We start from the raw sequence: 62019 nt of genomic DNA, 5'->3' as shown, positions 1-62019 counted from the left end.
ATCTTGTGAAATTTGCTTTAAGATAAGTGAGTTTGGGGTGGGGTAGGGGGAGCCTCTGTTTTACAAGAATATGCACTCTAGTGATTTGTCAAAGAATCAGTCCAAGTACAACAAAATTCAGACATAATTTTGCATTTACCTACTGCATAAAGGAAAGCCTGCCTATATCAGTCTCCCTAAATTATACAGTTTCTCTCTCCGGGAGGATTATTGGTCATCCTTCAGAACAAGGGTCAGTAAAACATAATTCCTTAAGGCTATTCCCAACCCTGGGAGGGGGAAGGGGACCAGGACTGACCTTATTAACCACAGTGCTCTATTATTAGGGGTAGTAGAGTGGTGAATACCACTATACTCATCCATTTCCTCCTAGGAGAAGGGAGAGGAAGGAAGAAGAGACAAGAGAAAAGGAAAGAGGAGAGAGGAGCTAGAGAAAGTAATAGAGGGAAAGGGAGGGGAGGGGGGAGGAAAACCAAGAGGAGAGAAGAAAGTGAGAACAACAGTCATTTATTCAGGTTCTACTGTATGCCAAGAACTGGGGATACAATGCAAAACCCAAACAGTCCCTTGCCCTCAAGGAGGGCTTGGCTAGTGAGGGAAATAATACAACACGCATACATATATACATACATACATACATACATACATACATACATACATACATACATACATACATAGTAAATGCAAAACATATGTATAATACAATATTATAATTATATTTGTAATACAGAGGTGGAATAGTTTATAAAGATAAAATATACACAAAGTGTATCTTAGGGAATTTGGTAGGAAAGAGGTACTAGGGGCTGGGGGATTAGGAAAGGCCTTCTGTTGGAGGTAATACTTGAGTAGAGATTCTAATTAGGCCAGGGATCCTTATAGGTGGGGTGGACTCCAGGCACGGGGAGAGCATAGACAAAGGCATGAAGAAGGGAAATGTGTAAGGAATGACCAGAAGACGATTTTGGCTGGAAGGTAAAGTTCACGAATGGGAGCAATGTGTAATAAGATAGTAAAGGTAGCCCGGAGTCACATTGCAAAGGGCTTTCATTGCCAAGCATGGGAGTTGTATTTTATTCTGGGGGCAATAGGAAACTCCCCTCTGCTCCCTGGGAGCAGGTTTATGACATGGTCACATATACATTTTAGGAATAGCACTTTGGCAGCTGAGTGGAGTTAGGATTGGGGGGGGGGGGTTGTGAAGACAAAGAGACCAATAGTCCAGGTGAGGGGTGATGAGGTGATCAGTGCCTTGACAAGGATGGTGGCTGTATGAATGGAGAGAGTTAATGGATGGAGGTAGGATGAACAAGATGCAAAGAATAAAATATTTGACAACTGATGAGCCCCTCCTCCTGGATACTTTCTCCTGAGTTTTTAATCACACAAGTGTCTCTTGGTTCTCTTGCTTCTTTGCTAGGCCGTCACCTATAGCCTGTGCTCGAACAAGACTGTGCTGGGTCCTCATCTATCTTTGGGTCAGGGTTTCTTAAGCTCTTTTGTGACCCCTTTGGCAGTCTTGCAAAGCCCAGGGATCCCTGCTTAGAATGTTTTAAAAGGCATAAAAATACATAGGATTGGGGCAGCTAGGTGGTGCAGTGGATAGAGCACCGGCCCTGGATTCAGGAGGACCTGAGTTCAAATTCAGCCTCAGACACTTAACACTTACTAGTTGTGTGACCCTGGGCAAGTCACTTAACCCCAACTACCCCCCCCACACACACACACTCACGCACACGCATGCACAAAATACATAGGATTATAAAGGAACCCAATTATATTGAATCTGTTATCCCAAATTTTTTTTTAAAAGTTCACAGACCCCAGGCCAAGAATTTCTGCTCTAGGTTATTTCATCAGCTTCCATGGGCTTAAATAAGCTCTCTACAGAGATGACTCCCAGATCTATATATCCAGCCTTAGTCTGTCTCCTGAGCACTAGTCTCTTTATTACCCACTGCCTATTAAACATTTACAACTGGATGTTCCATAATAATTTCAAGTCAATATGTCCAAGAGAACTCATCATCAGTCCTTTCTAACTTTCCAATTTCTTTCCCAGCATTAGTCCTGATTCCTCATTCTTGTTCACCCCACACATCCAGTCAGTTGTCAGGTCTTGTCAATTCTACCTGTAAAATATCTTTTACTCCCATTTTCCTCCCTCCGTTCATCTAGCCCTCATCACCTATCCTCTGAATGATTTCAGTAGCCTCCTAATTAGTTTCCTTGCCTAATTGGTCTCCTCTCTGGGAGCCATTCCAAACCATCCTTCATAGTTTCCAAAGTAAGATATACGCAGAGTACATGTCTAACCATGTCACTTCCCTGCTCCATTAAACTCCAGTGGTTCCCTATTATTTTTAGATTAAATATACAAACTCTTTTGCTTGGCATTTAAAGACCTTCAGCCTGGCTCTAATCTACCTTTTTAGGTTTATTTTGTTACTCCCCTTTGTACACTGTCCAGTGTAGGCACACTGGCACTGCTGTTCCTGATATAGAACAGTCCACTTCCCACCTCCAGGCTTGGAATGTACTCCTTCCTTAAGTTTATCTCTTAGAATTCCTAATTTCCTTTACTATTCATCTTTCATTCATTAATTCATTCATTTATCTATTCATTCATTCATTCATTTAAATTTATTTTATTTTTTTGCAGGGCAATGAGGGTTAAGTGATTTGCCCAGGGTCACACAGCTAGTAAGTTTCTGAGGCCGGATTTGAACTCAGGTCCTCCTGAATCCAGGGCCAGTGCTTTATTCACTGCACCACCTAGCTGGCCCCTCCCTAATTTCCTTCAAAGGTCATCTGAGTGCCATCTCCTGCATAAGGCCTTTCTTCATCCACCAGCCACTTGTGCTTCTTCCACTGAATTACCTTGTACTTATTTTGTATATACTGATATATATATGATATACTGTATATATATTTTCTATATACTGATATGTGTGTTTTCTCCTCCCAAAGAAGTCTTTGGAGGGAAGGGACTGTTTTTGGTATTATCTCTGTATCCCCACCACCCTAGCACAGTGCTTAGTGCATGGAAGACACTTAAAAAATGCCTGTTGATTGATGGTTGATTGATGAGGGAGAGTGAAGTCAAGGATGACTCCATTGTCACAAATCTAAGTGCCTGAGATGACGATGCTACTCTTAAGGAAACTAGGGAAAGAAGGAAAAGAGATGGGTTTTTTTTTTTTTTGGGGGGGGCGAAGAAAATGAGTCCTGTTTTGGACAGGTTGAGTTTGAGAAACACTAAGCTTGGATATATAGATCTGAGCATCATCTACAAAGAGATAATGAACAAGTCCGTGGGATCTGATGATGTCACCCAAAGAGAGGGTATATAAGGGGCCCAGGGCAGAGGCACTGGGCACGCCCACGATTAGAGGGTAGGACATGAAGAAAAATCCATCAAAAGAGACTGGGGAGGGGCAGCTAGGTGGATAGAGCACCAGCCCTGGATTCAGGAGTACCTGAGTTCAAATCTGGCCTCAGACACTTAACACTTACTAGCTATGTGACCCTGGGCAAGTCACTTAACCCCAATTGCCTCACTAAAAAAAAAAAAAGACTGGGGAGCAGCCAGATGGGTAGGGGGAGAACCAAGAGAGAGCAGTTTCAGGAAGGCCAGTGAGGTCGGTTGGCAATTTGGGGACAAGAGAAGGGAAGGGAAGAGAGGTGGGGAGGGGGAGTGAGATGGAAAGAAAAGGAGGGAGAAAAGGAAGGAGAGAATGAAATATAGCTGGATGGGGAGGCCAAACGACTCTGTGTGGAGCCATGTGGAACGCCCTCCAACCCACAGGCCTTCTCTGTCTGCCAAAGCAGGCCCTCTGTCTTGTGAGTTTCCCAAACCCTGAAACCTTTATCCCCATTTGGAGGTTTTTGAGTCCCAAATGGAATCTGGCTCCTGAAAGAAGTTGCTGAGGCAGCTGTTACCACGGAAACTTCCCACTCACCCTTGGGGCCCTAGGTCCTCCAGGGAAAGCACTGGACTTGGTTCTGAGGAAAAGGGGCATTGAGGTTCCCAGGGCAAGGGATTTCCACACAAGCCAGATGGTGGAGGTTGGGGGCAAATTCCACTTTGACCCCAGTCTATAAGAGAAAGGACTTTATAGCAGATTTCTAAGGGAGGGAAGAAAAATAAGGCTTTGAGAGCTGCTGCTTGTCAAGTTCTGAATGTCAACAAAATTTTTCTTTTATAAAGGTAATGAGACAACTCCTGGGCTATGTCACATTTGCCCAGTTCTCCACCTTCTCTTCTCCCTCTGCCATCCTGTATATCCCAGAGGACCAAGCCCCAGGGATCACAGCTCATTGGCCCAGACCATACAGGCCAATGATAGCTATTAATCTGGACAAGACCCCCGTGTTAGAAGAGGCAGAGGCCCAGGGAGGAGCAGGAAAGGGCTCCTTAATGATTAAGCTCCCAGTAGGGCTCCGCAATGGTAAGAGGCTGAGGAATACTAAAGACAGATGGGCATCCATTTTCTGCTGGTTTTTCTTTGCCCATCCTCTGAGGGCCCATCTCTTTTATTAAGTTCTATTCCCCTCGTGGACAAGGAGAAAAAGCAATCTTAGAAACTCATTCACACTGAGCTGTTAGGGACGAAATATTTCATTTCACCCAAGGATAGCTGTGTTTTTAAGAGGAAGATGACAATACTTAACCCAAAAGAATGAATCTTTAAAGGTAAAATTTCAGTCATCTCTTTACTCACCCATGGGGACCTGGTCCCACTTAAGGCAAGGGGAGGTTTGTACTGGTGGTGGTGAGACAAGGCTGTCCTCTCTGTGCCTTCTCCACCCTTGGGCAAGACGAGCCATATGCCTGAGCCAATGTAGACAGGAGGGAAAGAGCAGGGGTAAGATTCCCAAAACTAAATGGCCAGAAACAGTCATTCCAGACCCTCTGAGACTGTTCCCTCCAAGCCAAGAGAATATATCAAAATATGGTTTTAAAATAAAATAGCATTCAGCTGAAAGGGATGCTGAAAAATTTTCCTTCTTTCAACTCATCAATTAGACAGTTTAAACCAAATAAGACAGATTAACTGAATCCAGCCAGGAGAAAGCAGACCTTGCTGAGCTTAGGACAAGGATGGAGAGCTTTCCTTCAAAGGAGACAAGCCAAAAAAAACAGATTTCTGGTTCAACAGACAAGTATGTCTCTCCATCTGCGTCAATGCCTTATAAGCATCTCTCTCCCAATAATGCCTTTCTTGGTACACGTGGCCCCCGCTCTTGGCCCTTTCCTCCTCACTCCCCCTTCATCCCTATTCCCACCACTTCCCCTACCCAGACTGGTGCCATGAAGAGAAGGAAAGGATGAGACATGGAGGAGGTATGAGATGCATTGTGATTACTGTGAACTTTGAACATTTGGATTGATACAACTATAGGAAGTACCACAGTCATGTCAACATTGATGCAGCTTCTCTCTCAGCTCCTCCAGGATGCCATAGGGCTGCCCCTACCCTTTTCTAGACTACAGAAATGTGGCTTTTCCAGTGTTGTACTGCCCTTTGGGCTAGAGAGGTCATCATCAGGTCTAGATGTACACCCAAGGGACAGGACTGATCAAGACACTTCCAGTCTCTTTGGGTTGCAGGTTTTCTAATCAAGTGGCTCCTGAAATCTATGGGCATCTGGCTTCAGGTATCTCCAGGGTTCTTGCAGCCCACATTGGTGTCTTAGGCCTCTCCCAGTATGAAGCCTGAGCATGAGGAAGTGTTTCTGATAAGTTCCTACACACTAAGAAGCCACACTTGCAGCAGTGATGTTCCTGGGAGAGGGCAGAGACTGACACTGGAGGAACTGGGGGCCTGCATAGCCAATGCTGAGAAGTAAAGTGGGTTGTCCTTGGGACAGCTGGTTCTCTTAGATGTAGATGATCACGGACTGGAGCTCCAAAGAAGAAAATACCTGCTTCCCTTTAGTCTCCTGGGGCCTCAGGTTCTGAAAGTCTTTTGCATAATGCTCCCCTAGCTCTGCCTCTGATGAGAAGCTGAGGCTGTAGCCTGAGCCTCTGGGGGTAGGGGGGAATATCCTAATACATCCTAGTTTCCCTATCCAGCTAAATAGAAAGAACTTGACTAAATGGAGCTGGTTTCTTAGAGGATGGGCACTGGGAGTGCCAAAGGCAGCAAGGAAAATGTCCATTTTTTCCATTGCTCACTCCTTGCCTATAAAGCAGCACAATGGGGCTCTGTGGACAGAATTCAGAATCGATTCTAACCTGTCCTGTAGTGTCCAGTTTCCAAGTCCTCACCAAGGGAGTCTGAATAGGGTCAACCAGACCACCTACTTTTGTGGAAGAAGGAACCTGCTCAGGGCAACCCTGCCCCTTCAAACCAGACCCCCGGATGGTTTTTGGCCAAAGGTTAGCTGTGGAAGGACGACCATTTAACCCCAGAAGCATAGAACTCCAGCCCCATGGGCCAGGAACTAGCCGAGCCTCCATCCTTTTCTTCGTCTGACTTGTCGCTTTCATCTTCCCCACTGGATGCCCCATAGGCTGTCCCCAGTGAGTGAGCTAGGTCCTGCTGGGGTTGCCTCTGCCCTTCCTCCTCCGCTTCCCCCTCCTCTTCTTTCCGCTTCTCTGCCGCCAGCTCCCGATAGCAAAGGCCACAGACCCGAAGGGGCTTGGGTGAGAGGCGGGGCATGAGGAAGCGTTCCCGGGAGCAGTCCCCACAGACTACAAAGCCGCACTTGCGGCAGTGATGCCGCCGGGTGAGGGCAGAGAATTTGGTCTGGGTGCAGCGCATACAGATGTCCGTGGCTTTGTCTGGTATCCAGGGGGCAGCGTGCTCGGTGGTGGGTGGGCGGCCTGTGGCACGCAGTTGGCGCCTCACGCACTCCTCGATGTGCCTGATCCACTCTTCACGCTCGGTCACAGAGGCGGCTGACACCACAAATGATTTCTTGGATGTCTTGATCATCCAGCGGTTCTTGGCATGCCAGGTGTCAGGGAGGGTCTCCAGCGTCACCTCCTCCAATGGGATGATGTGCTGGCTGCTATACTTGCGTTTGTTGATCACGATGCTGCCATAGACCAGAATGTCATTAAAGAGGAAGAAGATTCGGGGCTTGGCCTTCTTGCGGCACTCCTTGGTCAGGATGCCCTCGCCAAGGAGCACCCGACCTGGCAATGCCAGAGGCTGCCCTGATGCTCCAAAGCAATTCTCCACAGCTGCGATTCTCTGGCTGTTGATCTCTGTGTTCACCAGGTGGTCCACCATCTTCTCAATCTTCCCTAGGCATAGGTGAAGAAAATAAGAAAAAAACCTAGTCAGTATTGTAGGAACAGCTTAGGTACCGCATCAAGGTCAATGCAAACAATCGATCAATCCACAAGCATTCATGGAATACCTATATATCAGGCACTGTCCTAGCTATCAGTGTGAATACTGAATGAGTGCTGGCTAGGAAACCACTTTTAGGATGCCTTCAATAGTTAGCTCATTTGGGCACGGTGGTGCCATATGACTCTCTAGGGGCCACTTCATTCATTCAACAGTCATTTATTTAGACCTACTATGCACAAAGCCCTGTGCAATCTACAAGGCACAATGATGGGGAAAAGCTAAGTAAGACTGCTGGTGACCAAGTCTATCCATTCATTCATTCCCTCACACATTCAACATATATTTAACTATTTTATGTGAGTTAGGTTTGTCTTTCCAACAAAATTGTCAGTCCTCTGAGAGTGGTATCTATGCCCTCTTCTTCTTCTGTACATCTTTTATATATGTAGTTGAATGTACATAGTTATTTGCATGTTGTCTTTCCCATTAGAATGTGAGTTCCTTGAAGGAAGAGTTCAGATTTTTTGCCTTTTTTTTTTTTTTTGTATCCCCTGCACTTAGCACAGTGCCTGGCACATAGTAAACATTCAATAAATGCTTATTGACTGAATGTATCCCCTTCAACACTGGAGATAGAGAGTTACAAAAAAACCCCAAAGTCATCCAGAACAACTTTAGCAAAGTTGCAGGATATAAGTTCACATAAATCATCAGCATTTCTATATATTACCAATAAAGTCCAGCAGGAAGAGATAGAAAGAAAAATTACATTTAAAATAAATGCATCTAATATAAAATACTTGGGAGTCTACAGGCCAAGACAAACCCAGGAACTATTTGGACACAAATAACAAAATATTTTTTACACAGATAAAGACACTTGGAGAAATATTAAGTGCTTATGGGTAGGTTGATCTAATATAATAAAAATGACAATTCTATCTAAATTAATTAATTTATTTAGTGCCATACCAATCAAACTACCAAAGAATTATTTTAGAGGCTTAGAAAAAATAATAGCAAAACTCATCTGGAAGAACAAAAGGTTAAGAATATTAAGGGAATTAATGAAAAACAAATGTGAAGGAAAGTGGTACTACCAGCACCAGATTTCAAACTATATTAAAAAGTGGTAATCATCAAAACAATCTGGTACTGGCTAAGAAAAAAAGTGGTGGATCAGTGCAATAGATTAGGTACACAATACACGGTAGTAAATCACCATAGTAAATCTAGTATTTGATAAACCCAAAGATCCAAGCTTTTGGGGGTAAGAATTTAACATGTTGACAAAAAAATTGCTGAGAAAACTGGAAAGCAGGGAGGCAGAAACTTGGCATAGAACAACATCTCACACCGTATACCAAGATAAGGTCAAAATGGATAAATGTTTAGACAGAAGGGGTATTATCATAAGTAAATGAGGAGAATGTGGACAAATGTACCTGTCAGAGCTAAGTCAAGATTAGAAGGAAAGTAGGAAGCTGGGGAAAAAATGTTTTCAGCAAGTTTCTCTGATAAAGCCTTCATTTCTCAAATATAGAAGGAACCAAGCCAAATTTATAAAAATAAGGACCATTCCCCAATTGATAAATGGCCAAAGGGTATGAAAAGGTAGTTTTTGGAAGTCAAAGCTATCTATAATAATATGAAAAATAATTCTCTAAATCACTATTAATTAGAGAAATACAGATTAAAACAACTCTGAGGTACTACCTCACACCTATTAAGTTAACTAACATGATAGAAAAAGAAGATGACAAATGTTGGAGGGAATGTGGAGAAATTGAACCACTAATGCACTGTTGGTAGAGTTATGAACTGGTTTAATCATTATGGAGAACAATTTGGAACTACACCCAAAGGGCTAGAAGACTGTGACCTAGCAGTACCACTACCAGGTCTATATCCCAAAGAGATAAAGGAAAAAGGAAAAGGACCTATATAACAACAACAACAAAAAAAAACATTTATAAGGGGCAGCTAGGTGGCACAGTGGATAAAGCACTGGCTCTGGATTCAGGAGGACCTGAGTTCAAGTCCGGCCTCAGACACTTGATACTTACTAGCTGTGTGACCCTGGGCAAGTCACTTAACCCTCATTGCCCCACAAGAAATATATATATCTCTCTATATATATATATCAGCTTTTTTATGATGCAAAGAACTGGAAATTGAGGGGATGTCCATCAGTTGGGGAATGGCCAAACAAGTTATGGTATATGATTGTGGAGGAATACCATTACCTTCCTTCACATTTTTTCATTCATTCCCTTGATATTCTTGACCTTTTATTTTTCCAGAAAAATTTTGTTATTATTTTTTGGGATGGTTTCAGAAAAACCTGAGAAGAGTTATATGAACTGATGCAAAGTAAAGGGAGCAGAACCAGGAAATCATTGTACACAGTAACAGCAACATGGTGATGATCAGCTGTGAAAGACTTAGCTACTCTGATCAATAAATACAATGATCTAATACAACTTTATAGGATTCTTGATGAACAATGCTATTTGCCTCTAGAGGGAAAACTGATGAAGTCTAATTGCATATTGAAGTATAATTTTTTCACTTTTTTTTTGCTTTTCTTTTTGCAACACGGCTAATATGTAAATATGTTTTCTATGATTTCACATGTATAATTGTTATCACATTGCTTGCTTTTTCAATGGGTGAGGGAGGGAAGGAAGTGAGAGAAAGAATACAGAACTCAGAATTTTTTTAAAAAAGAATATAAAAATAAATAAATAATGATTTTTAAAAGGCCATCTAGTCTAATACATATCTGAAAAAGAATCTTATCTATAAAAAGTTGTTATTCAGCCTTTGCATGAGAAGGGATTCACTACCTTCTGAGACAGTTCATTAAGCATTTAGATAGTCCTAATTGTTAGGCAGCTTTTCCTTCCACCAAGCCTAAATCTACCTTTCTGACAGATCTATTCTGTTTTTTTATCATGTGTCTGTTCTTAGGATGATCTGGCCTAATTGGGTCTCATGACAAGCTTTCTGCAAACTAATTTTCCCCTTCACCTTTATTTCCTGTTTTATGAGGTAATACAATTAGTAGTAAGTAGAAGACACCCATAGTCCTTGCCCTTGAAGTGTCATGGGGAGATATCTGAGATGAAATTAAATAGAGTTAAACGTAGAGCTTTATCTTTGTGAAGCTGATGTCTCTGAGCCAAAGCATAAGATAGAAGAGGAATGATTATAAAGGAATTCACCAGAAAAAGATAGAAGGCTTTGAGTGGATGGAACAAAGGCATCAACTGACATACCTTGCTCCTGGTTCTGCCCTTTGGGGCCAAGCAGAACAAAGCTAGTCCTCTTTAATAAGATAGCCCCACTGATACTTGAAGACAGGCATCACACTACTCAATCCTCTTTTCCTCTCCCCCCATTCCTCTTTTCTCCAAGCTAAAACTCCCTCCTCCCATCCTCTTATGCCATAACCTTGAAGCCCTTCACCATCCTGGCTGCTCTCCTCTGGAGGCTCTGGTTCATCCAATTTAACAAGCATTTATTAAGTACCTACTGTGTGCAAGGCACTTTACCAAGTGCTGGCATTCTCCTTGTTGTGCATGTTTGTAGAGGGAGAGGGGACAGCATGAGAAGATCTAAGTATATACTTAATAATTTGAAAAGGGAGCAAGTAGTAATGTCTGAGATCAGTATTGCCTTCCAATAGGAGGTAGCATTGAGCACTGAAGAGATTCCAAGAGGCAGTGGTGAGGAGGCAGTACCTTCAGGCATGGGGAGGGAGGGGAGGATTCTGAAAAGTCATGGAGGTGGAAGATGGCACATCAGGTTTGGGAAAGAGGCCAGTACGTCTGGAGTGTAGAACGTCTAAGAATGGAGTCTTGTACAATCAGTCTGGAAAGCTAGGCTGAAGCCAAATTGAGAGGGATTTTAGATGTCAAGCTGAGGAACTAGTGTTTTATCCTGGAGGCAATAGGAAGCCACCGAGGATGACTTGAGCAGGTCTGTGGCACGTGATTTAGATTTTAAGAAAATTATTTTGGCAGCTCTGTGAAGGATAGATTTGAAATGGGAGAGACTGGAAACTGGACATCAGTGGACATCAGTGGGCAATCAAGTGGCTGTTGAAACTGTTCAGGTGAGAGGTGATTAGGGACTGAATAGGGGGGTGGTTGTGAGAATGGAGAGAAGGAGATGTATGGGAGTAAAGATGTTATGGAAGCATGGGAGACACCTTGTTAGAGGAGCACCTTCAAGGCTATATTGTGATCTACTAAATAAAATGCTTTTTAAAAATCAACAAATAATAGTGACATAAACACAATAAATAATAAACTTGCCAACTTATTGGATATGAGTTAGCCAGGCAGGGCAGTAAATAGAGATTTGAACTTGGAGTCAGGAACACCTGAGTTCAAATCCCACCTCTGACACTTATGAGCTATATATCTCTGGGCAAGTCACTTAACCTCTCTCAGCCTCAGTTTCCTCACCTGTAAAATAAGGATAAATAATAGTACCTACCTGGGAGCAGTTAGGTGGCACAGTGGATAAAACACTGGCCCTGGATTCAGGGGGACCTAAGTTCAAATCTGGCTTCAGGCACTTGACACTTACTAGCTATGTGACTCTGGGCAAGTCACTTAACCCTCATTGCCCCCCACAAAAAAAATAATAATAGCACCTACCTCACAAAATATTGTGAAGATAAAACAAATTTTGAAGTGTTGTTGTTATTGTTATTTTTAGTATGGGATAGAGAGAGCTGAGGAACAGGCTAAGTTTTTCAAACCCAGGTGACCAGAAGCATAGCGATGCTTTTAATAGAAATAGGGACATTTAGAGGAGGAGAGTAGATTTGAAGGAAAATATACTAATTTCTCTTTTGGATATAGTGAGTTTGAAATGCATCCAGTTGGAGATGTGTAGAAGGGGTAGAACACAGGATAATGTAGGACTAGGAGGAGAGAAAGACTAGGACTGGATATTGTGGTAAAATAATGGAATTTGGCATACACCCAGAGGTCTGACTTGATTGACTTAGTAGTGTTTGAATTGGGTGTGAATGAGAAACTACTAAGTACCCACTTAAAGATGATTAGATTTTGAGCCACACTTGTCCCACCCTGTTAGACCTAGTTTAACTTGAGCAACCCTGAGAAGGAGTGTCCTCAGAGGCTGTGGACTGTGCCATCAACAGGGAACCAGTCTCAGCCACATAACTCGAAGGACCTCCCCTTTGGGGAGGGAGAAAAAAGGTAGAAAAAGGGACCCCAAGGCCTTGGAGAAGCCTTCAGAGCAGACTGGAGACAGGCTGAACACCTGACTCCCATAGAAATTACAGACCCCTGGTGGTGAGTTAATAAAATCCAGCTCTTTGAATTAGCTGAGCTGAAAGCGAGTTTGGGTTTTGAGACAGCCTTTGCTAGAGCCAGGGAGATTATCCATTTTCCTCTTTCTCTATTCCCTTGTCCTTGACTTTTTTTTTTTAAGTGAGGCAATTGGGGTTAAGTGACTTGCCCAGGGTCACACAGCTAGTAAGTGTTAAGTGTCTGAGGCCGGATTTGAACTCAGGTACTCCTGACTCCAGGGCCAGTGCTCTATCCACTGCGCCACCTAGCTGCCCCTTGTCCTTGACTTTTAATAAAAACCTTATTTGTTTGTGGAAAAGAGGCTGTTAAGTTCCTTTCTTATTGGCCTGGGAGAAATAACTAAAAAAGGCAGTTCGGAGGAGAGGAAGCTTTGAACCTAGAGGTCCCTCATTATTTTCTGAACCCCAATATTATGCCAAGCTACCCAATTAGCTCTCCCCATATTAAATTTGGTCCCTGCAATATACAGATCTGGGGATTCTCTTCATGGAGATGGTCACTGAATGCATGGGAGCAGATGTGAATACCAAGACAGGGGATGTGGACAAAGAAGAGGAGAATGTACATTCTACATTCCTAGAATGGTGTACCCAGAACTGAACATGATGCTCCATCCGTGATCTGACCAAGGCAGGGTATGGTGTGACTTAATCTCCCTTGTCTTGGACACAATGTTTCCCTTTGTGCAGCCTAAGATTGCACATGCATTTTTTCAGTGGCCAGAAAGACCACTGACTTATAGGTTGAGCTTTCAACCCACTCAAAGCCCTGTATCATTTTTCAGATGAATTTCTTTCTGACCTTGCCTCCTCTATCTTGTACTTGGGTTTAAAAATATCAACTTCACAAGTAGAAGGCTGCCCTACTCTAGTTTAGCTGGGAAACCTTCTTAGTATGCTTCAAGGCAAGAACAGCATGTCCCCTGCATATTATTCACTGTATTACCTCATAAAACATCAAGTAATGGTAGAGAGAAAAATGAATTTGCAGAAAACTTGTCATGAGACCCAATTAAGCCAGATCATCCTAAGAGCATTTAAAGATATAACTAGAAGAAGGAGAACAGACACATGAAAAATGGAACATATGTCATTTCTATAATAAACTAGGAAACTATTTTCTTCACTGATGGAAGTGGAAGCACCACTTTTCTGGATGGTAATATTTCAGGCCCCAGTGTTCCATATTAGGAAGTGGAAGTGGCACCAAAGAAAGGAATAGTAGCTGGACCAATCATACCCAGAGAAAATCTGTGCTGGAGGAACCTTGTTGGAGGGGGGTTAAGGACATTTCATGATAGCTAAGAGAAGATGATAAATGAGTGGAAGAAAAATCATAGGTAACTTTATTCTCTCTGTCTTTTAAAAAGGTATGAAGAGAATAAAAGTAGTTATTAAAGTGTGTCTACTCCTTATCTCTATAAAATCTTTATGAGAATAACACACACATATTGAAGGTATCAATGATGAAACTTTGAGAAGGAAACAAGGCTTTCACACCATTTTCTCTAGCAAACCACATCTTTACAGTTTTGCAATTCACAGAAAGGTTGGCTGAAATGTACAGAGAAAACAACATTCTACTGTGTTTTTTGTTCATTAGTCTCGAAAAAGCATTTAACTTGGCAGAAAAAAAATCTAGTCTTATATATGTTCCTCCACCATGATGTCTCCTCTGCTTAAGTTAAGCTATTAGGAGATTTCTTGCCAGACATAGCCACAGTCCTCTAAATATCAATATCAATACAATGTTTCAGTGGGATCTGTGGTCGCAACAATATGGATATTCCCTCCATCCCTGCAAATCCAGATGGAAGGACTCTTGCCATCTGGCCACCCAGACCAGCCAGTGCCACTAGACCACTGCGACTGACCCAGGTGTAAGTCTCTTTTCTCCATACCCCACCTAGCAGAGCATACCCTTTCTTGCTGCTGGAGAGGGGGTATTGAAGACTGTCCAGAAAAACACCCCTTTACTTGATCACATATTCTGATTCCTCACCCTCATCTACTTCCCTCTCCCCCTCCCTTGTCCCTATGCCTTCCCATCATACCCTCTGAAACCCTTTTTATTATTAACAAACCTTCCTTCAGGTCAGACTTCTTCTTTCTAGCTCCTTCCATCTTTTTGCCATCACAGAAACTTGGCTCCTCCCAGGAACACTGCATCTCTGGCCACTGTCTCCCAATACTAGGTTCAACTTCTCTGATTCTCCTCCTCCACACTGAGTCACATGGAAAAATAGACAAACTCCTTGCTCCTTCAGCAACTTCCAGACCCATCCCCTTCAGTCTTTACTCAACAACCTCTCCTGCTTGGAGGTTCATTCTTTCTAGATAAATCACTCTGGCAAGATCCAGGTGGTGGTTATCTATTGGCCCCTAAGTCATTCCCTCTCAGTTACAAGGAGTTTAGTTCCTAGCTCACAGACTTTATTTACTCCTGACCTTATGCTTAGGGCTTTCAATATCCATGTTGATGTCCTTTCAAACACCCTGATTTCCCAGTTCCTCAACCTCCATAATTCTCATAAGCTTCACTTTATTACACCTTATTCTCACAAAGGGATGGGAATAGCTTTGATCTCAGCATGCACAAATGCTACACCTCCACCATCCAGAACCCCTTCCTAAAACTATTCTTTGTCTCGACTTCAACCTCCAGGAGGGGGTAAACCAACCCAAGCTGGAAACAGAGCATTCTAGTTAGAACTATGCTAATCAGTACTGAGGTCAGGTCTGTGAGTGACCACTGCATTTCCAGCATGGAAAAGATAAAGAAACCTTGTCTGAAAAAAAAAAAAAGACAGAATTGTGCTGAGTCCACTACCAATTGATGTGACTTAATGTCCAGATACATCCTATTTTTTAACTCTTGCGTGATTCAAACCTCTTTTTTCTATCTCATTTCATCCCCTTCCTTTCAGAGGATTTCATCTCTTACTTTTAATATAAAAATTGAAGGTGTCATGAATTTTCTCTTCTTCCTAATTCTATACCTCACTCCCTCTCAACATTATCCTTATTCTCTATCCTTTGTACCAATCTCAGAGGAAGATGTGGTCTTTCCCCTTCCCAAAGTCAACCCTTTTACTTATGCCCTTGGTCCTATACCCTCCCATCTTGTCCACAAACATGTCACTTTAAGCTTTTGAATTTCCCATTATTATTATTTATTTATAATTAATTTTATATTATTATTGTTGTTCCTTTTATTAATTATTATTTAGGTTCCAGCTCTGTTGCTCTGTTGGGTACTGACATACCCAAATCTCTTCTATCTTTACAAAAAAGCTATTCACTTGATGCTACATGCCCTGTCCCCTTCCAGCTATCATATCTTTCCCCTCCCTTTCACAGCCAAACTCTTCTATCTACACTCATTGCCTCCGTATCCTCACCTCCCAGCTCCTAGCAATTTACTTTCTGACCTGATCACTCAACTAAGACTGCTCATTCTCTCTTAATGGCTCAATCTAGTGCCCCCCTTTTTTTTCAGTTAACCTTCTTAACCTCTCCAATGCTGGGCTATCACTTTTCTTGTGGATACTCTCTCTCCTCTTTGTTTTTATAACACTGTTCTCTCCTGTTTCTCCTGTGTGTCTGCAACTGCAGTCGTCTTTGTTGGATACGTATATAAATGCAGCATAAATATAAAGGGAATAAACATGGACAGTATTTTGTAGTAGTTAAAAATAGGTAGTTGGGGATGGGGCACTAACAGTTGAGGGGATCAGAGAAAGCTTCCACATAGAAGATGGTGTTTGACCTGCATCTGAAAGGGAAAAAAGGGACTCTGAAGCAGAAGTGAGGAGATAGTGCATCCCAGGCATGTGATATGGGCAGAGCAAAGGACCAGATATGAGAGATGGAATGTTATGTGTGAGGAATAGAGAGAAAAGGTCAGTTTGGTTGGATCCCCAAGTACAGGAAGGAGGATACTATCCAATGAGGCTGGAAAGATAGGTTGGGTCCAGATTGGGTATGGCTTAGAAAGCAAAACAGAGAAGTTTCTAGAGGCAATAGGGCACCATTAGAGTAGATCAGGTCATATAGTCAGATCTGTGCTTAAGAAAAGTTACGTTCACAGCAGTGTGTAGAATGGACTGGAGTGGTGAGAAACTTGAGGCATAGAGACCAACTAGGAGGCAGCTGCAGTGATCTAGGAGAGTGGTAAGGAGGGCCTGAACTAAAGTAGAAGCTGAGTGGTGTTAGGGGGATCCCCTGAACTTGTCTTTTTGAGCTGCCATATTTTTCAGAAACACTGGACTCAGAGCACACAGGAGGCCCTGAAAGTGCCAAAGACGAAGCTCCCCCTGAGCTGACATATTTTGTTGTTGTACCCCAAGCTGGACTCCCTGTGTGTCCTTGAGAGGCAAGATAGGTGCTAGCCATCTGTGCCAGACTGGGATACTACTTGTGCAGTTGGGGTCTTCTGCAGATAAGGGAACCCTCCTATCTTCATAGTTTAGCAGTTCCTAAGGGAAGAGAATATGGCTTTTGCTGTTGCCCTGCTCCTCCCTGTGGGGAATTTTTTTAGTGTCCTATGCCCTTGATAAACTGTTCCCCCTACCATATAATACCCCTTACCCTTGTCCTTTTGTCCTGCTATTATAAAAGCGTAAACTTCTGTAAAAACTTTGAGCCCATTGGGTTCCTATGCATGTTCATTTCTCTTGTAATAAAGTTGGCTTTCATGTAAGTCTTATGATGTTGTGATTGCCTGTTGACATTTGGTGGCAGTGGTGGGCTATGATGAAAAAGGTGACTCAGACTGGCCAAAGGGTTCAGATGCAGGGCTCCATACCAGCATGGGGAACTGTATTGGATCTCTGGTTTGGGGAGTTTCACTTCTCCGCTCATATCTTAGACTCCCCTCTCTTTGGGTTGAGTTCCTCATTACAAGAGAAAGCAGGTTGTCCATCTGTAAAGGGGACAAAGGCAAGGCCTTTTTGGTTTATGTTTAAGGTGATCCCAGCCAATATGGATTTGAGAATCCCATTTGGATAAGTGGACTGGATGTTTGGATAAAGGCTATCCTGGCTAGGACCAACTAAGGTAGCAGCTGAGTAGACAGAAGGGGTCAGACACAAGAGACAGTGTGGAGGTAGAAAAGGTAACATTTGAAAGGATTTAGATATATATTATGAGGGAGATTGAGGAGTAGGTGATCATGCCAAGGATCATGCTGTGAGATACTGGAAGAATGTATCTCAATAGGAATAGGGAGGCTTAGAAGGGAGGAGGGTTTAAGGGGAAAATTAATGATTGTTTATTACAGGTGAGGTAGAAGAAACACTAGAAAATCACTCCAAGTTTGTGAACTCAGGTGACTAGAAGGGGTAGGTTTAGGTCTGGGGAAGATAATAATAATATAGCCTCTATGGTCTTGGATTCAGAGTTGTAGGTGCTTACAAGACTTCTAGTTGGAGATATATAACAAGCAGTTGGTGAAATGGACCTAGAGTTCAGGAGAGACCAGGGGTGGATATGTGGGTCTGGGAATCATCTGCATAGAGGAGATAATTGGAGCTGGTATTATGTTGGTTGCACCAGGCCCCTATACATCGTAGAGACTTTTTAAAGGATTCAGCTTGGTAATTCACACAGGAAAAACCAAGTGGGTGAAGAATGCCTATTGTCTACATTATGATATGCAGTTGAATGGACCGTCCACAGAGTTAGTCCATTAGGATACCTATCTTGGACAGACACTGCAGAAGGATAATTAGCTGGGACTAGAACAGAACAGAAGAGAGCAGGCTAGATTGCATTTGGGAAGTTATGCAGTGCTTTCAACGATCCCAAGTTGCTCCTTGAAATAAAACCAAGTCTTTAAATACCAATAATTTTTCCAGTGATGGATGTGAATCATGGAATGCCACAATCTCTGAGGGATAAAAAAATGCTGGAGATGCAGATGGTAATAAAGAGATATATGGTGGGTGCAAATAAACTGAAGCCTATTACCAGTGATGACATGTATGCAAGAAGTTAGGTAAAAGCTAGTATACAGAATATATATGATTGGACAAGGGTGTAAGCTGGTCACTTAGCAAACGCAAGGGCTGACAGAGGGATAGTCCAGTACAAATGGTACCCACATGATGCTATAAGACCCAGAGAAGGGTCTCCCATGCATTGGAAGGCTCCTTTCCCTCTCCCCTGCCCCCAACCATGAAAGATTTATGGGAAAACATGGCCAAGAGTTATGAAGGATGAAGGGCTGGGGATAGAGGCACATTAGCAGAGTTGGAGGAAGTACCCACATTGATGAGATCTTATTACCATTAAATAACTGAAATAAGAAGTAACATTATTGTCAAAGAAGATAAAAAAGGAAAATGCCGATTGTAGGAGGAAAGAGGGAGGACACGCACAATAATCTTGCAGGAGGACAGACTCCACCATTGATAGAGCTGTGAATTGGTCCAATTGATCTGGAAATCAATTTGGGATGAGTCCCCTGTCCCACCAACACTAAATAGTTCATACCCTTTAATCCAATAAGAGCACTACTAGGCAAATGAACCAAGGGGATCAAATACAAAAGGAAAGAGCCCATGTGTGCCAAAAGTTCTATAGCAGTACTTCTTGGTATAGCAAAGAACTGGAAGCAAAATGGATGCCCATCCATTTGGGAATGGCTGAGCACATTATGGTATGTGAAAGAAATACAAAATTATTGTACTGTAAGAAATGACAAATGGGACTGATTTGGTCTGGCAAAATTTGCATGACTTGATGAGGAATGAAATATGCAGAACCAGGAGAACAATTTATGCAATGATTTCAAGAATGGAAAAGAAAATAACTTTGCAAGACTTAAGGACTGTGATCAATGCAATGACCAATAATGGCTCAATAATAAGGCATGCTTCCTACTTCTTGGCAGAGAGATGATGGACTACAAATGAAGCATGATATACATTTTCAGGCACTGTCAATGTGCAAATTTGTTTTTCTAGACTACTTAAACACAGGAGAGCTTTTCTGGAGTGTAGGGATGGGGAAGGGACTGTACAAAAGAAAAAGGAAGAAAAAAAAGAAAAATACATAAGTGAAATATTAAAAAATACAGAGAGCAGAATGAAGCTCAGAAGGGGATACAGAGAAGCAGAGAAGTTTCAGTACCATTATGTGAAATGGCAGGACGTTACTTAAAACTAGGATCACCCTATACATAATTAATAAAAAACTGTATATAATAGAAATTCAGTTTCATGTGGAATCCTTTCTTTCTGTTCTTTGTATAATGAAAGGTTGATGATGTTTGTTAAATTCATAATAAAAAGCAATATAATAACACATTTATATAGCACTTTAAAGTTTACAAAGTGTTTTACTCATAAAAACACAGTGAGATTGGTCGTTTCATACCAGGAGACTGACATTCAGAGAGGGAAAGTGATTTGTCCATGGCCATATAGCTAGTATGTAAATATGTAGTATGAGGGAGCCAAGATTTTAACCTACTATATCCTGATTCCAACTCTAGGCTTTTTCCACTATATTATATCTATCAATCAGTCAATCAACAAGCATTCATTAAACAACTGCTCTGTTATGACTCTGACATGATAGAGGCTGGGGTGACACAAAGAGAAAAAAACTGAAAGGATCCCTACTCTCAAGGAATTTACATTCTATCAATGAGCTCTTTTTTCTTTTGGATCTCACTCTCCACCCCACCCCCAAATACCTAAGGCTCTGCAAACTCTTCCCATTTGGGTTTTCATTGCCAAGACTACCAGCCACAGCCAGTTCGCCAACATTTCAATCTGAGAGAGGATCTTTGGGAACCAGTTATGTTCTAGAAAGAACTAATTTACACCTCAGGTATCTTGTGACATACAGAACAGATGAATTTGAAACAAGTTGGCTGTAAAGCAAAATTCTGTATAGCAAACCTCACTTTCTTAGAGACTTCCTTTGAAAGTGGGAGGTGAGCTCCCTGGGGGCAGCAGCAAATGCTTTCTTACCCATACTGACAGCTTATTCTACTAGGCTGTGGGTTTCCAACTTGTCAATATGTAGAGTGGGCTTAACGCCTGGAAAAGTTTCTTCAAAAAGTTAAATTAATTTACTTTTAGTGGGCTACATATACATATTAAAAGGTCAAAATGCAGCTAGGAATATAATGATCTGGCCCTCTGGTCCTATCTTTTAATTGCTTACTCAGCTTCATTTATATAACTAAAGTAATTTTGGGGTTTCCCCCAAAACTACATGGGGTGAGATCCATAAAGTTCTGTGGCATTCTCATGGCACAGTTCCCTGAAATAAGTTTGTGAGGAAGGAAAAAAACACATTTTTTAAGTATCTCCTGCATGCCAAGTACAATAACCCTGGTGGCTAGGTGCTAGTATTGTTTCCATTTTTACAGTTGAGGAAACTAAGACAAAGGTTAAGTGACTTGCCCAGGTTAATACAGCTAGTGTCTTGAGGCTGGATTTGAACTTGGGTCTTCCTGAAACCAGGCACAGGGCTAGGTTTCAACCTAGCTAGGTTTGGAGGCACAGTTTCCCAAATCAGAAATTTGGACTCACAGGGTATTTCTAACTCTAAGTCAGAGTGAGGACTTCGATAGGGGTTAACCTAACTTTGGAGAAAAAAAAAAAGGCGGGGGAGAATGTGAAAGCAATGGACTAGTTAGCTGGGACTTATTTGTGTTTTAGATGACTTAGTGACTGGATCAAGAAATCTCCCTGGGAGAAAGGAAATACCTATTTTAGCCAAGGCTCTCTAGAAAGACACACCCTTTGCTATTGGTGAAAAGCCATGGAGAGCTCTTATTTAGTCCAATAAATGGGTTTGTTAAGGTTTTGCTTCCCCAGCAAAAACTAATTTTTTAAAAGGCTTCTGTGCTTGAAGCTAAAAGAGTAGAAAGCAGAAGAGGAAGAAAGTAGCTCCAGAACCTTGCCTTCTCTGGCCCTGAGCAAGGCAGGAATCACAGGATCAGCACGAAACAGTGCCAAGCAGAGACTCTATGTCATACCTACATGCACCACATAGATTCTGCAAAGCTGGCAGAGACCTGAAACCATGAAAGACATAGTGGGATCTGCAAGGTGTTATCACCAAAAGACACCAATGGTCCTTCTTCCAGACTTTTTCCTCTTCAGGCCATTATGTCAGAAGCATGAGTTGCTTTCCTACTTGTGTGTCCTGGTCACACACATTCCCTACAAGTGTGTGGCTACTCTTCACACGGAGGGGGTTTGTATTTGTAGAAGTAAGTGTCCCAGGTCAAGGGGAGTACAGTTTTATTGTTACATTTGTTATTCCATCTCTTAATTCTGGGCATTTTCACCGATTATCCCTCATGCCTGGAAAGCCCTCCTTCCTCAATTCTGCTTCGTGATTTTCCTCACTTCTTTCACATTCCAGCTAAAATCCACCTTCTATAGGAAGCCCTTCCCAATCCCCCCAAATTCTAGTGCCTTCCCTCTGCTGATTATTTCCAGATTATCCTTTTTGTAGTCTATCTGGACATCGTTATTTGCATGTTGTCTCCCTCATTAGACTGTGAACTTGAAAACAAGGACTGTCTTTTACCTTTCTTTGTATCCTTAGCACTTAGCATTTATCCAGTTATTTTTCAGTCATGTCCAACTCTTCATCACCCCATTTGGAGTTTTCTTAGAAAAGATACTGGAGTGGTTTGCCATTTCCTTCTCCAGCTCATTTTATAGATGAGGAACTAAGGTAGACAATTAATTGACTTGCCCAGAGTCACATAGCTAGTAAGTGTCTGAAGCTGGATTTGAACTCATGAAGATGAGTCTTCCTGACTCCAGGTGCTCTATTCACTGCACCACCTGATTGCTAGCTCTTAGAAAAGTAGGCATTTAATAAAATGCTTGACTGACTGATATTTTCTTAAAGGCCTTTGATTTGAATCATGTATTCCAACTAACTAGTAAAGGTAAGCACATCCATGGAGGGCTCATGAAATATGGTTTTATGGGGGTACAGACTTACAGACTACCTTGAATCTGGGGTAGGCAGCCTTGTTAGTTGTGAGATGGGGCCCAGGTGTGCCCTCAGGTACTATAAGTCGAAATTCTCATTGAATTCTGTAAATCTTTGGGGTGTTAGGTAAGTCAATGTAGTAGATCGGAGGAGGGAGGATATAGGATTTTTGAGGTTTCAGGTCAGAGGAGGGAGGGATGGAGAAAAGGGGAGAGACAGAGGGGGAAGGAAGGGGAGAGAGGGAGGGAAAGGGACAGGGAGAGGAAAAGAGAGAAAGAGAAAGGGAGAGGGGGAGAGAAGGGGGAGAGAGGACAGAGAGAGAGAGAGAGAGGAGGGAGGGAGGGAGAAAGGGGAGAGACAGAGGGGGAAGGAAGGAGAGAGAGAGAGAGAGAGAGAGAGAGAGAGAGAGAGAGAGAGAGAGAGAGAGAGAGAGAGAGGAGGGAAGGGAGGAAAGGAGAGAGGGAGGGAGGGAGGGGGAGGAAGGAAGAGGAGAAAGAAACTTTACTGTCACTGGCCTACTTGCCTAATTTGGGTGAGAACAAACATGGCTTCTGGCTTCTGCATTCTCAGAAACCAGTGGTAGAGGAAGGCAGGGGAGGAAATGAAGCGAAATGTGTTTTACTCAAACTTTACCCACTCTGCATGACTCAGTTCCGATCTTTGAAGAGGAAGCAGGTGAACTTCCCACTCCCCTTCTCAAGCACACATACATGCAATCTCTAGCCCGACAAAAGGCACAAGCTGTATTTTGGCCATTGAGCAGTCGCTGAGTCAAGGTTCTATGGAAAGAGAATAGATCTACTTCCTGATGGAGGAGTTCATGACCACAGGGTTATGGCCTTAATTTCCATTTCCTACCTGCAGATGGAGTTCATGGTGATACTATTTCTGCTACTGTTTCTAGAAGTCACTGGTTTGGGAATGTCCACAAATGCCCGCAATATGGATATCCCCCTATTGGCCATCTGGATCCCAGGCTGCTACCCTGTCAGAAGAGGCTCACATATGAAAAGGCAGCGTAGATTAGTGTCAAGAGAAATGGGCCTGGGGACGGCTAGGTGGCGCAGTGGATAGAGCACCAGCCCTGCAGTCAGGAGGACCTGGGTTCAAATCCGACCTCAGACACTTGACAATTTATTGGCTGTGTGACCCTGGGCAAGTCACTTAGCCCCAAATGCCTTACCAAAAAGAGAGAGATAGAGATAGATAGAGAGAGAGAGAGAGAGAGAGAGAGAGAGAGAGAAATGGGCCTGGAGGCTCCCAGCTCAAACCATAACTTCTTTCTCTCTGTGTAACCCTTTACTTCTCTGGGCCTCAGTTCCCTCAACTGTAAAATGAGGGGACTGTATTAAATTGGCTCTAAGGTCCCTTCCAGCTGTACATCTATAAGCTTATGTGTATATCTCTCTCATTATGCTAAAGAGGAGTGCTTAGTAGTGCCTGGAACATGGTGGATGCTTAATAAATGTTGACTGGTTAGTTGGTTGATTGATTGAAAGCAGTGGAAAGTTGTTTTTTTTTTTAATTATAATCTAGGGGGCGGCTAGGTGGCGCAGTAGATAAAGCACTGGCCCTGGATTCAGGAGGACCTGAGTTCATTGGCCTCAGACACTTGACACTAGCTGTGTGACCTTGGGCAAGTCGCTTAACCCTCATTGCCCTACCAAAAAAAATTATAATCTATAACCTTCCTTTTCTCCCATTGACAAAGATAAAAATAATGGTATTCTTTAAAATAGTATTTCGCCATACACTTTTCAAAGTGCTTACATGTGTCTTAGTTCAAATCTGCTTAAACCTTCAGAATTTGAGAGATGGTGAATCAGACTCATGCAGATGTCCAGTTTTTATCCAGCCTTGTAGAATGAGGTCCAACAAGTCTGACAGCTGTGATGGAATGTTTGACTTTCCAAGGATGGCTGTAGAGTTCTCTGTGAAGGGCAAGATCCCACAATCTCCTCTGTGACTCCCTACTGAGTTCATGTCCAGATTATAGTGGTAACAAGGAGATGCTGGTAATAGTCACACTGGGTGGGTACTGTTCTCAGCACTGATCTCTCTCTGGATGTTATCAAGAGGGAGGAGTGGGAGAGAGAGGGGAAGAAGCATGAAATTATGGTGCAAAGGGCAGAAAAACAAGACTGGAGAGGAGATAATGACTCAGAACAAACAATGAGACAGAAGAAAATCAGCAAGGGGGAGCTGACTTGGTCTAGGGTGGAGGGGAAAGGGTGAGAAGATCAGAACATTCAAGCCTAATTCTTTGGCAGGCCCCTCTGAAAAGGTTCTGAAGTCTCCTTGAGCTCCACAGAGCAGCCCCCAGGAAGGACCATGTAGATACCTTTTTTTTTAAGCCACTGACTTGAGGGCCACAACTCCAGGGCCAGAACAATGGAGATGAGGGGTGGGGGGGAAGGGAGGTAGAGAGACATAGGGAGTAGTGTCTGGCTAATTATATGGGTCAAATACATTACCAAAAAAAAGTCTCAGTATACAGATTATTTCAAAAGCCTTAGATAATGCCTACTTATCTGAACAGTACTGGATAAAACCAAACTCCAGTACAAACAAAAGATTCCTAGAGTTAAGCAACTGGACCCTGTGATTTCACTGGAATAGGGAACTTCTTGAAAGGAAATTCTCTTTTTTCAATTCAATCAGGAACTGCTCAACAATTTATAGTCTTAGACAGTTACCTGGGGCACTGAGAGGTTTAAATGACTTGCCCAGAATCACAGGGCCATCATGATTCAGAGTCAAGACTTGAACTCAAGTCTTCTTGGCATCAAGGTTGGCTACCTATCCCCTATGCCATACTACATTCTTGACCAATGTATTGCTCCATTTTATTCTAGTACAGGTTAGATACAGATATCGAAGGCATCAGTAAGTTGATAGCTAGATAAAGCATTTAATAAGCACTATGTGCTAGGCACTGTGCTAAACATTGAAGAATATAGAAGCAATCAAACAAAATGCCACCCTCAAGGAGCTTAACTTCTAATGGGGGAAGGCCGCACAAAAGGGGTTCTGAAAGCAAGGGTGGATGTGTTAGTGCTGTGATGCCACTGCTGCTGGTAGGGAAGAAGAAAGCCCTTAGGGGGAAGGGTGCATGAGGAGAGAAGGGAATGGGCAAGGAAGACAGGAGGGACTAAGTGCCTATCTCACTCAGTGGAATGAGGTATTCCCAGCACTGTTCATTCTCCAGTGCCTGTTTTAAACCTTGGCCATGTGTCTTCTCAGAAGCTGTGACATAACTGAGTTCAAAGAGACAGTGTTGGGAAAGACATGATAATACATTGTGGAAAGTCAGGGAGATTGCTAACTTTGAACAAATAATTCAACAAGAAACACTAGTGCAGCGCACCCTCTGTGTAAGGCACCATGCTAATTAGCAAGGAGCCAATCGACTCCACTGCCTTCTAATTCAGTCATTTGCACACACTGTATACCTTATGTATACCTGTTTGAGTACATCAGGAAAGAGATTCAGGGTTGGCCCCACAGGTTTTTCTTTCTTGTTTTCAATGGCTTGAGTTTACACTGTCAAAAATGCCATTTTCCCTCTATTGCCCTAAACTCAGAGTGAGCCCAGTTTGCTAAAAGGGCTTTATGCTGCAGGTTCTCCTACTCTGTGTAAAGTGAGTGAGTTGTCTCAAGTGGTAGTGGGTACCCTGTCACTAGAAGTGAAGACAACAGGGAAGCTGTAGAGGTGGCTCCTGTTAATGTATGTGTTGCCCTCCGAGGTCCCCTCCTAACCCTGTTATTCTATGATTCTGGGGCAAGCTGTGTGTGAACTGCAGTTTCCCTTTCCTTCAGTTCTGAGTGGCTCTCTTATATGCATGATACCTATATAATACCTATATATAATAGCTATGTTCTTCCCTTAAAGGAAGAAAAGAAACTCCAGGAAGAGAAAGCAACACCATCAGCCAGAGGGCTGCCAGAAACAGAAGGGAACTCCTCCCCTAGTCGTGAGTGACCCTTGTGCCAGAGACTCACCAATTCTGTTCCCCTTGTCAGAATCCAATTTCACACTTAACATTGTCACGATTACTGTCACTTAAAGCCCTGCTCCGCTTTACTCAGTGGGTCTCAGAGTGTTTTGAAGATGTTTCTTCCTGGTAAAATGGAAAGTCTTGGAAAAATGGAAAACTCTCATTTTTCCTTACCAGTGAAGTAAAATGCCATCATTTAGGGATGGAAAAGCAAATTAAAAAGTCACCACTTAATTTGGGGTCTGATTGCCACAGGACAGAAAATAATAATAATCACTCTTTCTAGACTCTCTTCATATCACTGTTTCTTAGACTGCTGCAGGGAAAGAGGCCATCTGCTGAGATGGCAACATCTGGGCATTATCTAACCTTCCTTTCATACCAATGAAAATCTTCAGAGTGGAGAAGAAAACTCCCACATAGATATTAAATAAATGCCATTAAAAACAACTACTATAACCCTTCAGCAATTAATTTTCAATAGCACTTTCATATAGAGCCAAGGTTGATGCAGCAAGGTATAGCCATGACTTATCTAGTTCCAAAGGTGAGTGAGCAAGAAAAAGGCAAAGTGAGCATTAAGAGGGATGGAAATTTCTCAGGGAGATTTAGGTTACTTCCATCCATAAAAGGACTTCCCACAGGAAGGGTGGCTTGACAATCCCAATAGTCATCCTCAAGGACCCAGGAAGTAGCCGAAAGGACTTTTACAGAGATATTTGTAAAGTGCTTAGCACAGTGCCTGGCACATAATAAGTGCTTAATAAATGCTCATTTCCTTCCTTCCTTCCTTTCTATAGTATTTGCCACCAGAGTGGCTTAAAGCTCCTTCTTACTATTGGAAAGGATTTAGAGATGGGAGGGAAGCGAGTGAGCATTGAATAAAACCCTCTCATTTTTAGATGAGGAAACAGGCTGAGAGAGATTAGTTGACATGTTTGGCAGAATAGAGCAGCAGAATCCTTATTGGGATTTGAACTCATGGTACTCGTAATAACAATTCTATGGTTTTTCTACTACACCTAACCCTTTTTATCACATCAGTCTGGGTCATCAAATAGGTGGTGAAGAATATCACAGGCCCTCCCCAGATGTGATAAAGACCTTTAGAGCCAGGGTGGTTTTTACACCTTACTCTTTGTAAGCTACTCATCTCTCTCTCTCTCTCTCAACTTGTGCTTTGCTTCTTTTTAAAAAGAAAATTATATTTCCATCTCTAATTCCCCATTTTAAAAAGAATTATTATTGTTCAGTTGTTTTCTTGGCAAAGATACTGGAGTGGTTTGCCATTTCCTTCTCCAGCTCATTTTACAGATGAAGAAACTGAGGCAAACAAGGTTAAGTGACTTTCCCAGGCTCATTCAGCTAGTAAGTATTTGAGGCTGGATTTGAACTCATGAAGAGTTCAAAGAATGAATAAATATTAACTTTATCCACTGTGCCACTTAGCTGCCCTTTTATAATAATGGCTGGCATTTATGTAGTTATTCATGTTTTGTAAAGTACTTTATATTACTATCTCATAAGTGCTTTATATTATTAATCAATTTAATTCTCACAGTAATGATGTAAGATAGGTGTTATTATTATCCTCATTTTACTGAAGAAGAAACTGAGGTTCAGAGGGTAACTCACCTAGAGCCACATAGCTAAGAAGTATCTGAGACAGGATTCAAATGCAAGACTCTAAGTCTGAGTCCAGTTCTGAACCCATTATGTCACATGGTCTCTCCAAATGGCTTAAATTATCTTTCCCTGGCTCCAGAAATGATGACAACTATTGAAGGAATGAGATTTAGCTGAAACTCTTCAGCCTTGAGTTTCAAGGCCATCTCTAACCTGGGATGCCCTATGTGTCTATTTGCCTACCTGGCCTCTCTGATCTTGAATCCTGCCTTCTTTAGGAGAACGTTCCAGTGTCCCTTCTTTCTGAGATTCCTTTCCATTTACATGGTATATATCTTCAATGCGCATAATTAATTTGTATGTTGTCTTTCCCATTAGAAAGTGAACTCTTGGAGAGCCAGGACCTTATTTTTGCCTTTCTTTGTATCCTTGGCACTTAGCACTGTGTGCCTGACACATAGCAAGCACTTTATAGATATTAACTGATCTACTGACTGACTGATCTACTTCCGCCAGTCTCCCCACTGACTCACAAACGTGCCTTGTTTGTTTCTACCTTCTGTCCTTTGTTCATATTGCTCTTCCTGCTCTGTCCTCTTCACTCACCCAAATTCCACTCATCCTTCAAAGCTCAACTCAATCGAATCCATGAAACTTTTCCTCATCATTTCAGTCTTTATTAATAGATTATGCCAAATTGTGTGTATGTCACACAATTCAGAATTTCATTCGAATCCATCTTAGGTTGTTCCTTATCATTTCACATATACAAATTTGATCGCTGCCACTAGAGTATAAACTCCAAGGGCAGAGGAACCATGTCTTACACTTCTCTTGTATTAACTGTAGCACTTAGCACAGGGCTGGGCACTTCACTGATACTTAAAGTGTTTTTACAAAATCAGAGAATCATAGGATTCTCTAGATCATCTTATCTGGATGTGGGGAGAAACTTGTCCACAGTCAGACAAGGCAACAGATAGATCTCAGGTCCTTTGACTTGAAATCCAGCATTCTTTCCACAACATCAACTGCATGTATCACCTTCTGCCTAGGATGAGTCATTTGTGTACATGTCTTATTCTCCTTATTAGACTACAAGCTCCTTGAGGGCAGGAAATAGATAATTCATTTTTTGTTTTCTCAAAAGAGACAATGTATGGTTCACCAAACAGTACACTCAGGTAGGCTTAAGAAGAACCATAGAGATCACAAAATACTGAATTTTTTATATATGAAGGAAATTATGCCTCAGAGAGGGTTGGGCCTTGCTTGAGGTCTAAAGCACATTACCACTACATCATGCCTACTATTCAAGTATTGTCTCTAACATCATAAGCCTCTCTCAGTCTCATTTTCTTCATCTGTAGAACAGGGGTAATAATACTTGTGCAGAGGCCTTGTGGCCTTGTGGGGAGAGACTTGGTCATTGAGTTAGGAAGGCCTGGGTTCAGTTCTTGCCTCTGATACATACTGGCTGTGGGATCCTGGGAAAGACACTGTCCTGGTACCTCAAGCAGCATTGTAAGACTTGAGTTGCACAGTAGGGGCTGATCTGTATTGGGAGAAGGAGTTCTCTTTGTCAATAAGATCACAAGTCTTCCCTTCCCGTAGATAGGCGTTATTAAGCCTGAAGTCCTTAGAGAGATTTCAGGGGTCCTCTGAACTTGGTTGGAAAAAAAAAACCAACCCATCCTTATTTTCACTATGATTGGCTTCCTTTGTAATCCCGCCTATTTCATTTCATGCATTTAAAAATATTATTCTCAGAAGGGGGCCTGTAGGCTTCACCAGACAGCCAGAGGCCCACAACATAACGAAAAGTTTGGAACCCCTGCCCTTGGTTCAGAGTTCAATCCTTAAGTTCTATCCTAGAGCCAAGGAACATTTAAAACTACTCTCCACTTGGACCTGGTGGTTCTGAAAGAACAAATCATTGAGTACTAGGATACAGTTCCTCTTTCCCCTTGGCCTATCAACAAGGCTGTGCTTGCTGTGCCCCAAGGATGGCACTGTCCCAGCTTCCTTCCCTCAGTAGTCTCTCTATCCAATGCCAGGACCAGCTCATGGAGGGCAATTGGCAGGGCAGGTCATATTTACTCAGCAGACAGGACCCAAATCACAAGGTCTTGGCAGTCCCTCAGGGCTGACGTGTACAATACAATGCAATTCCAAGGGCCAGCAGGATACAACTAACTTCCCTGGCTGTTTGAGCCCAGATGGAAATCACAGGCCCTTAGATAGCCAGCCAGTGGGAAAAGCTAGAGCCAACCCTGCTCACAAATACCAACACTCAGCTTGGGGCTAGGTTTTGGGTGTGGCTAATGAGCAGTAGTCACTGGGAAAGAAGCAGCTGGGACTTGGTTCTTTTGAGGAAGACACCTGGGGTGGGGGGAATGCACTGTTTGTTTATATCTAAACAAGAAAAGTGGCAACTGAGTTAATTCAGGATACCGCAACTTGAATTACCAATGATCTGGACCTAGGGGAAGCAACATGGTGCAGTGGAAAGAGTTCTGGGTTTGGAGTCAGAGGAGCTGAGTTCAAGTTCTGAATTGACCCAAATGTAAACTATCACCATCAATGCCCTATAGACCCAGCCTGAGAAATGAGTAGGTGGCCTGGAGGATGTACACATCTTGATGAACAGAGAAGTCCTCACCTCTCTGTCTCACATCCTCCATTTGTCCAAGGGACTGTTAAGATCAGGTAGCTCAACGATCTCATTTTACAGGTAAGGAAATTGAGGTGAATTTGAAAAGTGAATCAACTTGCCCAGTGTCAGTGAATTGTAGTGAATTGGGCAGAAACTAGACTTCAAGTCCTCGGATATTCAACCTCAGGGGCTTTCTACTCTCTCTTGTTGAGGTGATCCCATCTTTCCCCTCCATCTCTCCCTGGAGGCCAGGGAAGAGAGGTAGGGCCTTATCTATTAAGAACTCTTTTCTGGGGCAGCTGGGTGGCGCAGTGGATAAAGTACTGGCCCTGGAGTCAGGAGGACCTGAGTTCAAAGCTGGCTTCAGATACTTGACACTTACTAGCTGTGTGACCCTGGGCAAGTCACTTAACCCTCATTACCCCACAAAACAAACAAACAAAACAAAACAACAACAAAAAAAGAACTCCACATGGAGGTGGTCACAGGACCACAAAGTATTAGAACTTCAGAATTCAAAAGGACCTCTTCGATAGTCCAGTTCAACTCACCCCTAAACAAGAATCCATTCTACAAGCAAAAGGACAATTGGCCATTCATCTTCTGCTTGATGACCTCTAGTGAGGGGTAAGCCATTACTTCTGAAGGCAGCTTACTGTATTCCTGCATGGTTTAAATTGTTGGGAGTTTTTCCCTCCTCCTTGCCCTATCAAGCCTCAGTTTGCCCCTTTGTAACTTCCATCTATTGCTCTTAGTTCTGTCCTCAAATGACAGCCCTTCAATAGGTAGGAACATAGCTATCGTGTCTCCCATGACCTTGTGCTCAATGCTAACAGGTGCAGATTATCCCATAAAGGCCCTGGGTTTGATTTCTCTGGGAAAACCCCTAACCTCTGCTGTATTGTCCAAACTCTGGTTATTGATCACGTTTATCCATCAGTCAACACGCATTTATTAGGCCTCTATTATACACCAGGCACCGCGCTAGGAACTGGAAATAAAAGGATAACAATGAAATGGTCCCTACTTCAAGGAGGTTATATTCTGCAAAGTGGGCCTGCCCTAAAAATGCTGTGTGACAATATAATCCTCCTTAGGCTCTACAATCTACAGGTTTGGTTTTTGACGGAAGACTAAGCATGGGGGGCAGACAGGAGTCTTATGCTGTCTGCAAATCATTTGATTCACCAGACAGGTTGTGGCATCACTGACTCATGGGGGAAGGAAGGACAATTCATTCTACAATGTGCTTTGAGACTGTAGTGGCCAAGGACTATGTTATAAATCATGGATGTTGAGTGGGAGTCACTTTTTAGCTACTACCTGGAAGGTGAGGAGGATAAATAAAAGGCCCCAGTGGTTTTCCTTTGACCCTAGACTTCCATGGCTTTGAAGTCTAGATAGAATTTGCATTTAACCATCCTATGACCAGAACATATGGAATGCAAAAGCACCCTGTACACTCCTCACTGACCAAAACTACATCCCCATGGAATGGATTACTCATCCAGGGCCAAGATAAGGTTGCCGTTTTCAGATATTTTTGCCTCAAAGCCTACAATTTTCCCCGCAAAGGGCCATGTACTAGTGCCATAGGGGTGAGTTTCTTTATCTGAAACCGGATTCCTCTTTTCTGTCTCCAAACTGTGAAGGTAGCCTTGTTCCCACATGACCTAGCCTCCCTAAACCCTTGCCTTAGGGTTGCAGGACTGGGGACTCTATCAGCTTTTCCCACTTCTCATGTAACTTAAGTCTATTAAATTACGTTAATAAGTTATAGACCCAGGCTCTCTTATTCCAAATACTGTGTTTTCCCCACTATATCATATTTCCCAGTGCTAGATACTAGAGTACAATAATTACAACCCAGACTGCTCTCAAGGAGCTTACAATCTAATGTTTGTGTGTGAGACACAAAGAATTATGATACAAGAAGAGAAAGAATCGTAAAGGAGAGGTTTAGGTTAATTGTGTTGAACATCCAACAAAGATCAAGAAAATCTGTTACAGAAATTAGGATGGTATGAGCAGAGGCCCCTGACATGAATCAGGGCAAGAACAGGAACATAGAGAAGTCCAGATTGGCTGGAACATGGAATATGTGAAGGGTTACTAGTAGGAGAAAAGACTGGGCAGGTAGGTTGGAGTCTGCTTGTGTGGGGCCTTAAATGTCAAGTGTTTATATTTATATATTATCTCTATTCCATAGACAATAGGGAGCCACAGAGGGTTTCAGAGAAGGGAAGTGACTTCATCATGATAGTAGTGCATTAAGATTAACCTACAGTGTGTGAAGGATGAATTGGAGCAGAACAGACTGGAGAGGGGAAGATGAAGGTGGAGACTGTTAGGGAAGTCAAGAAAAGAAGAGATTAGGTAGGGTCAGAAATAGGATAGCTACAGTGACACTGGAGAGGAAGAGCTAATGGGAGAGCTATTATGGGAGTAGAATCAATAGACTTGGCAAGTGATTGTATATAGGGGGTAAAGGAAAGGGAAGCATCGAAGATGACTCTAACCTCATGAAGATGGAAGGATGGTGGGGCCATCAATTGAAATGGAGAAGTTAGGGGACAAGAAAATTAAAAGAATGGGTAGCTCGGCCTGGGGAGAGGCTAGCGAGCAAAGCTGTTATGGGGGAGACACAAGGTGGGGAGCAAGGGACAGAAGAGAGGTCAAGAGGACTGGGAAGAGGGAGCAGAGGGTGGGGACTGGGGTTCGGGGAATCAGAGGACAAAGTTCAGAGGGCACACGAGGAGTGTTTCCCCAGCATTGATACAGAACCAGATCTGGGTTCAGCAGCACCCAACACAATGGCAGAGCATCTCTGGGATAGGAATGGGGACAAGAAGATTAACTTGAGGTAACTCCCTAGGGGAGAATTGTGGCAGAGACAGGGGCTTTTTACCTTATCCCTTCAGGATCCTGGATGGATTGCAATTGACCAGTGTTGGCCCCAGGCTAGGCTGGGCCGGGCTGGGCCGGGCCGGAGACAAGGAAGCACGGCGTCAGGAGCAGACCCAACTCTGGGCCGGACAGTCCCAGGGTGGAACGTTCAGACTCCCCAACATTCCACCCACCCAGGCTTCGCCTCCGCTTCCTAGCCAATCAGAGTCTCTACCCGTGGTTAATTTGAGCCCCACCCTCACTCGCCACGCCTCTTTCAGGGAGTATCGGCCAATCGGTGCTCGCGGGCCTGCTAGGGGCCTGAGTGGGGCAGGGCTAAGAGGACCTTGGGTCCGTGATAGTGCGGGGCAAAATTGGGCTGTTTGGAGGTTCGGGGCTGCATTTTTGGGAAACTGACTGGGCTCTCTCCCGTTGTCTCAGAGTTCTTCAAAGAAGACACCCCTAATTTCCTTTCTCTCGCCTTCAAAACCCCAAGGGCAGGCGCCCATGCAGAGCACACCCTGGAGTTTTTGCAGGCCGTGTAGTTTTTACCGGTATACGTATCTCCTATAAACGTCCCCTCTTAGCCTCCCTTCATCCTCCCCCGCCCCCCCAGAGGGCGGGACTGGGAGCCCAGAGAAAGGAGGCGGAGCCAATGTGATCTACGTGCATTTCGATAGTTGGGTGATGCAGGTAGATTCTTTGGCAAAACTAGGGATAGTCACTTTTAGGCTTCGAAAAAGAACTTCTCAGCCCTTGCCTCCCCTCCACACAGTATTCCTTCTCTCTGTGTGTGTCTCTGTTTCTCTCGCTGTCTGTTTCTCACTATGTGTCTTTCTCTCTGTCTCTCTTTCTCTTCCCCCCCCCCGCCCCGCCCCCGTGCCTCCAGTAATTCTGCTCAGAAGAGAAACTTACAGGCATAGTAACGTGTCCCCAAGATTTTCTGAGCTCATTCCCTCATTTCCCCCTCCAGGAGTGATTCCTGAGGTACCCATGTGGAAACCTGCTCTTTCACCCTAAATAAGGGGAATTCCCTCCCTTGAGGATAAAATGCCAGGCACTGAGTAGTGGGAAATTTAGGCAATCCTTTTAGGCTCCAGAGGGGACAGGACATAGGATCAATAGGATTTAGGGAAACACTTCGTCACAGGATCAGACGTTGAAAGTCAGAAGGGTCCTTGGAGGTCATCTAGTTCTATCCCTCCCATTGCAGACCAGGAAACTGAGGTCTAGAGAAGCTCAGTTACTTGTAAGTACATACTGTAAATGAGGCGGGGTTTGAATTCTGGTCTTCTGTTGTGCCCCATTACCTCTTGCCAATCCCCCTACACCTTTTTATAGATGTGGAACCTAAGGCCCAGGAGATTAAGTGACTCGTCCAAGATCCTAGGATAGGCCTAATTAGAGGTTAGGCCCTCTAGATTTCCACTTTCCTGTGATGCCTTAGTTCCCCGTTGGCTTTTGTCATAGACAGGGCAAAGGGGGAAAAGGAGTCAAGAGTAAAAGGGGAAAAAAGAAAAAGGAATTTCATGTCTTCTTCCCTTCAAAATTTCTCATTTATAGGATCTAGAATATTTAGAACTTCCTTTCACTTTCCTAGGGCAGCTAGGTGGCAGGATGGATAGGGTGCTGGGCCTGGTGTCAGGAAGATTCATCTTCCTGAATTCAAATCTGGCCTCAGACACTTACCAGCTGTGTGACCCTTGGCAAGTCACTTAACCCTGTTTGCCTCATTTTCCTCATCAGTAAAATGAACTGGAGAAAGAAATATCAAGCTGCTCCAGTTTCTTTGCCATGAAAATTCCAAATGGGGTTACAAAAAGTTGGATACATCTGAAAAACAACTTAACAAATGCTCTTCCTACCACATTAGATGATAAAAATCCTTGAGAGAAAGGTCTGTGTATCTTTGTATCATAGGATCAGATTTAGAACTAGGAGGGACCTTGGATACCACTGAAGGCAACTCCCTAATTTTACAGATAAAGAAATTGAGCCACAAAGGGGTCAAGTTACTCAGGGACACATAGCTAGTATCTGCGGAACCCAGCTAACCTTGACTCTAAAACCAGCACTATTGCCACAGTGCCTATCCATGGGACATAATTATATAGAGTAGACATAATAAATATGTCAAATATAAAAAAATTGTAATAAATTTGTTGAATGAATGAAAAATAGAGGGAAGTGTACTTGGCACAGAGACGTACAGAGAAGGATGGCCACCATCATCATGAACAACAATTCTTTGTTTCTGACATAATGTGTGCAGAACCTTCCCTGTGAGATGACTGAAGTGTCATGCCTTAGGAGGGAGCCCATGTTCTGTTTGGGGGATCAAGACATATATTTTAGTTATCTAAATTACTAGGCAGCTCCCATGCAAAATGTCAGTAATGCCAGTAAATGCTATAGGAGTTTGGAGGAGGCAGAGAATTCATTCTGCTAGGGGTAATCAGAGATGGCTCCACAGGAGAGTTAGCATTTGAGCTGAGACTTGAATGAATGAATAAATGAATGAAGCATTTGTTAAGTGCTTACAATGTACAAAGCACTGTGGGAAGCCCTAAGACAGTCCCTGCTCTCAAGGAGCTCACATTCTAACAGGCGAAACAACACACATGGAAGGTTTCAGCTGTAAGACAGATGTAAAAGTCCCATGGTCCTTAGGGTGCATAGGCAAAGCAGATGGTAATGCTTCTTCTTTAATGTCATTTCCACGGATAAAATTATTTCATTTTCTGATGTAGAATCATTTGACAGTGCCAAGTATCGTGGTGCCAAGAACTTTCCCTCTCCCCTTGGTCTTCACTAACTGTGACTGCAGCACCTGCAGGAGGAGTTGCCAGGTTGCATCCCTACTCTGTTGTCTCTATTGAGGTCTGAGAGGAGATAGTGGTCAAGATAGTGGTGGTTTGAACTACCTGGCACATGCTGTCTCCCATCACCCCCTCAGGGTGCCTTGTTGCTTCAGTTAGGCTAGTAGTGGATTAGCAGTTGGTGGGGATAACTGGTTACTTCTTCACAGGAGCCACATTGCTGCAAGGGCTGGCTTAGAAGCAGGACTGGTGGCCTTGGATTATGCTTAACATGAGATAATAGAGTGCCATGTGAATTGCCTGCCTGCTTTCACAGTGGGTACTGTGTGCTGGTGATTTTATGTTGCTCTTTCTCTATTTTAGGAGATGGGACCAGAGAGTCAAAGCGATCTAGAAAACTATATCTAGACATTTCATATCTGGAGATTCACCAAGAAGTATAATATCTGCCCAAGCAACGTCTGCAGTTTGGGATTTTCACAAAATGATGGAACCTCCTAAGGTATATGGACAGGATTTTTTAAAAGGGTGCTAGGTAGGGCTTAACAAAGTTTTACTTGGAGGCTTGCAATAAACACTCAGGAAGCTTCTTGCTAGAAAAGGATTGTCTATAGGTTGGGAGCAGACCTTAGTATAGAGGCTGGTGTTAGTTCCAAATTAAGGAGCAAAACCCCATGACTCCAGAAGAGACAGGGGATGAGTCAGCCTCAGCCACAAGCTATGGAAAAAGTGAAGTCTCCCAGTTTTCTTTTACCCCTTAATGTGAGAAAACCTTTATGTAGGAAAAGTTCTTAGGGACTGAGGGGCCAAAGAAAATCCTCCCAGATAGGTCCAAAAAAGGTGTCAAATTAATTCTGAGAATGCCAATTGAGAACCAGCTCAGAAGTCCCCAACAGTTACTAATTTGGGGGTAATAAATGGCAAGACTAGTGATTAGGAATAAGAAAAGGTAGCCTATGGCTATTTTTCCTCTGCTCTTCCCCTCACAAAAGTATAAAAATTAGTTTTACAAGGCTCCTGGAAACTCTGTCCCGGTGACCTTGGGTGGTTTGCTTTGTTGGGATTCAGTTTCTTCATCTGTAAAATGAGGGTCCTGAACTAGATCATTTCAAAGGCCCCTTCGAGCTGCGATATTCTGTGATTTTGTGAATCCCAGGCTACTAGGATGGACTTAAGACCATTTCTGGGTAAATTATCAGGCAGGGCTACATGAAGTGAAACTACTATTTCCAGGTAGCAACGGTTTTACCCAATTTGGAAATCTTTTTTTTTTTCCCTAACTCTACTCTAACACTGAAACTGCAACAATTTTTTCCTTCCTTCTTTTCCCTCCCCCACTGCAAAATTCCCTTTTATTGTCTTTCTACTATACCATACTGTGGAAATAATGCCAGAAAGCTGGGTTCAGTATCCTGGCTCTGGTTCTTCATAGCTATGTGACCTTAAAATGAGTCATTTCATCTTTCAAGCCTCAATCTCTTCATATATAAAATAGGTGTAATACTTGTATTAATTCACTCATTGGTCCAAGGACTATATTCATGTAAGCTATGACTATTATTACAGAGTCAATATTGATTCTTTTCTGTCAATGGAGGTACTATGTTTATCATTCTGGAGAAGAACATGGCAAACCATTCCAGTATCTTTGCTAATAAACCCCTAACTTGGGTCACAATGGCCGAACAACATGTTATGTTATCAATTATGGTTTTGTGTTTATTGACACCAAAATGTCTCCTTCCTACATGTTTTCCTTACCAGATTTCAAGGAAACCAAAATAATAAAAATATTATTGGGGAAAAAAGCTCCCCAAACTGGAAAAATAATGGGAGATATTAAATGATAGTTAAGATGAGACAAACATAGTCTTTTCATGAACAGAAATGAGGCAGTCACTGGTGGTTCCTATAGTTATGACAATAAGAGAAATCAACTTCATTCATTACTATGCTTAGCTTTTGGTATGGACTTTATTTTTCCTAGTTACTCAAATGGGAAAGGAGGAAGAATGGGGCAAATATTCCAACATTCATGACAATTCTAGCTCCCTTCCAGTCAAAAAATTTGCAGTCCCTGCAAGTTACACTAGTAGACTTTTATTTACAGAACAAATACACAAAAGTTTCAAAATATTAGACAACAATTTGACCTACAGTTCCACACCCCTAGGAAGCAAAATGGCACAACAAAAAACATTTTCTCTTGACTTTTCATGTTTATATATATATATATAAAGGAAAAACCAAATAGCTTTACAAATGTTTCTTTACACTTAGGAATACAAAGAAACTGGGGGCAGAGCCAAGATGGCAGAGAGAAGCGAGGAAGTTGCCTGAGCTCTCCCAAGTTTCCCTCAAAAATAACATTAAATCAAGCCTCTAAATGGATTCTGAAACTACGGAACCTACAAAAGACACAGACACAATCTTCCAACTTGAAATAACTTAGAAGACTTCAGGAAAGGTCAATCTCACTCAGGCAAAAGGGGAGCACAGCACAGCACAGCACATCTCAGAAAGCGCAGCACAGCACGAAGCGGGTCTGGGCAAGTCAGCAGGAAGCTCTTGGTCACAGCAGAGCAAGTGAGGCCCCTTGATCCCAGCTTAGCAAGCTGGTGGTGCAGTAGGCTAGTTGTGAGATCCACCAGCACCAGCTGAGAGGGCAGACTGCCAGCTGGAGGGTCACAGGACAGGCAAGACTGGCCCAGGCCATCCCAGTGCCTGAAGGAAGTGCAGGGAGCAAGCCCAGGGCAGTGAGAAATCCACAATCCATAGAGGCCTCAGAGTAGAAAGCCAGTGACACAGCCCCTATTCCCCAGCACAAGAAGCTCGAAACAGTGACCTTTGTGCCCCAGGAGCAGAGCTCAACTTTAAAAAAATAAACTGCAATATGAATAAGAAACAAATAAGAGCTCTTACCATTGAGAGCTTCTGTGTTGACAGGGAAGAGCTAGCTAAACACAAACTCAGATGAGGACAATACTCTCAAATTACCTATATGTGAAGCCTCAAGAGGGAAGATGAAAGCCTTCTTGGAAGAGCTCAAAAAGGATTTAAAAAATCAGTTGAGAGAGGTGGAAGAAAAAATGGGAAGAGAAATGAAAGCAACACAAGAAAATTATGAAAAAAGAATCAACAACTTGGAAAAGGAAGCACAAAGATTGACTGAAGAAAACAATTCTTTTTTTTTTTTTTAGTGAGGCATTTGGGGTTAAGTGACTTACCCAGGGTCACATAGCTAGTAAGTGTTAAGTACCTGAGGCCAGATTTGAACTCAGGTACCCCTGACTCCAGGGCCAGTGCTCTATCCACTGTGCCACCTAGCTGCCCCCTAAGAAAACAATTCTTCAAAAAATTCATTTGGCCAAATGGAAAAGGAGGTGCAAAAGCTTACTGAAGAAAAAAATGCCTTAAAAATTCGAATTATACAGATGGAAGCTAATGACTACATGAGACACCAGGAATCAGTCAAACAGAATCAAAAGAATGAAAAAATAGAAGAAAATGTGAAATACCTCATTGGAAAGAACTGACCTGGAAAATAAATCCAGTAGAGATAATTTGAGAATTATTGGACTGCCTGAAAGCCATGATCAGAAAAAGAGTTTAGAAACCATATTCCAAGAAAATATCAGTGGATAGAGCACTGGCCCTGGAGTCAGGAGTACCTGAGTTCAAATCCGGCCTCAGACACTAAACACTTACTAGCTGTGTGACCTTGGGCAAGTGACTTAACACCAATTGCCTCACTAAAAAAAAAAAAAAAGAAAGAAATTATCAAGGATAACTGCCCTGATATTATAGAATCAGAGGATAAAATCATCATTGAAAGAATCCACTGATCACCTCCAGAAAGAGACTCCCCAAAAGGAAAACTCCAAGGAATATTGTAGCCAAATTCCGGAATTATCAGATGAAGGAGAAAATGCTCCAAGCAGCCAGAAAGAAGCAATTTAAATATCATGGAGCCACAGTCAGGATTGCACAGGACCTGGCAGCTTCAACATTAAAGGATCACAAGGCTTGGAATATGATATTCCAGAAGGCAAAGGAGCTTGGATTACAACCAGTAATCAAGTACCCAGAAAAACTGATAATTCTCTTTCAGGGGAAAAGATGGATATTCAATGAAATAGGGGACTTTCAAGGTTTTCTGTTGAAAAGACCAGAACTGAACAGAAAATTCGATTTTAACATACAAGACTTAAAACAAGTTAAAAAAGGTAAACAAGGGAAAAAAGTTATTCAATAAGGTTAAACTGTTTACATCCTTATGTAATAAGAAGATAATACTTATAACTCTTGAGAACTGTATCTATCTAGGCAGACAGAAGGAATATACACAGAGTGTATAAATATAAATTGTCTTTGGTGTGATGATAAAAAGAAAATTAAGGGGTGAAAAAAGGAGTTTATGGGGAGAAGAGGAAAGGGGAGGTGGAATGGAGTTAATTACATCATATGAAGAGGTACAAAAAACCTATTAAAATAGAGGGAAAGAAGAGAGGAGTGAGCATTGTTTCAACCTTACTCTCATCAGATTTGGTTCAAAGATGGAATAGCATATATGTTCATTTGGATAAAGAATCTTAGCATATTCTTTAGGGAAGTAAAAGGGTAAGGGGAAAGGGGGGACTGATAGAAGGGAGGGCAAAAGCAAGGGAGAAAAGGGTAAAGAAAAGGGAGGGGGATGATAAAAGGGAGGGCAGATTAGGGGAGGCAGGGGTAAGAAGCAAAACGTTGGTGAGGAGGAATAGGGTGAAAGAAGGGGAAACAAGTACAAAGGGGATAAACAGAATGGAGGGAAATAGATAGTAATAATAACTGTGGATGTGAATGGGATGAACTCTGCCATAAAATGGAAGTGAATAGCAGAGTGGATTAAAAACCAGAATCCTGCAATATGCTATTTACAAGAAACACATCTGAAGCAGAGAGATACACACAGAGTAAAGGTAAAAGGCTAGAGCAGAATATATTATGCTTCTGCTGTAGTAAAAAAAGCAGGGGTAGCAATCTTTATCTCAGACAAAGCAAAGGCAAAAATAGATCTAATTAAAAGAGATAAGGAAGGAAACTACATCTTGCCAAAAGGTATGATAGATAATGAAGTAATATCAATACTAAACATGAATGCACCAAGTGGTATAGCATCCAAATTCTTAGAGAAGTTAAATGAGCTACAAGAGGAAATAGACAGCAAAACTATACTAGAGGGGGATCTGAATCTTCCCCTCTCAGAATTAGATAAATCTAGCCACAAAATAAGAAAGAAGTTAAAGAGGTGAATAGAATGTTAGAAAAGTTAGATATGATGGATGTCTGGAGAAAATTGAATGGGGATAGAAAGGAATATACCTTTTTCTCAGCTGTACATGGCACATATTAAAAAATTGACCATGTATTAGGGCATTAAAAACCTCATAATCAAATGTAGAAAGGCAGAAATAGTAAATGCATCCTTCTCAGATCATGACGCAATAATAATTACATGTGATAAAGAGCCATGGAAAGGTAGACTGAAAATTAATTAGAAACTAAATAATCTCATTCTAAAGAATGAGTGGATCAAACAACGAATCATAGAAACAATCAATAACTTCATCCATGGGATGACAATGAGAAAACATACCCAAATCTATGGGATGCAGCCAAAGCAGTGCTTAGGGGAAATTTTATATCTCTAAATGCCTACATGAATAAAAAAGAGAAGGAGGAGATCAATAAATTGGGCATGAAACTAAAAAAGCTAGAAAAAAAAGGAATACAAAGAAACTTTTCTGGTCTAGTATATAAAGACAGAGGAATCACCCCATCTGGTGTCTAAAGAAAGGAGTTTTGGTCTTGGGAGTTAAGGCGATGATGAGTGGGGCTGCTGGAAGGCAGTTGTTTTTTCCAGAAGTAATGATAGTGTTATTTGGTTACTATTCCCAGAACAAGAAATTAAAGGTGACAACAGGGGTGGAAGGGGGCGGTGTTTTGTATGGGCATAGAGTTAAATGATAAGATGTCGGGGTGGTTGACTGAAGGAAATATGAAGTATGGGGTAGAGGGAGCAGCCAGATATAGTAGGTTAGGTGAGTCTACACTCATTCACCAATCAGAACAGTTCAGCTCCAGTTCCCAGGGAAGAGGTCTTGATCTTGGGAGGGTTATAGTCCAGGTGAGGAGAAGGGGAGGGGATAGTGAGTAGGTAACAAGATTACCTACCAGTGAGAAAATGGAGAGGGAAGGGTCAAAGATTCTAGTGCACACTACATTTGTCCCTCAAATCAAAACTTATGCAGGACTTTGAAATTATTCCAGGTACTATAAATGGACTGGATAAGCCATGTCAGGTTCATTTTTTGAACTCCAGTCTTTGTTCCTATTATTTTCCCTGCCTGTAATGCTATTTCTGTCTCCTTCCTATTCTAGCCAAATGAGACCCATTCTTCAAATCTCTGCTTTAATTCCACTTCCTCTCTGCTATCATACTTGAGTCAGGAACTCTCTCATAATACAAAGTATTGAGGGCCCAAGTGCCCTTTGGGGGATTTTCTTGTCCTTATGACTCAGAGCCCCAGCTCAGGAAAGTATGCTAAGTACTGAGATCAGTACCTCACTTACAATCATAAAGTTCATGAAATTTTGGAGGAAATGTTTTATTTAAAGGAAGAAAACAGAAATCAGTCAATTCCCAAATGTGAGTAAATTGATAGTAATTTATAGTCTTGAGCTTGTAGGTGGGTAGGTGACACAGTGGATAGATCTTAGGCCTAGAGTTAGGAGGTCCTGAGTTCAAATCTGGCCTCAGAAACTTTCCCCTGGGAAAGTGTTTGCCTCAGTTTCCTCCTCTGTAAAATGAGGATAATAATAGCATCTACCTCCTAGGGTTTTTATGAAGATCAAGTGAGATAATAATTGTAAAATGCCTGACACATAGTAGGCATTATATAAACATTAGCTATTATTATTAGGTTTCCCAAGGAGAATTCCTTCCTTACAAGTTCTATCCTGGATTCCTACTTCTTACTGCTGAAGGGAAGGCTAGATGTAGTTTCTTGTTCTTTCTTCTTTCTGCTCTTCTTGGTTTCAGAGAATGACCATCAAGTCCCCAGTTTCCACAGGCCAACTATAGAATGCTTTCATCTTTCACTGGCATCTCCCCAGTGAAAGGGGAGGGCAGAAATCTCTCTGGGTCCTTATCTCTCTTTATTGCAGATCTCATAAGTGTTACCCTCAACTCCTCACTATTTCTCATCCTTTGTATCTAATCAGTTGTCAAGGCCTGTTGTTTTCACCTTCACAACATCTCTCAAATATGCCCCCTTCTTTCCTCTGACATTGCCACCATCTGGCACAGCTCCTCATCACCTCACACTTGTACTATTGTAACATAGTACTGGTGTGATATATCTGCTTCACTCCAATCCGTCCTCTATTCAGTCACCAAAGGGATTTTTCTAAAGCTCAGGCCTGACCAACTCATCAGCTCTTACTCAATTAATTACGATAACTCCCTATTGCCTCCAAGAGCAAATATAAAATGCTCTGTTTAGCATTCAAAGCTCTTCAAAACCTAGCCCCCTCCTAGCTTTCCAGTCTTCTTATACCCTACTCTTTGCACAGCCCTGCCTCACTTAAATCTGATTCACTGCAAGTCATGAAGGACAAACAACAACAGTCTTTACTCCTCTCATTACATTCTTTCTACCCTTACCTACATCCCCATCTTTCTCATCAATTTCTATGAATATTCCTTGAGGCAAACTCATTTTGTTTTACCCAGTTATTCAAATGAGAAAATGGAGAGGGAAAGGTCAAAGATTCTTTCTTGCACACACTACATTTCTCCCTCAAATCAAAGCATTTGCAGAACCTTGAAATTATTCCAAGTACTATAAAAAGAATTTATATATAATATAGTACAGCTAGGTGGCACGGTGGATATAGTGCTAGGGTTGGAGTCAGGAAGACTCATCTTCCTGATTTCAAACTGGGTCTCAGACACTTCCTAGCTGTGTAATCCTGGGCAAGTCACTTAACCCTGTTTGCTTCAGTTTCCTCATCTGTAAAATGAACTGGACAAGGGAATGACAAATCACTCCATTATCTTTGCCAAGTGTGAGAAAATGGGTAGTTGTCTCCTCTCAATGTGGATATAACAGTCAGTAATACTCCTCCTGACCTGTTTGTAGGACAAAGGTCTCAGATCCCCTCCTCCCCCTCAGGCTAGCAAGGTCACATGGTTCAAGAAGCCCTGGTCTCAATAAGGTCCACTCCAGAGTTGTGTCCATATAAGGAAGTATAAGGTCCACTCCTGGGTTATGTCCATACAAGGAAGAGGGGTGGGAACACTGCGTTCCAATTAGCTAGTTTTTGCACGTAGATTATAACCCTTGAGTAATTGGAGCAATGATGAAAAAGGGGAGGGTCCATTTGTGTTAGGGACTAGGGTATAAAACAGGGCCTGTGAACCCCCTTTCTTGGCACCCACTAGCTGCACACTAGGGTGCCTCCTTTTCATGAGAAGGAAATAAAGAGCCTTTGACACATTGCTGCTGAGTTCCTGAGAATTATTGAGAAGAGGATGGTTTTTCCCTCACACCAAGAAAATCCCAAATGGGGTTACAAAGGGTTGGATACATCTGAAACTGAAAGTATTGAACAACATGATGTGGGGAAAATGGGGTAGGGGTTTGAGGTAGGGGTAGGGGTTTGGGGTCTTTAGGTATTCTTCTTTGAAGAATTACACCCTCTTGCACACAAAAGCAATTAGAATAAGATAATAGTTTATTAGGAGCTGGGAAAGGAAAGGGAAACCAAGAGAGAAATCATTGGACTTCTTCTCATGGGGAGAAAGGCATGGCACAGAGCATGGCTCTGAGATACCAATCTCCTCGAGCAGGAGACAGGTAGATACTTTTATAGAGGACTGATGGGGGTGATCATCTGACTGTGGAAAGTTCCCTTAGTGAGGGAGGACCATCCCCCACTGGTGGTGGCTGGAGGAGTTGGGTGAGGGGTGGCTGTAGATCTCTCAAGGACACAAAGGCAGCAGTCACACCTAATCTTATCTCCCCAGGGTCAAGGAAGACTAGAATGAAGGGTGGAGGTCCCAAAACTAGCTCAGTCAAATCTGGTTCCACTTATCTCTTTAGGTGCATCTGTCCTTTGGTTTAGCTTCTCAAGGAGAAGGTTCCTTGATGCAGCCCAGAGAACTTCTGGGGTTCTCTGGGCCCATAACAAACAATAGTGTACCATATCCTTACAATAATAACAGCTAGCATTTCAATAGCATTTTAAGGTGTGCAAATATGACCTCCTTTAATCCTTTTAATAATGAGGGGCAAGGTAGATACTATGCCCCTTTTACAGATGAGAAAACTGAAGCAGATAGATTAAATGACTTGCCCAGTTTCAAAAAGCTAATAATTAATGTTTGAGTCAGGATTTGAACTTAGGTCTTCTTGTTAGCAAATCCAGCACTCTATCCACTTTGCCACCTACCTGTATATGAATAATACATAAGTATTTCACATGCTCTTCATTGTGCACAGTGACAGCAAAATTGTTTGATGAAGAACTGTGAATTACTTAACTATTCTCAGCAATACAATGATCTAAGACAGTCCCAAAAGACTAATAATGAAGCATACTAACTGATATTGGTTGAACACAGACTGAAGCATGCTATTTTTAACTTTCTTTCATCTTTTTCTTTTATTTAAGTTTTCTTATACAAAATGACTAATATGGTAATGTTTTATATAATTGCACATGTATAACCTATATCTAATTGCTTACCATCTCAGGGAAGGGGGAGGGAACGGAGGGACAAAATTTGGAACTCAGAACTTTAAATAAAGGAAAATTTACTGAAAAAAACCAACCACTTATTCTGAAATGATTTCAGAGTCTTTGTTCCATTCTATTTCATAAAACAGAAACTTGACTTGAGTGGAAGGAGCTAAAAAATGAAAACTAGGGCTCTAATTCTGACTCTGCCAAAAAACACTTGTGTGTGATCTAGGGGTAAATATATATAAAAAAAAAGTATACATGTCCTTCAACATTCAATTGCCATTCTTTTCAGGATATGCCATGCCACCTATATTGTTAGTAAACTATGTATTGTATGGAGAATAACCCCAATAATTATGCCTGGGGCATTAGATGTTAGATAGGTCAATGGCCAGATAGTTTGGGCACTTTTGTGATTTGTTGTCACTTGGTCCCTTCATTATCTGTTGTAGTTGAGAGGCTTTCAGGTACATTGAGCAATGGCCCAAGTTCTTGGCCCATGAAACCTGTGGACAAAGGACTTTCTACTGCTCTTTCATGGATAATGTAGCCTCTGATGGAGGCATAACAGGCAGAGAGACACTACCTCTGGATTTCACATGTCTCCTCAAGCTTACATTCCTCATGCCCTAATATACCCAAATACCTTTTGGTTTTTTTTGTGAGGCAGTTGGGGTTAAGTGACTTGCCCAGGGTCACACAGCTAGTAAGTGTCAAGTGTCTGAGGCCAGATTTGAACTCAGGTCCTCCTGACACCAGGGCCAGTGCTCTATCCACTGCGCCACCTAGCTTCCCTGCAAATACCTTTAATAGACTGCTTACCCACGTCACCTCCACCCTGATTCACCTCCCAAGACAGCTATATAGCTGCAACCTATATTTGGAACTTGGTAGACCCAATCTTTGACTCTTGTTATTCACTGGATAGATCAACTATTTTTTTTTCTGTTTAGAATTTTATTTTCCAAATTACATGTAAAAACAAATTTTGACATCAATTTTTAAAAACATTGTGTTCCAACTTCTCTTCCTCCCTCCCTTCCCATTTCCCACCCCCCAAGAACTCAAGCAATTCAATATAAGTTATACATGAGTAGTCATGGAAAACATCTCCACATTAGCTAGGTTGTTAGAGAAAACAGATAAAAACAAAACTTCAGATTAAGGAACTGTCAAAAAAATTATGCTTCAATCTGTTTTCAGATACCATCAGTTCTTTCTCTGTAGATGGCTTGCAATTTTCATGAGTCCTTCTGAGTTATATTGGATCATTGCCTTGCTGAAAATAACCATGTGCTTCCCAGCAGATCATCTTACACTATTGCTGTTATTTTGAATACAGTATATTTCACTCTGCTTCAGTTCATGTAGGTCTTTTCAAGTGTTTCTGATAGCATCCTGTTTATCATAAGTTTTATATAGTACCTTAAACTTGACAAAGAATTTTCTACACAACAGTCCAGCAAAGTAGGTACCATATGTTTTGCCATTATAGTCAATCATCATAACTATTTCCCTCCATTCTATTCCTTCCCATGATATTTACTCTATTTTCTATCTTCTTTTACCCTCTTCCTCTTCAAAAATGTTTTGCTTCTGACTGCTCCCTCCCCTACTCTGCCTACTCTCACCCTTCACTCCTTATTCTCTTCCCCTACTACTTTCCTTTAGGGTTAGATAGATTACTCCTCCCAATTGGGTGTGTATGTTATTTCCTCCTTGAGCCCACTCTGATGAGATTAAGGTCTTTGAGCTATTCTGTGTTCTAAATTTTCTTTCTTCCTCCCTCCTCAACCCTCCCTATGAAATCAAGCAATTCAATATAAGTCATACATGTGCAGTTATTCAGAACATCTTTATCTTCCTTGAAAGTGTTTTGCTTTTTACTGCTCCCTCCCCCAATCTGCCTTTCCTTCTTTCCCCTCTTCTCCCCCCACCCCTTTTCTCCTTCCCCTCCCACTTTTCCTCAGGGCAAAATATATTGATATACTCACTTGAGTATGTATGTTATTACCTCTTCGAGCCAATTCTAATGATAGTAAGGTTCACTCACAACTACACTCCTTCCACCTCTTCCCCTCCCCTCCATAAGCTTTTTCTTATTTCCTTCATGTGAGCTACCTCTCCCCAGTCTACCTCTCCCTTTCCTCCTCCCCCAGTGCATTCCTCCTGCCCCTCAACCCTATTTTAATTATGTCATCATAGGTTAGCTAGGTGTCACAGTGGACAAAGCACCAGCCCTGGACCCAGTAGGCCCTGAGTCCAAATCAAGCCCCAAGACAAGCCATCCCACCCTGCCTGCCTCACAAAAAACAAGGATAAACAAAAAATAAATGCTTTACAGATATCATCCCTTCATATTCAGTTCAGGCCTGTGTCCTCTGTCTAAATGTATTCCTTTCAGTTACCCTAATACTGAGAAAGTCCTTATGAGTTCAAAGATCAATCGGTTTTCTTATGGGCGACAAGTGAGTTCAAATTCATTGCCTATTTTATCAACTGGGAGGCTTCCTAATCTCACAATTACTTGATATAATGTGGCTCTCCATTGGTCACTTAGCATGTTTTATGATGGCACTAATATTGGGTAGCAGAGCAGTCTTATTTGGAGTTTCTGACAGCAAATTTGAACGAGTTGTTGTTTATTCTTTTCAGTGTTCCATTGGATGAAATGGAGTCAGGTGGTAAAGCTTCTTTCAACCAGTCTCTCATTTGCATGATATAGTGGTCATGCCTCTCTAGGTTTTTGTTGTTGTTGTTGAGTTATTTTCCAGTTGTGTCTGATTCTTCATGACTCCATTTGGGATTTTCTTGGTAAAGATACTGGAATGGTTTGTCATTTCCTTTCCCCCAGCTCATTTTATAGGTGAGAAACTGGGATAAATAGGGCTAAGTGATTTGCCCAGAGTCACGTAGCTAGCAAATATCTGAGGCTGAATTTGAACTCAGTCTTCCTGACTCCAGGCCTGGCACTCTATGCACTGAGCCATCTAGCTGCCGTCTCTAGATTATGTTTAGGTAATGGCTATCTGATAGAGAAAGGGTCTTGACTGTTTATGAATTGGGGTGTCAGCCCTTTGCATTTTTCTGCTATTAAATGAATCCTGCTATATATTTTGTCTCTTATTATCCTGGGTACTTACATGGGAGCCAAGGATCCTTTCTCTACATATTTTTAAATTTGAATTTAAAGTTTGGCATATATACTAAAAATGGTTCTGGATTTGGGGCCAAAGGACTTAAATTCAAATTCTGGCTTTGCACTTACTACCTTTGTGACCTTGGATAAGTTACTCAAACTCTCTAGGTGTCAGTTTCCTTATCTGGAAAATGAAGGGATTGGACTAGAGGGGCCTCTAAGGTTCTCCTTCTAGCTCAAAACCTATGATCCTATGATTCCATTACATAAGACAAATTCTGATGTTCTCAAGGGAAACCCAGTAAGTGCCTAACAAATATTTACTTATTGATTGATTGGTTAGCAGCAAAATGAATCAAATGATGAATTTCCCAGAGGAGATCCTAGAGGCAGTTGGGGAAAGCCAGATTCTAATGTTTTGTAGGGAGGCATGAGCCAGAGAGATACCCCAGGAAGAAGGTCCACATAATGAGCCCGGTCCTTGTGAGTGCTGGTTTACATCACCATATTTAATCCAGTATGGTTGCAGATGAGAATCTCCATGGAAGTGGAAAGGCATGGGTCTGTAGTTCTTAACTCTACCTAGGTCAAGTATTTCTCTGATTACTCACCAATGATACTGATTCCTGTAGTTGGTATCCACTATGCCCATAACCATCACTCTAACTTGGAGTGTTCTGAGAATGGAGTCTCAGCTGCTCTCCATGAAGTGTACTTGTAGCTACCACTTGCTAGTCATCAGCTACTCATTCATCCATCACTATGTGCTAATCACCACCACCACCACGGCCATCATCATCATCATCATTATCACCACCACCACCATCATCATCACTAGCACTTTAAGGTTTACAAGGGTCAGCTAAGTGGCTCAGTGGATAGAGTGCCAGGTGTGGAGTCAGGAAGACTCATCTTCCTGAGTTCAAATCTGGTTTTAGACACATATTATCTGTGTGACCATGGGCAAGTCACTCTGTTTGACTCAGTTTCCTCACCTGGAAAATGATCTGGTAAAGGAAATGGCAAACCACTCCAGTATTTTTGCCAAGAAAACCCCAAACGGGCTCATGAAGAGTCAGACATGACTGAAACAAATGAACAACAAAAAGGTTTGCAAGTCACTTTACATATCTTAATTCATTTGATCTTCACCACAACCCCAGGAAATAGGTACTGTTATTATCTTCATTTTACAGATGAGGACACTGAGACTGAGAGAAACTAAGTGACTTGCCCAGGGTCATATAGTTAAGTGTCTAAGGCAGGATTCTTCTTAATTCCATGACCTATGTTCTATCCACTGTGCCACCTAGCTACCTCATCCTAACAGTGCCTTCAGCCCTCTATCACTGCGGGGGTCCAGATAAAAGAAGGCCACCATTGCTTACTAGGGGAAGTACTCTTATGGCTGTCATCAATGATACTTCCCTGGTTTTGGCTCCAGCCTCTGCCTCTCATTGAGACTGTGGTAAGAGAGGGACAGTGGAATGTAGATTTGGGCGGTAGTGGATTAGAGGAGCCTCTTTCACAATTGAATCTCCATTGTCATCATTGCTATCCAACCTCACTGTACTGACACTGACATTTATCGAGGACTCTGATGGAGAGAGAAGATTGATGTGGCTTCTTGAAAGCCACGGTGCCCCATACCATGTGACCTGGGCTAGATTACAGTGTGTCTGAAAAACATCTTGGGGGTGAGTGGATTCTAAGCCCAAGAGTGCCTAGCCCAGCACCTGCATATAGTAGAATATTAACAAATGTTTGTTCAATGAGTTAATTAATCAATGGATTAATGTAGGTCAACAATGTGATGTGGAAGCCAAATAAATCTACTGCAACTGTAGTTTGTATAAAGAGGGGCCCAGTGCCCAGAACAGTGTACGTGATAGGCATTAGACTCTGCCTAGATCAAACCGCACCTTCAGCTTTGTACATCCCATTCAGGAGGGATGTTGTTAAGGTGGAGAACACCCATAGGAAAGGGAAAAGGAAGGGAAGGGACCTAGGGGGCATGCTATACCCGGATGTTTAGGCAAGAGAAGAATAGACTTTGTTAAGGACTTGACAGCTATCTCCAAGTATTTGAAGGACTCATGCAGATGAAAAAATACAGCTGTTTTACTTAACCTTAGAGGGCAGAACTAGGAACCAGGGAGAAGTTGCAGAAGCAGATTTCAGCCTTTATGAGGAGAAACTTCTGAATTGAGATTAGAGCAGAGGTTCTTAACTTTTTGTGTATTATGGACCCCTCTCCCCAATTTTGGCAGCTTGACAAAGCCTATGGACCCCTTCTCATAATAATAGTTTTAAATGCATAAAATAAAATACATAGTATACACAAAGGATGCCAAACAACTTGAAATAGAGCTATTAAAATTTAACAAAAAGAAATTCATTGCCCTAGGTTAAGAACCCCTGAATTAGCATTATTCAAAAATGGAACAAGTGGCTTTGGGAGAGGAGGGGGCAGTGGATTCCTCTCAGTTCATTGGACATGGGTGACATATCCATATGGGTTAGATAGAGTGAGGCATCAAGGATCACACCTAACTTGGGTGACAAAGAAAATGGTGGTACCCTCAATAGTATAATACTTTAAAGGGAGATTTCCTTACAAAAAACCCTTGAGTTTGATTATTGCAACAACAATGATAGCTAACATTTATATAGTACCTTATACCTGACAAAGAATTTTCTTCACAATAGCCCAGCAAAGTAAGTACCACCACCACCACCACTATCATCCTAATCCTAATTATCATTGTCCTCCTCATTTTACATTGCTCTTGCCTCTGCTTCATATTTTCCCCCAGTTACTATTGCTGTGTTTCCCTCCATCCTATTTGCTCCCCATGATATTTACTCAATTTTCTATCTTCTTTTACTCTATCCCTCCTCAAAATTGCTTTGCTTCTGACTGCCCCCTCCCCCAATCTGCCCTCCCTGCCTTCATCCCTCCCCCCTTATCCTCTTCCCCTCCCACTTTCCCTCAGGGCAAAAGTATATTACTATGCCCACTTGAGTGTGTATGTTATTCCTTCTTTGAGCCAATTCTGATGAGAGTAAGGTGTTCCTCTTCCCATCTTCTCTTCACTCCATAAACTTTTTCTTGGGTACCCTCAATAGTAATAGGGAAATTAGGAAGAAGGGAAGGCTTGCAGGGAAAAATGAGTTCAGTTTTACCCATGGTGAATTTAAGATGTCTATGGTACTTCCAGATCAAGATGTCCAATAGACAGTTGGAGATACAAGTCTGAAGGTTGGAGAAATGTTAGAACTGGATAAATAGATTTGAGAATCATCAACATATAATTATAATAACACATAATTATAAACCCATATATAATATGTGTATATAATCCATCTATAATAATATATAAATCCATATATAATATATATATAATCCATATAATAATTAAATCCATGAGAGCTAATGAGATCACCTAATGAAAAAGCATAGAGGGAAAAGAGAAGAGGGAACAAGGGGCCAATCATCTTTAGTTGGTGTGACCTGGACAAAAATCCAGCAAAGCAAACTGGGAAGGTGTAATCATTAAAGTAAGAGAACCAGGATAAATTAGTGTCATGGAAACACTAGGTATTAGTCCACAGTATCAAGAAGAAGAAGGTACTTAAAGTATCAAAGGCTGAAGAGAAGTCAAGAAGGATGAAGATAGAAAAAGGCCATTAGATTCGGCAATTAAGAAGTCATTTGGCAACTATGGAAAAGGTAGTTTTGGTTGAATGATGAGCTTGTAAATTAAGCTGTAGAAAATTAAGAAGAAAGTGGAAAGAAAGGAAGTAGGGGCACCAGTTGTAGATGGTCTTCTCAAAAAGTTTAGCCACAAAAGGCAGGAGAGATATGAGATGATAGTGGGATGGATGCATCAAGGGTTCTTTGATGGTGAGGGGAACATTTGTGTATTTGGACAGTAGGGAAGAAGCTAGTAGATAGGGAGAGACTGAAAATAAATGAGGAAATGGGGACAACCAAGGGGGCAATCTCTTGGAGGAGACAGGGTGGAATGGGGTCACTTGTGCATGTAGAGGGGTTTAACCTGTCACTGTGCTAGGCACTGGAAATTCAAAGACATAAATGAAACAGAAACTACTCTCAAGGAGCTAACATTCTAATGGGGGAGACAACATGAATATATGTAAGTATAATCATATAATATAAATAAAAAGCATAATAGAAATAAATGCAAGTTGATTTTGAGAGGAAGTAAAATAAAATATCACCTGGGGAGAGGGATCAGGAAAGGGTGTTTTTTGTTTTTTGTTTTTTTTGTAGAAGGCATTTGATCTGAGTCTTAACAAAAACATACTTGAGCACATACTAAAACATAAACTAAACCCATCACTTTTATGCTATTCTCCAGGGAGATAAGAAAGACTCCCAGGAGACTTGTGGGACTGTTGAACAGATTTCACTTTCCTCTCAATCTGTACTGTGTGCACAACAATCTAATTTCAGATATTTTGGCTAGCCAGGGCTTATCTTGAGCTTCCTCAGTCCTTCTAGCTACAAAAAAGGTTGAGGTCAATGGTCATTACCTCCTCTCAAAAGGTATATAGCTTTGGGGGCAGCTAGATGGTGCAGTGCTTAAAGCGCTGGCCCTGGATTCAGGAGTACCTGAGTTCAAATCCAGTCTCAGACACTTGACACTTAACTAGCTGTGTGACCCTGGGCAAGTCACTTAACCCCCATTGCCCCACACAAAAAACTCCAACCAAACAAATAAAAGGTATATAGCTTCAAGAATCATCTCTGGCTGGGCAACCATCACCCATCTTTGGAATTCCTGATCTCCTAAAATCATGAAGAAGCTTCTGAAGGTCTGGAAACATCCATTTCTCAAGCTCCCAAGAGGCAGAGATGAGGAGGGAGTATGTTTCGTGTAGGGTAGAGAGGGAAGTGAGGTGTAGTGTCATTTATGTGTAACAGGAACTAGTCCAGTATGGTTGGATTAAAGAGTAAGAGAGAATTGATGTGCAAGGAGACTAGAAAGGTAAGCAAATTAGAAAAGCAAGGAGTAAAATACCTTTTGAAACTATGGTTAGAATATGAGTTCATGCTCATACCAGGAATAAAGGGAATCATAGAAAAAAAAAGGAAAATTTTGAATACATAAAATTGAAAAGGTTTTACACAAAGACAATCAGTATAATTAAAATAAGAAGGGAAACAGTTAGCTGGGAGAAAAATCTTTGCAGCAAATTTCTATGATAAATGTCCAGTATTGAAGATAGATGAGAAACTAATTCATATACACATATTATATATATATATATATATACACACACACATATATGTATATAACATGTGTGTATATATATGTGTGAATATATGTATAAAATTCCCTGATAAATAAGGGTATAAGCTGGCAGTTTTCAAAGGAGGAAAAAATCTCTTAACAACTATTAAAAATACTCCAAATCATTAATAATTAGGGAAATGCAAATTAAAACAATCAGATTGGTAAAGATGAGAAAAAAAAGAAAATCCCAGTTGTTGGATAGACTTCAGGAATACAAGCACCATGGCACACTGTTGGTGGGGATGTGAATTTTTCTAACCATTCTGGATAGCAATTTGGAACTATACTAATCACTAAACGAAAAAATACCCTTTTGGCTCAACTATACCACATCTAGGCCTATAGCTCAAAAGGATCAAAGAAAGAAGGAAAAAAAACTCACATGTAAAAACATTATAATTTTTTGTTGTTGTTGTAGCAAAGAACTAAGAACCATGGGGGTATCCATTAATTGGGGGATGGCTAAATAAATTATGACATATTAATAATACAATGGAATATTATTTTACTGTAAGAAAATAATAAGGGAATGGTTTTTAGAGGAACCTGGGAAGATTGGTATGAACTGATAGAGAGTAAAGTGAACAGAACCAAAAGAATAATTTATATAGTTAATAACAACATTGTAAAGACAAACTTAGAAAGAATTAAGAATTTGCATCAATGCAATGACAAACCACCACTCCAGGGCCAGCTAGATGGCGCAGTGGATAGAGCACCGGCCCTGCATTCAGGAGTACCTGAGTTCAAATCCGGCCTCAGACACTTAACACTTACTAGCTGTGTGACCCTGAGCAAGTGACTTAACCCCCATTTCCCTGCAAAAAAAAAACAACAAACCAAAAAACCCCAAAAAAACCCACCACCACTCCAGAGGACTAATGATGAAGTAAACTACTCACCTCTTTTTTTTTTTTTTTAGTGAGGCAATTGGGGTTAAGTGACTTGCCCAGGGTCACACAGGTAGTAAGTGTTAAGTGTCTGAGGCCGGATTTGAACTCAGGTACTCCTGACTCCAGGGCCGGTGCTCTATCCACTGTGCCATCTAGCTGCCCCGTCACCTCTTTTTTTTCAACTTTAGCTCCAAGTTCTTTTTTTTTTTGCTTGAAGAATACTTTATTTTATACTACTGAGGTGCTTTGATGCTACATATTTTTATCTGTATCCAATACTTGTTTTTCTTTTTTTTATTCTGAACTTAAATAAAACGAGCATTTTTATAACAACAAAAAAATAAAAAAGAGGATTTCACATGAAACTATAAATCTGTTTTGTATAATTTGCCTTTCCTTTTAAGTATATAATAAAGTTATCATGTAACTTTCTTTTATCCCCCTCCCTCCCCCTCTGCCCTAGAGATGGCTACCTTTAGACACAAATATATGTGTATGTATATATGTAGATATAGATATAGATATACATACATACATGCATACATACATATATATATATATAGTGTGTATATATATATATATATATATATATATGTATGTATGTAAAAGTATACTATATAAACTTCTATCAGTCCTTCCTCTGGATTCAGATATAGTCTTCCTTCATAAATCCTTTGTAGTTAATTTGGGTATTTATAATAGTCAAAATGACTATTGCTCAAAGTTGTTCTTAAAACAATATTGCTGTTACTGTATACAATGTTCTCTTGGTTCTGTTCATTTCACTCTTTGTTTTTTTGAGCAAGTCTTTTCATGTTTTTCTAAAATCATCACTCATAATTTTTTATAGCACAGTAGTATTCCATTACAATCATATACCACAACTTGTTTAGCCATTCCCTAATTGATAGGCATCCCCACAACTTCTAGTTCTTTTCCACCACAAGGAGAGCCACTACAAATATTTTAGAACATAGAGGTTCTTTTCCTTATTCCCTAATCATCTTGGGAAATAGACCTAATTATGGTATTGCTAGGTCAAAAGGTATGGGACAACTCTTTGGACATAATTTCAGATTGATCTCCAAAATAGTTAGATTAGTTCATAAGTTCCATTAACAGTGAATTAGTAGCGCAGTTTTTCCACATCACCTCAAACATTTGTCACTTTTCCCTTCTATCATTTTAGCCAATCTTAGAGGTGTAAAAGGATATCTCAAAGTTTTAAAATTTACATTTCTCTAATCAACAATGATTTAGAACATTTTTTCATATGACTATAAACTTTTTTGGTTTCTTCATTGAAAAACTGCCTGTTCATATCCTTTGACTATATATCAACTGGAGAATGACTCATTTTCTTATAGATTTGAAAAAGTTCTTTGTATATTTGAGATATGAGACCTTTATCTAAGATATTGTCTATAAGTTCCTTTCCCCCCAATTTTCTGCTTTCCTTCTGATCTTGGCTATTTGTACAAAACCTTTTTCATTTGACATAAATTAGCCATTTTACACCTCATAATGCTCTCTATCTCTTGTTTATTCGTAAATCCTTCACCTACCCACAAGACTGATATGTTCTATGTTCTTCAAATTTTCTTTTAATATCTCCCTTTATATCTAGGTAATGTATCCATTTTGACCTTATCTTGGTTAAATGGTGTAAGGCATTGGTCTATGCCCAATTTCTGCCAGGCTGCCTTCCAGTTTTCCCAACAGAGTTGATGGAATCAAGGTGTAGGATGAGATATACATATTCAGATATGGAAAATGTGTGGATTTGTTTTGGTTGACTATGCTTATTTGTTTATAAGGGTTGTGTTTTTCTTTCTCTTTTAATTTCATGAGTATTTGGGAAGGGGAGGGGAGCCAGTGGTAGAGTTGCCAAAAAAAAAAAAAGAAGAAAGAAAAAGGAAAAAAAAAAGAGTAGTTGAAACATTTTTAAAAATGCATAGAACAGGAAGAAGTTCAAACAGAAACAGAAATAAGGAAGACAACTTTGAAAGTAACACGTTGAATTTATTGTATACTTTAAAGAACAAGTTGTAAGTAACAGAGATAATCCCCTGTTACACTTTGTAATATGGAAATGTTCTCACACTTTCTGTCTGTCTTTTTTGGTATTTATTAAATTCAGAATTAAAAAAGGAAAAATGATTTTCCAAATCATTAATAATTAGGGGAATACAAATTAAAACAATTTAGGTTCTACCTCGCACTTACCAGATTGGTACAGATGACAAAAAAAGAAGTGCCAATTATTGAAGGCCTTCAGGAAGACAAGCATCCTGGCACAGATGGGATCTCAAGGCCCTGCTGCTGCTGCCACTGCTGCTGCTGCTGCTACTGCTGCTGCTTTGTGTTTCTTTCTCTGAGCATTGGTGAATGAGTATTAATCCTGAGAAATGGATGCTTACAGATCAGAAGCTACCTCATGATTTTGAGAGGCCAAGAATTCCAGAGGTGGGTGATGGTTGTTGCCCAGCCAGAAGTGATTCTTTAAACTACACAGCTTTTTAGAGAAGGTGATGACCACTGACCTGATTCTTTTTGCAGTTAGAAGAACTAAGAAAGCCCAAGATACGGCATATGGGTCTGCAAAAGGCTGGAACTCTTTGTGGGAGAGGAGTGCTTCCTGGGTCATGAACAACACTGACAAATGCCTCTTCAACTTAAATCTCTTCTTCTCGCACTCTTTCCATCTTTTGCTCACAGAAAATTGGCTTTTTCTAGGTAATGATTCATCCTTGACTACTTTTTTTTTTTTTTTGCGGGGCAATGAGGGTTAAGTGACTTGCCCAGGGTCACACAGCTAGTAAGTGTCAAGTGTCTGAGGCCGGATTTGAACTCTGGTCCTCCTGAATCCAGGGCTGGTGTTTTATCCACTGCGCCACCTAGCTGCCCCCTTGACTACCTTTTTAAAGTAATGGTTGCTCCTTCTCTCACACCTCCTTTTCTTCCTCTAAACACACATTAGATCAGGAGAAGAAATCATCAGTCAGAAGATCTGGCTTGCAACTGTTGCTCAGACAGTACAGACTGAGAGGAAAGTGAAATCTGTTCAGCAGGCCCACAAGTCTCCTGGGAGTCTTTCCTACATCCCTGGAGAGTAGAGTAGAAGTGATGGGTTATAGTTTATGTTTTATGTATGTATTAATGCATGCTGATGAGTCTTTTGTGTTTCAAGCATTTCTTTTGTGGCGGAGAAAATAAATAACTTTCCTCTACCTGATGGCTACTATTTTGTACATTGAGTGACTTTTTTTAGAAAGGACCCTGTTCATCTCTTTTGGGGAGACTGTATATATGAAGCATTCCTGAGCTTTATTTGAGATTCTTTCTCTAGGACTTTGGGATCCAGGTATAATGAGCTGAGAAATGAGAGAAAAGGCCTGCTGTCCACTTTTTTTTGGTTTTTTGTGAGGCAATTGGGGTTAAGTGACTTGCCCAGGGTTACACAGCTAGTAAGTGTTAAGTGTCTGAGGCTCAGATTTGAACTCAGGTTCTCCTGAATCCAGGGCTGGTGCTCTATCCACTGCGCCACCTAGCTGTCCCTGCTGTCCATTTTTAAAGATCCAGCTCTTCATAAGGCTGAATCTGGGTCTGTTCAAGGTTGATTCTGCAAAGGGCTGGATCTCTTTGTTGGAGAGAGGTGCTTTCTGGGTCTTGAGTAACACTGACAAATGCCTCTTCAACTTAGATCTCTTCTTCCTGAAGTCTTTCCATCTTTTGCTCACAGGAAATTGGCTTTTTCTAGGTAATGATTCATTCTTGACTATCCTTTCCAGTAATGGTTGCTTCTTCTCTTACACCCCCTTTTCTTTCTCTAAACACACATTGGATATGGAGAAGGAATCATCAATAATGCTTGCTCCCAACTATCATTTCCTTCAGTCTACTTCAATTATGCATTATTCTCTCTTCTGTTGAGGTATGCTTCCTCAACGTGAGCCAGTTGAGGGCAGGGATTGTCTCCTTTATTCTTTGTATCTCTTGGCCCTAGTACAGTGACTGGCACATAGTAGACACTTATTTGAATAGTAGATGACAGCAACAAAAATTCTATACTATTCAAATAAGTGTCTAGCTGTGTGACTTTGGGCAAGTCACTTAACTCTGTTTGCCTCAGTTTCCTCATCTGTAAAATGAGCTGGAAAAGGAAATGGCAAACCACTCTAGTATCTTTGCCAAGAAAACCCCAAATGGGGTCATGAAAAGTCAGAGATGACTGACTGTTCCAGGTTACTCTTCTACTTTTTTTCAAGGATTCAATATCTGACTCACAGTCTTCCTCTTTATCACAATTCCTGTTCTCATCCTTGAAGACTTCAATCATTATATTAATGATGTCTCTTTGAGCATTCTTGTCATCTTAGTTGATCAATCTCCTTAGTTCCCATAAATGATCTCTACTCTACCTCATCCATGGTCATGCATTAGACCCCAAAACCATTCTACCTCAATGATCTTGAAATCTCAAGTTCTCCTCCCAGAACCTAATGTCCTGTATTTCTACCTCCTCCTCTCTCTGCTCCAGCATTCCAAAAACCTATTCATCTGCCATGAACCCTGGTCCCTCTATTCTTCCCTTTTCTTCTAGTCTATTATCCATACTCTGTCCTTATTTTTCTGCATTTGTAGGGTGGACTCTATAGTCAAATCAAGCATGAATTATCCTCCACCCTTGAATCCCTTGCTCCTTTTGCCTTCCACTCTTGACACTCTTCAATCCTAGGTCATTTCCAATATTTCCATTCCTCAATCTTACTTCTTGGTTGCTGAAAGAAGTCAAACAACTGTGTTGACTGAATCCACTAAAAAAGTCATCTTATCTCATCTCAACTGGGCTCTCAATGCCACTAAACATTTCTTTGATTCTTTTTCTGATTGCCATCCTTCAGTAGCTGTTCCAGACATTTTGATCTCTTCTCAAGCCCCACTGTATCTTACTTGATGATGATGATGAAGAAAAAGAGAAGAATAGCTAGCATTTATATGGCACTTTAAGGTTTTGCAAAGCTTTTTACAAGTATTATCTCATTTTGTTTTCACAGCAACCTGTGGGTGTAAGGGCTATTAATATCCCCATTTTACAAATGAGGAAACAGGCAGACAGATATTAAGTGACTTGCCCAGGGTCATATCTTACTTTACTATAACAATTAAAGCCATCCATCATAAGCTCTCATTATCCCTATCCCAAAGTGTCATGGTCATAGTCCCTCCTTTGCTCCAGCCTCTTAGGAAGAGTCTGTCTTTGTCCTTGCTAAAGCTAACCCCTCTATTTCTGCCCTTGATCTCAACCTTTCCCACAGAGAAGCAGCATGGCATGATGGATAGAGTGATCAGACACAACCAGAATATTGCTTAGGTTTCTCTGATGTCCTTCCAAAAACAAGAAGTATAAGAATGACAGCTTCAAAGTTTGCTCCTTATGTTCTCTAGTTAAGTTAAATAAATTTGTAGGACTTTCCTTTGAGCACATTTGGGATATGCATTGAGTTTCTTATAAAACTTACCTGTAATTGGTAGCTAGTAGAATCTGTTGCAGTCAGAGAAAAAGTCTCTTAGCTCCAGGTATTCTCTATGGCTGTCCCCTATGTCAGGAATGGTCACCATCCTCTATTCCAACTCCTGACCTCAATGGCTGATCTCTGAGGAGGATTGAGTTGGACTTAGGCATAGAAAACAAACCAAAAAACCCTCCCCCAGTCACATGCTTATTGTTGTCATTGCTTAGAACACTAACAACTTTTGAATGGTCTTTTGTCTCAGCTCTTACGCAGCCTGTAGTCATTGAATGGGCATGTCCTTAGACAAACTGAGATCTGGGAAAGACTAATTTAGAAAGGCCAAGGTGCCACCACTGCATCCTGGGTCATTGTCAGTCATCTTAACCCATGTCTTGCTATTAGACTTTGATGACTCTGGAGGAGTCATCAAATATGAGCTCCTCTCATATCCAATTCATTCACAAATCAAAAGATCACCCCCATGATGCCATTGGTACTCTTTAAGAACAAAGGACAGAACAACAACAAAAACGACAACCTTTAAGTCCCAACTAAAATCCCACCTTCTACAAGAAGCCTCCCCATTCCAGTTCCTTCCCTCTTTTAATTAGTTCATATTTATCCTGTATATAGCTTACTTTGTATATGGTTGTTTGCTGTTCTCTCCCCTATTAGATTGTTGTTTGTTTTTTTTTTTTGGTGAGGCAATTGGGGTTAAGTGACTTGTCCAGGGTC

General features: G+C 41.5%; 1 protein-coding gene across 2 annotated transcripts; it reads right to left on the bottom strand.

The window, feature by feature from the left end:
- Positions 1-2691: 2691 nt before the first annotated feature.
- PLEKHF1 (pleckstrin homology and FYVE domain containing 1) lies at positions 2692-33955 on the bottom strand. Of its 2 annotated transcripts, none has more exons than XM_043982913.1 (2): positions 33827-33955; positions 2692-7258 (listed from the first exon to the last, which is right to left on the bottom strand). In XM_043982913.1, exon 2 carries the CDS (start codon positions 7242-7244, stop codon positions 6387-6389), a length of 858 nt encoding a protein of 285 aa, XP_043838848.1. In that variant the 5' UTR covers positions 7245-7258; positions 33827-33955; the 3' UTR covers positions 2692-6386. The 2 variants fall into 2 exon arrangements, with proteins under 2 accessions (XP_043838848.1, XP_043838849.1); XM_043982914.1 differs by having other exon boundaries at positions 2692-7253; positions 33827-33916.
- Positions 33956-62019: the final 28064 nt, after the last annotated feature.

This window comes from Dromiciops gliroides, chromosome 2, assembly GCF_019393635.1.
Source record: "Dromiciops gliroides isolate mDroGli1 chromosome 2, mDroGli1.pri, whole genome shotgun sequence".
NCBI classification, from domain to species: Eukaryota; Metazoa; Chordata; class Mammalia; order Microbiotheria; family Microbiotheriidae; genus Dromiciops; species Dromiciops gliroides.
The sequence above is the reverse complement of the archived record's forward strand: the minus strand, read 5'-3'. Positions and strand labels throughout refer to the sequence as shown.

Bases quoted from the DNA above. Each gene is read 5' to 3' on its own strand.
- PLEKHF1 (XM_043982913.1), bottom strand. From the start codon at position 7,244: ATGGTGGACCACCTGGTGAACACAGAGATCAACAGCCAGAGAATCGCA.